Source organism: Triticum dicoccoides, chromosome 5B (assembly GCF_002162155.2).
Source record: "Triticum dicoccoides isolate Atlit2015 ecotype Zavitan chromosome 5B, WEW_v2.0, whole genome shotgun sequence".
NCBI classification, from domain to species: Eukaryota; Viridiplantae; Streptophyta; class Magnoliopsida; order Poales; family Poaceae; genus Triticum; species Triticum dicoccoides.
The window spans coordinates 480,102,245-480,164,492 of NC_041389.1; the positions used below are offsets into that span (position 1 = coordinate 480,102,245).

Here is a 62,248-nt window from a genome sequence, read left to right on the forward strand (position 1 = left end):
GCCATCGCCGCCACCCCCTCGCCGTAGCCACGCCCTCCGTCCACCCCACGCCGTGCCACCGTGTCCAGGATCTCCGCCGCCGTCCACTTCATCGAGCTAGCCGAGCCCCGTGTGCTCGTGCGGCCCGAGACCACCGCACCGACCTCGCCCGAGCTCGCCGTCGCCGGAGATCCCCTTCAACGCCGTCGCCGCCTCAGCTCGTCCCCGACCCCGCCGGTGGCCTCTACGGGAGCGCTATGAGCCTAGCTACTCCTCCGACCCTCCCTCTCTCATTCCCGAGCCGTGTAGCCACCGCACAAGGATCACACGCCCGCACCGCCGCGGATCTCGTCGCCGACGTGCTTCCGGCCACCCTCCGGCCACAAGCTGGTGTCCATCTTACTCACCGAGTCCCGCAGCACCTAGCTAGCCACTCCCTGAGCCTCACCGACCCCTCTAGCACCAAGTTCATCTTCGGCCGAACCCCGGTGGCCGCCAAAGTCGTCGCCGGCGCCAACTCCGGCCACCCCGACCACAACGGACTCCACCAAGAGCTGCGGCTTGTCCTCAGCTCCACTCCGGTGGTCTCCGCGACCCATTTGGTGGCCGAAATGGCCAAAACCAATCCCGCCGCCGCGTCGGGCTCGCCGGCGGCTAAACGCCGGCGCCGCTGGCATTGACTTTGACCACGGGTGTGTGACACTCCAAAATTTTTACTTTGGTTTTCAGCAAAAACTTTGTGGTTTTTGAAAAGAGGCCATTTAAAATTTTCCAGAAAACCTTCCTCTTAAGAAACTTTCTTTTCTTTGGCAAGGTTTTTATTCTGGCTTCAAACTTTGGTGTTTGACCTTTTGAAACTTCTTCTCTGTTGGTTCTCTCTCAAAATTATTTTTGGGAGTTTAATCTTTTTCTTTTAAAAAGAAACTCCATGAAATTTGGGATTTTCATATCTTGGAACCACCATGACTTGGCATTCTTACCCATGTGGTAAAACCCCTCCAAAACCTCCCCTACAACTTGTGATCAACCTAGATTCTCTGTCCCAACTAATCCAAACTGGTTTTGGATTTTTATTCCAATTATTTTTCCCTCAATTCAATTCTGAAAATTATTTGGAGCCTGAGAGATTTTCAAAGAAAGTGCCCTATTGCATTTGAGTTTTGACCTCAAACCAATTCTCCTGGATTGTCCTTTGAACCCACAACCCAGAACCATCTTGATCCACTCCTCCTCTTTTCAAGTTTTTCAAAATTCAGTCTCTGCAAGTTTGGACCAGATTTGCCAAATTTGGTGAAATTCATATCTACACTCCTCCAAAAATTCCACCAAAATTCAGGCAGCCTATTTGAGCAAGGAGAAGCCACTCCACCAAAAATCAGCTCAAGGAAAAATCACCAGAGGCCAATTTCATTCGGTCGAACACCTGGTGGGCACTGTTACTGTTCATAGTTCAGAAAATTCAGTTTTCAGTGTCATCTTCAGTCCGTCAGTTTCAGTCACGCGGCCACAGTGCCCTTGGCACGTTCCTCGCCGCCTCTTCCTCTTGTCCGAAGCTGCACACGCGTGCGTGGAGCCTTCCTGGCGTCAGTAGCGCGCTGGCTCGCCCTCGCCGGCGTCTTCTGCGGCGTCGGGACCTCCCGTGGCGGCCGACAGGAGACACACCACGGCAGAACGCCGTTCCGCACCGCCCATCGCTCCCTGGCTCTCCGCGTGGCCTCATGCACGCCAGCGCACGCCCGTAGCACAGCCACCGTGGCCGGCCAGCACGGAACGCGCTCTCCGCCGCCGACGGGCCCGCACCATCACCGTTCCGTCGAGCTCGCCCTTAACACCCAAACCCCGGCCAGTTCAACACCAAAACGGACCCGTTGGACCTCCGTGATGATGCTCGACCCCCTAACCACCCCGACCGAGCACTGCGCCACCGTAATCGCTCGCCGGTGATCCTCGTTCACGGCAACCGCCTCGGACCGCCTATATAAAGGGGTCCCGAGCTCACTCTCATGCACGCAGCACCTCCACTACTCACCAACACCCCGCCAGGCCACTAGGGGGACCTCGAGGAGGTCTCCTCCCCCAGCTCTGGCCGCCTCGCCCCGCCTCGGCCTCCAGCTCGATTCACTTCGGTGAGGCCACCTCCGGCGCCCAAACCTCGTCTGTAGCCCTCTCTTGCACCCAGTAGTCTAACCCCCACCTCAATTTAATCTTTGCAGCCCTCTCCGACGAGCTCCATCCACGCCCGAACCACCGTCCGCCGGAGTTGAGACCGCCGTCGACGTGCTGCTCACCGGCGACCAACACCACCACCCACCGTTGCGGAAGGACACGGTGAGCACATTGGTAACCTCTGATCCCCATGCCTCGCCGTGGATCGCCGCCGGCGACCACAGCAGCTCTCGGGCGCCGACGAGCCTCGTCCCTCCCATTTGAAAATTTAAACATGACAAGTGGGACCCGCTGTCATCCTCTCTGTCCTTTCTAAACGAAGCGTTATCTGAAAATGCCTTCTGCCAAATACGTTTTCTCTTCGGGCTGGCGTAATCGCTACCGAAGCGTTTTCTGCTTTTATAAACTAGCCCCTGGAAATCTTCTGTTTCATTACAGATAAGTCCCTGGACAAAAACCCTTATAACTTTTAATCAGAAAAGTATTTTTGATTGATTCTTTTTCTGTTCTCTTTAAAATTTTGTCTAGTTTTTTATCAGATTTATTTGAAAAATATTTGGTTTACCTTCTGTGCTCTCCTTGGTATTTACGTTAGCGCATATATCTTCTTTAAACGTAGATACCGAAGGAGGTGACGGAGCCGCGAACTTCACCGAGCTAGGCTCCGACTACTCTGAACCAGGCAAGCATGTTTGAACTTTTGATATGATGAGTGTCTTGGCATGTTTTGCATTTAGTTAGTTTCATGGCATGCCGGTGAGTATACCGATGAACGTTATTTTATGTGATAATGAGGTAAGTGAGTTCGATGATCCATACGTGGATGAATGTGAATATGAAGGGCCATGTGTTGGCATGAGGATGGGTACGACGGCAGTGTTGTAGCATGCCAGTCTTACGCCAGACTATGTGACTTCAGTGTCAAACCATATCGGTCTAGTACCTATCATTTCCTTCCTTGTACTACCACATGTTTTCCGCAAGGAATATGGTTTAGTAAGTTCCAAACCGCTTTCATGGTACACACCAAAGAGGAAAGGCCGTGATGATGGTTCCATGGCCCTGGATTAAAGCCAGTCATCCGGTCAGGGGGCATGGGTGTTTCCGGTTGGGACCGAGAGGGGGGCACCCCTTAGAGCGCGCGTATATAAATTTGATCCCATGCTATTCGAGATTGTGATCTCCCCGTCTCAAAAGTTTTTCTTGGACGATGACTAGGGTGATTCCTAGCATCGAGAGGTAGGATGGGTGTGTACCGGTTAGCTGTGTTTTCTTCTGAAATACCGTAAACGGAACTAGTCCTTCGTGACTACGGAAATCCGTTGACTGTGGGAAAAATTTTGTACAAACTCTGCAGAGTCATATATTCCTCCAAATCATCTCTTCCATGTCAAGTTTCGTTCCTTCTTATCCTAATCAATTGTCATCTTTGATGACAGAGACTCCGGTGAATCACATGAGTGCTAAGTCCGGTTAAATGATCACTCCTGTGGATGGACTAACCCGTTTGTTTTCATGAATTGAATGTTTATTATGAGTATTATTTACTTGTGAATAAAAGCCCTTTCTGCGATGTCGCTCAGACGTCCGACTGTGGCATTTCTTTTAAAGCCCTTTATGTGATGTCGCTCAGACGTCCGACTGTGGCATTTCTTTTAAAGCCCTTTCTGCGATGTCGCTCAGACGTCCGACTGTGGCATTTCTTTTAAAGCCCTTTATGTGATGTCGCTCAGACGTCCGACTGTGGCATTTCTTTTAAAGCCCTTTATGTGATGTCGCTTAGACGTCCGACTGTGGCATTTCTTTTAAAGCCCTTTATGTGATGTCGCTCAGACGTCCGACTGTGGCATTTCTTTTAAAGCCCTTTCTGCGATGTCGCTCAGACGTCCGACTGTGGCATTTCTTTTAAAGCCCTTTATGTGGTGTCGCTAAGATGCCCGACTGTGGCATCATTTTCCTTATTTTTATTTGTTCACCTTTCGAGGCGTCGCTTCAGACACCTGATCGGTCCTTATTTATGTTCTGTGGAATTTCAGGCGGACTACCGCCGTTTTCCCTTTTTACTTACCCGTTATGCCAGTTTTATTTATTGTGCATTAAGGGATTAATCATGTTGCATCCATGCATGCATTTGTTATATCTTACGTCCGAACTGTCTTGCGAGTACTTTCAAAGTACTCACTGGCTTGTTGATTTGGCCAGATGCTGACGAAGGCGATCTCATGGATGAAGAGTTCGATAGCGAGCCCGACACTTAGAGGAGTCCCAGTCAGTCTTGTGCGACCCTGGATTTGGCCACTGTTTTATATCCGCTTCCGCTACCAAATAAATTCATCGAGCCTCTCCTCGACGCTCGATGAGATGACAGACGTAGAGTCTTGTATTTCTCTCCCCGCTGTGTTTTTCCACCACCAGCCTATTATTGAGTCAGTAGTATGTCTCCACACCACTGTGTTCTGTCCGCCATTATGTATGATTATTGGCGTGCTTGTAATAATTTGGTTGAGCAACCGTAGTTCGACCCTGTAATATATTTTATGCTACTGGCTTATTGTATCAAGAATTTGTCTGCCAGTGTGGAGGATTTCTCTCATACTGGACTTAAAAGATTGGCTTTTCAATAAATATTTTTATTGGAAAACCGGTCGTGACAGGGTGGGCCCTGGTTGACTCCCCTGAGTCAATGACAGGTGGGGCCCAGCCCTGTTAATTAAACAGGTTTAGTTTTAATTAATCTTTAATTAAAATAATCACCCTGACATGCGGGACCCACTGTCAGGTTTGACCCTGACGTGTTCCGTTGACCTGCTGACGTCACACTGACGTCAGGCTGACGCAATAATGATTTTCTGGAATTATTCTAATATAGGAAATTCCAGAATATAATTTAAACTTCAAAAATTCATAACTTTTATTCTGTAACTCCAAATCAGACAAATTATATATGAAAAATGATCAGAAAAATCCAATCTATCCATCTGTACTATTTTCATGCATGACTAAACAAGTTAACTTGATGTTTAATGCAGAACAAGGAAAAACACTTTAAAGGGCCATATTTGAGTTTGAAATTTGAATCTTTGATTCAAATTGGTTCAAACCCTTCTAGTCTTAGTTGCATTAGCCCAACACACTCATGTTGCTATGTTTCATGCATGCATCATATTGTTGCACATTGTTTGGTGATGGTTGTATATCGGTGTTCTTGCGGCAGGATCTGCCTCCGAGGAGTACCGTGATTACCCTAACGAAGAACCGTATCAGTGCATCGAATCATCAGGCAAGCAACCAACCATTTGATCATATCGATACAATCCCATGTTCTCGCTCCTGCTCTCTTTTACTGCATTAAGACAACGCGTTTCAAACTGCTGTGTGTTACGGTAGTTGAACCCATTTCCTCTGCATGACCTGTCATTGCCACAGTAACTAGATGAAACCCACTAGCATGTGTAGGAGTTGATTGAGCCATATGTATGTGTTGTTCCTACCTTGCTATGCCTGCTATGCTTAGAGTCGTGTCAGGTCTGGTTCATCTGGGTGATGGGCTAGAGTGAAATGATTGTGTCGGTAGTGAGAGTGGTGTGGTGAACACGATTTGGTAAAGGTATCGATGAGAGGCCATGTAGGAGTACATGGTGGGTTGTTTCATTGAAGCCGACCTTAAGCACTGAGATCTGTATGTGTGATTTAAGAATCAGCTACTACCATGCATTGGGCCCGAAACCAATGGACCCTCTCGGCTTCTTATTCACCCTAGTTCTCCGTCCAGGAGTTGCAAGTAGTTTCTGGTGTTTGTAGCCTACTGGAGGCCGTGGACAGCGCTGACCGTAGGGGTGGGCTGTGATGCGGTAGGTACGTGGCACGGTGTACCGAATACCCGTTAGGTATCTCGGAAACCCTGTTCACATTATTCGGGGCCGTATGGGAAACCTCGGCCGGACTCCCTGCGGATGGAACCTGGATAGGCGATAAACCTGGACTGGAGGCTTAGGTGATTAGGTAGGTCGTGGCCGACACCCACGTTGGGCTTCCGCTTGAAGGTTGCCGAGTACATGTTGTGTAAACGACGGTAAGAGGTGAGAGCGTGTATGAAGAAGTACACCCCTGCAGGGTTATCATGATCTATTCGAATAGCCGCGTCCGCGGTAAAGGACTACTTGGTTGCCTATACAGTTCATAGACAAGTAAATGGAAACTGCTAAAAGCCTCAAGATAAGTGTGAGTGCTGAGGATGGCTCTTCCGTAGGGAGACGGAGGTGGATCCTCGGTAGTGTATTGAAGTGGTGAGTAATGGACTCGTGTGCGCAAAACCATTTCAAGTTGGAGTCTCGTAGGTTAGCCTAGCCAAGAGTCAAAGCTGGCTTGCTACAATAACTCCACCAACCCTTCTTGATAATATGCATGTATGTAGGTTCTGATGTAAGTCTTGCTGAGTACCTTTGTACTCATGTTGCTATAATTTACATTTTACAGAAGACGCTGCAACCCCTTCTGATGGGTTCTTCGTAGACGTTGACATCAACGAGTAGGCTAAAGGCCCAGGTGGTGATCCTGAGCTTGTGAAGGACCACGTAGTATAGCTAGGCTTTCCAAGCCTCTTTTATTTTACTAGTTGTCTGTACTTAGACAAGTTACTTCCGCTGCTGGTTTGTATGACTGTATGACTTGAATGCTGGGTCGTGTGACCCGTACCTTTGTGTATGTTATGTATGGCTCTCTGAGCCTTAAATAAAGTACTTGTGTCGTAGAGTCATGTTGTGATGCTTCGTTGTATTTGCACATATCGAGCATATTGTGTGTATGATGGAAATGCTTGGTATGTGTGGGATCTGACTATCTAGTTGTTTATCTTTAGTAGCCTCTCTTACCGGGAAATGTCTCCTAGTGTTACCGCTGAGCCGTGGTAGCTTGCTACTGCTCTGGAACACTTAGGTTGGCCGGCATGTGTCCTTCTTCGTTCCTGTGTCTGTTCCTTCGGGGAAATGTCACGCATTGAGTACCGGAGTCTTGTTAGCCCGCTACAGCCCGGTTTACCGGAGTCCTGCTAGCCCAGTGCTACAGCCCGGACCCACTTGCTGATGACCGACACGTTCGAAGCTGGGTCATGGATGCCTGTCCCTGTAAGTCTGTGCCACTTTGGGTTTACGACTAGTCATGTCAGCCCGGGCTCCTTATCATATGGATGCTAGCGACACTATCATATACGTGAGCCAAAAGGCGCAAACGGTCCCGGGCAAAGGTAAGGCGACACCCGTGGGGATACCGTGCGTGAGGCCGCAAAGTGATATGAGGTGTTACCGGCTAGATCGATGTGACATCGAGTCGGGGTCCTGACAGCGTTGGCATCAGAGCCGGACTGCCTGTAGGTTCTCCAAGCCAAACTGGTCGATGTTGAGTCTAGAAATTCTTTAGTTATATGTAGGGGAATTGTTTGTGGGTTGGAACGTAAGGCTCTTTTTACTCCTTTATCTTATGACATTCTGATCTGAGTCAGTCTATTCTTCCACCGGGGGTTAAGGAATTAGGATCTATTCTCTCTATCGGGTTCACGTGTTACTAATCAGTAGTACCTTACAGGTTTGATGGATACAAGCCTAGTTCAGTTCTTCTACCACGTTATGTTGTTAGGATGGTTTCAGAACTTTGATATGATGATGTTGAGTGTGTATGAAATCCTTTGTCAAATGTCTCAAAATCCTTCTTGAGCATTTACAGCTGTTATGCTGCCGAAATTTTGCTAGAAATTCTAATGCCTTTGCATTATGATTGTGCTTTCAGATGGCCACTCGCGACCTCAATCAAGTGGTTCGCCTGACTCGATGCCTAGATGTACCCGGCCATACTGCCATGTTGGTCAGGGTAATGACTGAGGCTGGATACCGTTGGTATCCTGAGTACACGGTCGAAGAGCAATTCCGAGACTTTAATCAAAGCCAGTATCTCTGCACTGTCAGGATATTTCCATCTTATCCTGGGTCCACCGAGCCCGTTCACTGCTCCTATGGACTCGGGGTTACTATTGAGATGGCTGTGCAGGACGCCGCCTACTCTATGATGACCATCATGCGAGTCAGATCTGGACTATTTCGGGACTCTGATTTCCGGTATATGCCAGGATCACTTCCGGGAGCACAAGGGTATCTTCAGGCTATCTATGCTGACCCCACTCAGGAGGATTCACGGACTCGCACCACTGCTGAGATGCTCGAGGATAAGGACCGTGAAAATCGGGCCTTGAGGTTAGAGCTCTTCAATACCCGTGCTGACCACTGGGCCACATTGACTCGGTTTGCACCAGCGGTGCAAGCTGGATATTCGGATATGCACGATCTCTATCCTGTGAGATCTGCTCTGCCAGACGTGATGGGTTGGCGTGATGTAGGAGGCATCACCCCACCTCGCGGTCCCCGCAGGCCACCGTCTGTTGGTCCAAGACCTCATCCTAGTCCCTATGGTCCACAAGCTCCGCGAGATCGTCTGTTTCCGGATGATCATGTTGAGCTTCCAGGCTATGGAGGTGACTTCTACGAGGACTACTACGGATCGGTCTGAGTTAGTGGTAGTATCACTAGTTCGCACTATCTGCGTCGTCTATCGTCCCGCGTGACTCGTGGGATATGACCTAGTTTGTACTCTTTCCGGAGGTGTAGAAAAATAATGTATAGGAGCTTGGGATGCCTCCGATGAGATGTAATCCTCTTTTCACCGTAATAGTACTCTGTTTGGTCTTGTACTAAACCCTGTATGGTGTGTATGGCGATGGAATAAAGAAGCAGTTTCTGTATCTACCATGTCATACGGATGATCATCTTGCATTTCGAGTTATTCCTTACATTTTGTATCCTATGTCGGAATTTTATCATCCTGACTAAATCATTGTCTTGTTTACCTAGGATGGTCAACACGCGCACTAACCCTGCTCCTCAAGAGCAGGCCGAAGGCAGTGAAGTCAGGGATGCAAATCTGCCTCATCCTCCTTCCCTAGCCGAGGTTATGATGGAAGCTGAGAGAAACAAGCGGGAGACCAACCGTTTGTTGGAGCGTATTGAACAGAACACAGCACACCATCAGAGGACTAACATGGTGTCACTCAGTGATTTTATCAAATTACATCCACCCACGTTCCACCACTCCGTCGAGCCTCTCGACGCTGATGACTGGCTTCGCAGTATCTCTCACAAGCTGCGTTCCACGCTAGTAGCTGAGGCTGACAAGGTCACCTTTGCTGCATATCATCTTGAAGGCCCCGCCAGTCTATGGTGGGAGAATTATGGAGCTATGCGCCCAGCGGGCCATGTCACTACTTGGGCTGAATTCAGTGAGGCTTTCCGTGAACATCACATTCCGGAGGGTCTCATGGACCGTAAACGTGAGGAATTTTGCAATTTCACCCAAGGCCGACTCTCTGTGGATGCTTACAGCAAGGAGTTTGGTAACCTCGCACGATATGCAACTGAGGAAGTTTCTACTGATGCCAAGAAGCAAGCAAGGTTCCGTAAGGGACTTAGTCCTGAGCTTCGCCGCGACCTCCGTCTGCATGAGTGCACATCTTTTCAGAAACTTGTTAACAAAGCCATCAGTGCTAAAACTGGTCAGACTGATTATGACGCAACACGCAAGCATGGCCGTGACGTGGGTTCCTCATCCGGTGCTGGTCCCCAGAAGCGCCGCGTGTGGGTGCCCAACACCGCTCTGCCACCCAGGTTCACACCGAGGCCATCTTTCCAGGCGCCTCGCCCTGTTCAACAGTCTGCTCCAGCCAAGCCCTATGGGGGTCCAACCAACAATGCTCCTCCACGTACCAGTTCCGTAACTTGTTTCAAGTGTGGGGAATCTGGCCACTATATGCGTGAGTGTCCCCAGACCAACCCCAACCAATCTGCTAAAGCTGTTGGCCGTGGCAAGCCGACAGGAAAAGTGTTCCACGCCAAGCCGGCCACCGCTACACGTGGCCATGTCAACTGTATCTCAGCCGAGGAAGCTCAAGAGGATCCCAACGTCGTTCTTGGTACGCTTCTTGTTAATTGCCACCCGGCATCTGTTCTTTTCGATACAGGAGCCTCTCATTCTTTTATATCCGAAAATTATGCTCGTTTGCATAACATCGCATTCTGTGACATGCCAATCTCTATGGTAATTCAAACTCCGGGATCCAAATGGCAAACTTCTAGAGTAAGCCATGGAAATGAAATCCAAGTCGACAGACTAGTTTTCCTCGCATCTTTGATAGCCCTTAAATCTTCAGATATTAATATCATTTTGGGTATGGACTGGATGTCAGCTCATCAAGCCAAAATTGATTGCTTCTCTAGGACTGTTCAACTCACCCATCCTTCGGGGAAGATAGTCAATGTCTTGACCCGAATAGCCAAGCGACAATTATATTCTCTTAACGCCAGCCCTTTGCCAGACCTTGAGGACGTTCCGGTAGTCCGTGACTTCCCGGATGTCTTTCCAGAGGAATTGCCAGGTGTTCCACCTGACAGGGATGTTGAGTTCGTAATAGACCTCATTCCGGGAACCGTTCCGATTGCTAGAAGACCCTATAAGATGGCACCACTAGAACTAGCCGAGCTTAAGAAACAACTCGATGAGTCCTTGAAAAAGGGTTTCATCCGACCTAGTTCATCTCCGTGGGCTTGCCCCGTCCTATTCGTCAAGAAGAAGGATGGTACGGACCGGATGGTTGTAGATTACCGACCTGTCAATTTGGTCACAATCAAGAACAAATATCCGCTCCCCAGGATCAACGACCTGTATGATCAGCTCGCTGGATCCTCAGTCTTCTCCAAGATGGATTTGAGGTTGGGCTACCATCAAATCAAAATCAGAAACGGGGACATCCCTAAAACGGCCTTTGTTACTCGTTATGGGCAATACGAGTACACCGTCATGTCCTTCGGATTAACCAACGCTCCAGCCACCTTTTCTCGGTTAATGAACTCAATCTTCATGGAGTATTTGGATAAATTCGTCGTAGTTTATCTCGATGATATACTCATCTACTCTAAGAACGAGGAAGAACATGCCGAACATCTAAGGCTAGTGTTGAAGAAACTTCGAGAGCATCGCCTTTATGCCAAGTTTTCCAAATGTGAATTTTGGTTGTCAGAAGTGACCTATCTGGGTCATGTAATATCTGGTAAAGGTATTGCTATTAACCCTGAGCGAGTTCAAGCTATCCTTAACTGGACTCCACCTGAATCGGTCAAGCAAGTTCGGAGTTTTCTGGGCTTAGCGAGCTATTGTCGTCGCTTTGTCGAGAACTTCTCCAAAGTTGCCAAACCTCTAACCGAACTCCTCAAGAAAGATAAGAAGTTCGAATGGACTCCACAATGCGAGCACAGCTTTTAGGAACTGAAAAGACGCCTGACTTCTGCTCCCGTACTGGTACCGCCAGACTTCTCCAAGGACTTTGTTATCTACTGCGACGCCTCGCGACAAGGACTAGGTTGCATTCTCATGCAAGATCGACACGTAATTGCCTACGCTTCACGGCAATTGCACCCACATGAGGAGAATTATCCTACTCATGATCTAGAGCTTGCAGCCGTAGTCTATGCACTCAAGACCTGGCGACATTACCTCCTCGGTAACCGTTGCGAAATATTCACTGATCACCAAAGTCTGAAGTACATTTTCACCCAACCGGATTTGAATCTCAGGCAAAGACGTTGGGTTGAGTTGATCACAGACTTCGACTTAGGAATAACCTACACCCCAGGGAAAGCCAACGTCATGGCTGATGCGCTAAGTCGTAAATCTTATTGTAACAACCTGATGTTACAACAAAGTCAACCGCTTCTCCATGAGGAATTTCGGAAGCTTAACCTTCACATTGTACCTCAAGGTTTTCTTTCCACCTTGGTGGCAAAACCTACCCTTACGGATCAGATCATCAAAGCACAGAAGGTAGATCCGGGAATCTCCCGCATCAAGAGAAACATCAAGAAAGGAATTGCGAATTGTTTCTCCATTAATGATCAAGGGGTCGTATACTTCGGGAATCGACTAGTGGTTCCCAAAGTGCGAAACCTGAGGCGATTGATCCTTAAGGAAGCTCATGAATCTCCTCTCACCATTCATCCCGGTAGTACTAAGATGTATCAGGACCTACGCCAGAGGTTCTGGTGGACTAGGATGAAGAGAGAAATTGCTCAGTATATTGCTAATTGCGACGTTTGTCGTCGTGTAAAAGCAGAGCATCAACGGCCTGCTGGCACCCTTCAACCCTTAGCCATTCCTGAATGGAAATGGGATAAAATTGGTATGGATTTCATTACCGGTTTTCCCAGGACCAAGAGAGGGAATAATGCTATTTTCGTCGTTGTCGATCGTCTTTCCAAAGTAGCCCATTTCCTACCTGTTCGTGAGAGTATAACCGCTAGTCAGCTGGCAGACTTATACATCTCCCGGATAGTGTCTCTCCATGGTGTTCCTTTGGAAATTAACTCGGATCGAGGAAGTATTTTCACCTCTCGATTTTGGGAAAGTTTCCAAAATGCTATGGGAACCCGTCTCTCCTTTAGCACCGCTTTCCACCCTCAGTCGAGTGGTCAAGTGGAACGCGTCAACCAGATTCTAGAAGACATGCTTCGAGCCTCTGTTATCTCATTCGGAATGGATTGGGAGAAGTGCCTTCCATTTGCCGAATTCGCTTACAACAACAGCTATCAATCTAGCTTGGGTAAAGCCCCTTTTGAAGTTCTCTATGGACGACGGTGTCGAACACCCCTTAACTGGTCAGAAACCGGGGAAAGACAATTCTTTGGCCCGGATATGATTCAGGAAGCAGAAGAACAAGTTCGCATCGTTCGTGAAAAGTTGAAAACAGCCCAATCCCGTCAAAAGAGTCAATATGACCGAAAACATAAGGCTATGACTTTCGAGGTTGACGAGAAGGCTTACCTTCGGGTTACCCCTCTGAAGGGAACCCATCGTTTCGGTATCAAAGGCAAATTGGCTCCTCGTTACATTGTACCTTTTCGCATTCTCGCCAAACGAGGAGAAGTTGCCTACCAATTGGAACTACCTCCGCACCTCTCCAGAGTCCACGATGTCTTCCACGTTTCTCAACTCAGGTGTTGCTTCTCGGATCCTATCCGTGGAGTGGACCACGAAACGCTTGATCTCCAAGATAATCTTACATATCGAGAGTACCCCATTCGTATCCTCGATTAGGCCGAGCGTACCACTCGACGTCATAATATCAAGTTTCTCAAAGTACAATGGTCGCACCATTCTGAGGATGAAGCAACTTGAGAAAGGGAGGATCGTCTTCGACTCGAGTATCCCGCCTTCTTCTCGGAGGAACCCAAATCTCGGGACGAGATTCTTTTGAGTGGGGGTGAGTTGTCACATCCTAGTTAGCCATGCATTAGAGTGTTGCATCATGTTTACTCTTTCATCAGAAACCTGAAATGGGGATGACAGAACCCCCAGTCCCCTCTGAAACCAATTAGGGTTTACTAAAAAACGTTTTCAATGAACCTGAAATGCCCTTCTAAAATGCCCATCATTTTTGTCTTGGTTCAGAACCTCTGCCAAAAGTGGTGCACATTTTCCTAGGCCATCCTAGGGTTTTTGATTTAAATCATAAGTATTTGAATTTGGGCATTTAAAATTATATAAAATATTTAAATGCTCAAATAACTCCAAACTAAAATGTTTCATGTTGGAAATAATCCAACTATGGACCAGGAGTAGTTTGGTGATTTTTGGAGTTGCCTAAGTATTTTATTAAATTCAACAAAGTTGCAGAAGTATTAAAAATAGAAAACAGAAAGAAAATAGAAAAGACTTACCTGGCGCCCAGCACCCGGCCCACCTGCCGGCCCAGCCCAGCACCGCGCCAGCGAGCTGCTTGCCGGCCAGGCAGGCAGGCAGGTGCTCGACGGCGAGCACCGCATGGGTGCCACGCACCTGCTCGCCGCCTCGCCGCCTCCCTCGCCCGGCTAACGCCGTGAATCGGCCTCCCTCTCTCCCCCGAACCCCCCAGACACCCCCTCTCCTCTCTAGCTCCTCCCCCTCGCACGCCCCAGCCATGCCCGATGCCATCGCCGCCACCCCCTCGCCGTAGCCACGCCCTCCGTCCACCCCACGCCGTGCCACCGTGTCTAGGAGCTCCGCCGCCGTCCACTTCATCGAGCTAGCCGAGCCCCGTGTGCTCGTGCGGCCCGAGACCACCGCACCGACCTCGCCCGAGCTCGCCGTCGCCGGAGATCCCCTTCAACGCCATCGCCGCCTCAGCTCGTCCCCGACCCCGCCGGTGGCCTCTACGGGAGCGCTGTGAGCCTAGCTACTCCTCCGACCCTCCCTCTCTCATTCCCGAGCCGTGTAGCCACCGCACGAGGATCACACGCCCACGCCGCCGCGGATCTCGTCGCCGACGTGCTTCCGGCCACCCTCCGGCCACAAGCTGGTGTCCATCTTACTCACCGAGTCCCGCAGCACCTAGCTAGCCACTCCCCGAACCTCACCGACCCCTCTAGCACCAAGTTCATCTTCGGCCGAACCCCGGTGGCCGCCAAAGTCGTCGCCGGCGCCAACTCCGGCCACCCCGACCCCAACGGACTCCACCAAGAGCTGCGGCTTGTCCTCAGCTCCACTCCGGTGGTCTCCGCGACCCATTTGGTGGCCGAAATGGCCAAAACCACTCCCGCCGCCGCGTCGGGCTCGCCGGCGGCTAAACGCCGGCGCCGCTGGCATTGACTTTGACCACGGGTGGGCCCTGGTTGACTCCCCTGAGTCAATGACAGGTGGGGCCCAGCCCTGTTAATTAAACAGGTTTAGTTTTAATTAATCTTTAATTAAAATAATCACCCTGACATGCGGGACCCACTGTCAGGTTTGACCCTGACGTGTTCCGTTGACCTGCTGACGTCACACTGACGTCAGGCTGACGCAATAATGATTTTCTGGAATTATTCTAATATAGGAAATTCCAGAATATAATTTAAACTTCAAAAAATCATAACTTTTATTCTGTAACTCCAAATCAGACAAATTATATATGAAAAATGATCAGAAAATCCAATCTATCCATCTGTACTATTTTCATGCATGACTAAACAAGTTAACTTGATGTTTAATGCAGAACAAGGAAAAACACTTTAAAGGGCCATGTTTGAGTTTGAAATTTGAATCTTTGATTCAAATTGGTTCAAACCCTTCTGGTCTTAGTTGCATTAGCCCAACACACTCATATTGCTATGTTTCATGCATGCATCATATTGTTGCACATTGTTTGGTGATGGTTGTATATCGGTGTTCTTGCGGCAGGATCTGCCTCCGAGGAGTACCGTGATTACCCTAACGAAGAACTGTATCAGTGCATCGAATCATCAGGCAAGCAACCAACAATTTGATCATATCGATACAATCCCATGTTCTCGCTCCTGCTCTCTTTTACTGCATTAAGACAACGCGTTTCAAACTGCTGTGTGTTACGGTAGTTGAACCCATTTCCTCTACATGACCTGTCATTGCCACAGTAACTAGATGAAACCCACTAGCATGTGTAGGAGTTGATTGAGCCATATGTATGTGTTGTTCCTACCTTGCTATGCCTGCTATGCTTAGAGTCGTGTCAGTTCTGGTTCATCTGGGTTATGGGCTAGAGTGAAATGATTATGTCGGTAATGAGAGTGGTGTGGTGAACACGATTTGGTAAAGGTATCGATGAGAGGCCATGTAGGAGTACATGGTGGGTTGTTTCATTGAAGCCGACCTTAAGCACTGAGATCTGTATGTGTGATTTAAGAATCAGCTACTACCATGCATTGGGCCCGAAACCAATGGACCCTCTCGGCTTCTTATTCACCCTAGTTCTCCGTCCAAGAGTTGCAAGTAGTTTCTGGTGTTTGTAGCCTACTGGAGGCCGTGGACAGCGCTGACCGTAGGGGTGGGCTGTGATGCGGTAGGTACGTGGCATGGTGTACCGAATACCCGTTAGGTATCTCGGAAACCCTGTTCACATCGTTCGGGGCCGTATGGGAAACCTCGGCCGGACTCCCTGCGGATGGAACCTGGATAGGCGATAAACCTGGACTGGAGGCTTAGGTGATTAGGTAGGTCGTGGCCGACACCCACGTTGGGCTTCCGCTTGAAGGTTGCCGAGTACATGTCGTGTAAACGACGGTAAGAGGTGAGAGCGTGTATGAAGAAGTACACCCCTGCAGGGTTATCATGATCTATTCGAATAGCCGCGTCCGCGGTAAAGGACTACTTGGTTGCCTATACAGTTCATAGACAAGTAAATGGAAACTGCTAAAAGCCTCAAGATAAGTGTGAGTGCTGAGGATGGCTCTTCCGTAGGGAGACGGAGGTGGATCCTCGGTAGTGTATTGAAGTGGTGAGTAATGGACTCGTGTGCGCAAAACCATTTCAAGTTGGAGTCTCGTAGGTTAGCCTAGCCAAGAGTCAAAGCTGGCTTGCTGCAATAACTCCACCAACCCTTCTTGATAATATGCATGTATGTAGGTTCTGATGTAAGTCTTGCTGAGTACCTTTGTACTCATGTTGCTATAATTTACATTTTACAGAAGACGCTGCAACCCCTTCTGATGGGTTCTTCGTAGACGTTGACATCAACGAGTAGGCTAAAGGCCCAGGTGGTGATCCTGAGCTTGTGAAGGACCACGTAGTATAGCTAGGCTTTCCAAGCCTCTTTTATTTTACTAGTTGTCTGTACTCAGACAAGTTACTTCCGCTGCTGGTTTGTATGACTGTATGACTTGAATGTTGGGTCGTGTGACCCGTACCTTTGTGTATGTTATGTATGGCTCTCTAAGCCTTAAATAAAGTACTTGTGTCGTAGAGTCATGTTGTGATGCTTCGTTGTATTTGCACATATCGAGCATATTGTGTGTATGATGGAAATGCTTGGTATGTGTGGGATCTGACTATCTAGTTGTTTATCTTTAGTAGCCTCTCTTACCGGGAAATGTCTCCTAGTGTTACCGCTGAGCCATGGTAGCTTGCTACTGCTCTGGAACACTTAGGCTGGCCGGCATGTGTCCTTCTTCGTTCCTGTGTCTGTTCCTTCGGGGAAATGTCACGCATTGAGTACCGGAGTCCTGTTAGCCCGCTACAGCCCGGTTTACCGGAGTCCTGCTAGCCCAGTGCTACAGCCCGGACCCACTTGCTGATGACCGACACGTTCGAAGCTGGGTCATGGATGCCTGTCCCTGTAAGTCTGTGCCACTTTGGGTTTACGACTAGTCATGTCAGCCCGGGCTCCTTATCATATGGATGCTAGCGACACTATCATATACGTGAGCCAAAAGGCGCAAACGGTCCCGGGCAAAGGTAAGGCGACACCCGTGGGGATACCGTGCGTGAGGCCGCAAAGTGATATGAGGTGTTACCGGCTAGATCGATGTGACATCGAGTCGGGGTCCTGACATGTACGGGTTCAAGTCACATTGCTCAAATCAATGATATTTAGCTCATGCCTTAACTCGCGAAATCTTGCTTCATCCAAGGGCTTCGTGAAAATATCTGCAAGGTTATCATGAGTGTTGACATACTTGAGCTCGATCTCCCCTCGCCTAATGTGATCCCAGATGAAGTGATACCGAATCTCAATGTGCTTCGTCTTGAAGTGTTGTACCGGGTTGAGAGAAATCTTGATGGAACTTTCATTATCACACCAAAGAGGCACTTTGTCACAAATGACACCGTACTCCTTTAAAGTTTGCATCATCCGTAGGAGTTGAGCACAACAACTACCGGCCGCTACATACTCCGCTTCGGTGGACGAGAGGGACACACAACTTTGCTTCTTGGAAGACCAACTTACCAAAGAGCAACCAAGAAATTAGCACCCTCCGGAAGTGGACTTCCTATCCACTTTGTCCCCCGCCCAATCGGAATCCGTGAAACCTTCAAGCTTGAAATTTGCTCCTCTTGGGTACCATAAGCCAAAGTTTGGGGTATGAGCCAAATATCGAAAGATTCGCTTGACCGCCACAAAGTGACTTTCCTTTGGTGCGGCTTGAAACCGTGCACACATCCCCACACTCAACATGATATCCGGTCTAGATGCACAAAGGTAAAGCAAGGAGCCAATCATGGAGCGATATACCTTTTGATCCACCGCTTTACCATTGGGATCGATGTCAAGTTGGCACTTGGTAGGCATTGGTGTAGAAGCCGGCTTGACATCACTCAGCTTGAATCTTTTAAGCATGTCTTGAGTGTATTTGGCTTGGTTGATGAAGGTTCCTTCTCTTCGTTGTTTGATGTCAAAACCAAGGAAGAACTTCAACTCTCCCATCGAAGACATCTTGAACTTGGAGGTCATGAGAGCGGCAAATTCCTCATTGAAAGCTTTGTTAGGAGAACCAAAGATAATATCATCAACATATAGTTGGCATACAAACAACTCCCCTTTGACCTTCTTAGTAAAAAGAGTGGGATCGATTTGTCCTACTTCAAATCCACGATCTTGTAGCAACTCGGTAAGGTGGTCATACCATGCACGTGGGGCTTGTTTAAGGCCATAGAGTGCCTTATCGAGTTGATACACGTGATCCGGGAAGTAGGGGTCCTTGAACCCGGGGGGTTGCTTGACATAAACCAACTCATTAATGGGACCATTAAGAAAAGCACTTTTCACATCCATTTGTTGCAACTTAAAGTTGTGATGGGAAGCATAAGCAATCAACAAATGAATGGATTCAAGACGAGCAATGGGAGCAAAGGTTTCACTGTAGTCGATACCCTCGACTTGGGAGTAGCCTTGTGCTACCAATCTTGCCTTGTTGCGAATGATGTTCCCATGAGCATCTTGCTTATTCTTGAAGATCCACTTTGTTCCAATGACGTTGTGGTTCCCTGAAGGTCTTGGCACCAATCTCCACACCTTGTTGTACTCGAAGTTGTTTAGTTCTTCATGCATGGCATTGAGCCAATCCGAGTCTTCGAGCGCCTCATAGACCTTTTGGGGTTCAACACAAGAGACAAACGCATGATGTTCACAATAGTTAGCTAATTGTCTACGAGTGCTTACCCCCTTTCTTAGACTTCCAACCACGTTTTCCATGAGATGGCCTTGGGTGGTGAGTTTGGAAGCAATCTTCGCGGCACGACGCTCTAATTCTTCCTCGGGAGTGGAAGGAGGAAGTTTAACTTGATCATCTTGAGCGCCGTCTTGAGCTTGCTCATGATCTTGAACTTGCTCGAGGGGGAGAACTTGACCTTGGGCATCATTTGGAGATTCAACTCCATCTTGAGGTTGATCTTGCCCTTGGTCTTGTTCATGAAGGTGAGGGCCTTCACTTTGTTCTTCGGAAGTGTGTGGGTCTTGGGGAGGTGATGGCTCCACTTGAGTGGAGCATTGTCCTTCTCCTTCGGCCACAAGGGGTTCCTCAATGGGTAGGATATGACCAATACCCATTCTTCTTATGGCTTGGGGAGGAATTTCATCACCTACATCACAAGTACCACTTTGCTCCACTTGGGAGCCGTTATTTTCATCAAACTCTACGTTACACGTCTCCTCAATGAGTTCATTGGACTTGTTGAGAACACGGTAAGCATGAGAGTTTGTAGCATAACCAACAAATATGCCCCCATGAGCTCTAGCCTCAAATTTAGACAAACGAACACCTTTCTTGAGAATGAAACACTTACACCCAAACACCAGGAAGTACTTGAGATTGGGCTTGTTCCCGGTGAGTATCTCATACGGAGTCTTGTTCAAGCCTTTGCAGAGATAGAGCCGATTGGATGCATGACAAGCTGTGTTGATGGCTTCGGCCCAGAAGTTGTATGGAGACTTGAACTCCGCCATCATGGTCCTTGCCGCATCCATCAACGTCCGGTTCTTTCTCTCTGCAACACCATTTTGTTGAGGGGTATATGGTGCAGAATATTGATGCTTGATCCCTTCATCACTAAGAAACTCATCCAAGGTGTAGTTCTTGAACTCGGTGCCGTTGTCACTTCTTATTGTCAAGATCTTTGCATCATGTTGACGTTGAGCTTCATTTGCAAAGTCGATGATGGTTTGTTGGGTATCACTCTTCCTCTTGAAGAAGTATACCCAAGTGTATCTTGAATAATCATCCACTATCACCAAGCAGTACTTTCTACCCCCAAGACTATCAAAGGATGGAGGCCCAAAGAGGTCCATGTGGAGGAGCTCCAAGGGTCTCTTCGAGTAGATGATAGTTGTGGGAGGGTGATCCGTCTCATGAAGCTTTCCTTCGATACAAGCACTGCAAACACGATCTTTGGCAAAACTAACATTCGTTAGTCCATGGACATGGTCCCCCTTGAGAAGACTTTGCAAAGATCTCATATTGACGTGGGCTAAACGGCGATGCCAAAGCCATCCCACATCAACTTTAGCCATTAGGCATGTCGCGGTCTTAGTGGGTTGCTCCGAGAAGTTAACCACATAGAGACCGTTCTCGACATGCCCAACAAAGGCTACTTTAAGAGTCTTGCTCCACAAGAGGGCCACGGTATCAATATCAAAGAAGGTGGCAAAAACCCATGAGTGCGAGTTGACGAACGGAAAGTAAATTGAACGCAAGGGACTCAACAAGCATGACTTTCTCGATCATTAGATCATGAGAAATGACAACCTTGCCAAGACCCAATACCTTAGAATGTGAGGCATCACCCCATTCGACATTGGTGGGCATAGATGGGATATTGTGCACGTCCACCACCAAGTCCTTGCTCCCGGTCATATGATTTGTTGCTCCACTATCGAGCAACCATGATCCCCCACCGGAAGCAAACACCTACAAGAGATCAATGCTTGGTTTTAGGTACCCATTGAGTAATGGGTCCTTTGATGTTAGTAACAAGGGTCTTAGGAACCCAAATAGACCATTCAATGTACTCATAAGGAGAACCAACAAATTTAGCATAAACATGTCCATCACTAGCACGGCACAACACATAAGAGGGGTTAAAGTCGCCGGCTTTGTTGGGAGAGATGGCGTTGCGCTCTTTGGCTTCACGGCTCTTCCCATTGTTCTTCTTCTCCTTAGGAGCACCTTCTCCCTCCTTCACAAAGGTTTACATGAGCGAAGGAGGTCGATTGGTCTTTCTCTTCTTCTCCTTGATCTTCTTCTTGTTCTTGGGCTTGGGTGCGAACCCAACCCCCTCCTTTCCCACAACTTCCTTTTGATTGCTCAAAAGGTCATTTAGATTCTTCTCACCTTGTATGCATGACACAAAACCTTTCTCGAGTTGTTCCTTCAACTTGGCATTTTCCTCCACAAGATGCACATGCTCACAACATGGGTTAGTAGCATTTGCATTATCAATTAAGACCATGTGAGGAAATGTGTCCTTTTCCTTAGTTAGCTTAACTTGGAGTTGAGCATGAGACTCCTTGAGGGTGGCATGAGCACTTTTCAAGACCTTGTGGGCCTTTTCAAGTACATCAAACTCCTCCGTGAGTATAACATGATCAACCCCAAGTTTAGCCTTCTCGGAAGCTAGAACACGAGACACAACAAGAGCATGATCAAGATCTTTCTTTAGTTTAGCATGATCATCGTTGTATGACTCCTCAAGAGTCAAATGATGCTCACGCTCTTCCTCAAGAGCATTAGAGAGATCCGATATCTCGTCGGCATAGTCACGACTATGACTTTCCATCTTAGTGATGGTTTCTTCATGAGCCTCGATCATGTCATTGGCTTCACCAAGTTGTTCCAAGAGAGCAACGAAATGCTTCTTGGATTTTCCCTTTAGCTTACTCATGAAGGACTCAAATTCATTGATCTCCTCATTAGACCCCTTACCATTATCAAAGTCATTCATTGAAGGAGGGTTAGGAATAATGGTGGTTTTGATGTTGGGGGTTACCTTGTTGGTGGCCTTAGCCATGAGGCACTTGGCGGTGATGTTCTCGTTAGGTGCATCGAAGAGAGACACCCGAGGAGTTGAGACAATGGCAACGGATGCCATGGCCATTGTTTCACCATCTTCATCATCATCATCATCCTCAAGGTATTCTTCTTGAACCACCAACCCGCGAGAAGGAGTCTTCTTAGTGAAGTTGTTCTTGTTGGGGAAGGACTTGGCTTTGTCTTTTCGAATGAACTTGCCACCATTGTCTTCCCGCTTCTCGTATGGACAATCCGCAACGAAATGACTGACATTGCCACAGTTGAAACAAGTTCTAACTCATTGCTTCCCTTTGAGGCCACTTGAGTTGTTCTTGTTGAAGTTGGGTCTTGTAGTCTTCTTACTCCAAAACTGTCTAGAGGCAAGAGCCATGTGCTCATGATAATCATACTTCGTGTCCTCGGGGTTTCTCTCCTCATCTTCCTCTTCTTCTTATTCTTCCACACTAACCTTGGCCTTCAAGGCAACATTGGGCTTCTTTGCCCTTTGGGAACGGAGCACCACTTTGTCGGCGGTCTTATCCAAGATGTTCATTGCAACAAACTCATCCAACACTTCATTAGAGGTCATGGAGTGGAAGTCCGGTCTTTGGCGGATGACGGAGGACATGGCCTTGTTGTAGGGCATCATGGCCTTGAGGAACTTGCGCTTGATCCAGTTGTCATCCGTGTCTTTACTCCCATGATCTCGGAGTGCGACCGCAAGTTTGGTCACTCTTCGAAAGAGCTCACGAGGTTCTTCATCCTCTTTCATTGCAAACTCATCGGCTTCATCTTGCACCACTTCATAGTTGGAGCGTTGAATGCTAGCACTTCCTCTATACATACGCTCGACACACTTCCATGCTTCTTTAGCCATGACATGAGGTCGAAGATGAGGGAGATCTTCGGGAAGGATAGCATCTTGGATGATGAAGAGAGCACTCTCATTGAATTGGTTGTCCACTTCTTCTCGAGGGGTGAAGTTGCTTGGATCATGAGGATAGAAACCTTCTTCAATAATTCTCCAAAGGTTAGTATTCACATGTTTTAAATGACACTTGAAGCGGTAGACCCAAGAATCAAAATCTTCATTTTTCACATATTTAGGAGGAGGACCGGCATGATTCAAATGCGTAGAGGGGATCGGTCCTTTATACACCGGGGGTTCCACATGGGCATAGATTCCGGTGCCATTTCTACCACTAGTAGACGGACTCTTTTCACTATTAGCTTCCCCCTTGTCGGGGTTAGCATCCGTCACCTTGTTAGTGGGATTACCCACTTTCATCGGCGAGGTAGATAGTTTGAGTCCCTCGAGGAATTCAGTAAACATGCTTTTAACCTCGGCCGTCATGGAGGTTTTCAATGTGTCTAAAGCCACATTGAATTCCTCACGAGAGACCGAGGTTCCCCCTTCGGCCGAAGACGAGACGGGATTCACACCGGAGTGCTCCTCCGCACCGTCGTTGACGTCAACCATACTCTTCAGACGGCAAACTCCTTAATAAAGAGACGAGGCTCTGATACCAATTGAAAGGATCAATATGGTTGACTAGAGGGGGGAGTAGGCAACTAACAATTTTTAGACTTTTCTTTAACAATTTAAAGCTTGCAATGAAATAGGTTGTCTAGATGTGCAACTACGTGGACAACCTATATGATGCAACGACAATGAGCACACAAGCAAGCAATGGATATAGCACAAGTAAGCTTGCAAAATTAAAGGGATAAGATAACCAAGAGTGGAGCCGGTGGAGACGAGGATGTGTTACCGAAGTTCCTTCCTTTTAAGGGGAAGTACGTCTCCGTTAGAGCGGTGTGGAGGCACAATGCTCCCCAAGAAGCCACTAGGGCCACCGTAATCTCCTCACGCCCTCACACAATGCGAGATGCCGTGATTCCACTATTGGAGCCCTTGAAGGTGGCAACCGGACCTTTACAAACAAGATTGGGGCTATCTCCACAACACTTGGAGGCTCCCAATAAACCTGCGAAGCTTCACCACAATGGAGTATGGCTTCGAGGTGACCTCAACCGTCTAGGGTGCTCAACACCCAAGAGTAACAAGATCCGCAAGGGATAAGTGGGGGGAATCAAATATCCTGTGGTGGAAGTGTAGATCGGGCACTTGTCACCCAATCCCGAGCAAATCAACAAGTTTGATTGGCTAGGGAGAGAGATCGAGTGAAAAAGGAGCTTGGAGCAACTATGGAGCTTGGAGATGGAAGAGGTGGTCAACTAGAGGTAGAAGACGCCCCTTTTATAGTCGTGGACAAATTCCAACCATTATCCACATGTTCAGCCTGCGATACACGGTACTACCGCTCCAGGGGCGTGGTACTACCGTGGGGCTGTGCGGTACTAACGTGGATGACCACAGTACTACCGCGACAGCGACACAGGCCGGAACTGGCCTGATAAGGGGGCAGTACTACCGCTGGCGCGGTACTACCGCACCCACCTGCGGTACTACCGCAAGGCAGGAAAGTCTCGGCCTGGGAAGGGTGCGGATGAAATAAATTACATCCGTGCCTACTTCCGCTGAACCGGAGGAGGTGCAAAAATCCGATGTAAAAAATTACATCCGCGCCTACTACCGCGACACTGCGGTACTAGGTAGGAGGACCACGGTACTACGACTCCTAGGGAGCGGTACTATCGTGGGCCTCCGCGGTACTACCGCGCTGGACGAGCGGTACTACCGTGGATGGTGCGGATGTAAAAAATTACATCCGCCCCTACTACCGCACCGGAGCGGCACAAGGCCAGGGAGCCGCGGTACTACCGCTCCAGAAGGGCGGTACTACCGTGACACCCAGTGGTACTACCGCGTGTGCTTGCGGTACTACCGCAAGCACAGCAGTAGTCGTCAGATTTCTGTACAACCAAGATAATGAAGGGATGCTCCAAAGTGCTGGGAAAGGAGGAACAAGTGTACGTCTTGATTCCACCCAAACCTTTCCGACGTGGACCCCCTCTTTATAGTACGGCTCTCCTACGACTCAAATCCACCAAAGAGAAATGTAGAACAACGCCGACTTCAATTGTCTCCGAGGGGCACCGAATCGTCTCATGCCTAGATATGAATAACCTGAGAAACTCAAGGCACACGATTAGTCCGCAAAAGCATTGTCATCAATCACCAAAACACCTGAGGGAAGAATATGCCCTTACACACGACCCCTCACTATACCTAAGCCTTACCGGCACGCTCCAAACTCTCACTCTACCGTGGCCTGACATCTCTTACGCCATGCAACAATGTTGTTTATTTATGCATGATTCTAGGGATTTACACTTTTAGTCTGGTACATGTGCGACATTGCTCATCTTCGGCTCTAGTTCCACCGCTCCTCCGGTAGTAACCTTACAGCGTACTCCGACACCGACTGGGCGGGGTGCCCTGACACCCGCAAGTCCACGTCTGGGTCGCCGTCTACCTGGGCTCCAACCTTGTCAGTTGATCCTCCAAGCAACAGAACAATGTCTCGCGGTCGAGCGCGGAGGCCAAATATCGAGCTAGGACCAACGTTGTTGCCAAAGCCTGCTAGGTGCGTCAACAACTCGCCGAACTCCGTCGACCACCACCACCACATGCCACCATGCATTGTCTATTGTGACAACATGAGCGTCATGTACCTGTCGAGCAATTAGGTCTAACATCAACGCTCGAAACACATTGAAATTGATCTTCACTTCGTGTGGGAGCAGGTCTCTCTTGGTGCAATTTGCGTCCTCCACATACCGTTGCCGTGTCAGTTTGCGGACATCTTCACCCAAGGGCTTCCCGCCTGTGTCATCAACAAATTTCGGTCCAGTCTCAATGTTCGCGAGCACCATGTTTCGGTTGCGGGGGGCTATTGGAAACGTGACATGGATGTTGGCGTGGGAGGCCAACCTCCTTAACACGGGCACACGCCGTGCACGGTGATCACACTACCCGTACTCCCCACATACACCATGATAGGCGTTCTGTTAAAACGTGTGCTCTAGCTCCCTCGGTTGTACTGTATCTCTCCCTGTGTGTGTATTTAAGCACACCCTTGTACATGAATACAATCATCATTGTGATCTTCATTCACTTTCTTTCCTCCTCCCCCTGCAGGTTCCCTACCGCGCGATCCCATCCCATCCCGCCCTGCCTTCTTCTCCTCGCTTCACTGCTGTTCACTTGACCACAGCTCGCCCCTGCCAGCGAAGGTGACAACCAGCAATAGTGGCCTGAATCGAGGGAGAGTTTGGTGAGCTTCTCTCTCTCAAGTCAAGTGTAATGCCCCATGTCTGTGGTCAGTTCCTCGATTTGGATGGTTTCAGGGTTTGGTGTGTGCTGCATGGGGAATGGATCCGGAATGGTGGATTTATCGTCACAGCAGATGGATGTGGCTTTTGTGCAGTGTTGTTTTTTCAGATTAAGTTTTTTTAGCAAAATTCTTTTGATGCTTACTTTGTTTAGGGATGTTTCCGGCATCCAACAAAGAAACATGATAAATTGTAATGTGTCGCATTTTATCAATCGGCAAAGCTAAGTTGGGGGTACTTGCACAATTGCGGAGAAAGAAGGGCATTTTGGCCAGGGCAGAGCTAACATGGGACATTTTGTCAACTCTTAGCCTTGAAAGTTTTGGTGAGAGAAGGGGAGTACAACCATGCAGGGAGTGGTTCATGGGTCATGGCGGCCGTGGCGCACGACCGGCGGAGAAGGGGATGTGCTCCCGGGGCTACCTCCACCGCTGCGGCTGAAGACGACGGGGAGGAGCAGCACCTCAACCCCTTCCTCTTGGACGCGGAACCCTCGTCCTTGAGAGTCCAGTTCAGGTGTGTGCCATCTTGTGGTTCATCTGTTTATGCTGCTGGTGGGCTTCTGGATCATTCATCGGGTCGTATATGTTGTGGTGCAGGAATTTCGCGTCGCGGGCGCGATGGGTGGAGGAGGCTGGTGCGGCAGAGGTGTTGGACAACAAGGGGAAGCTCTGGCTGACCACCGGCATAGCACGGGGCGGCAAGCTCTACTACAATGTGGAGGAGATCGGGTACGCCACATGTTTGATGAAATGCTGTAACATTGAAGCATGCCCTGGATTCCTTGTATTTGAAACCGCATGACTATTACCTACTTTTTTTACTAGTTACATCATGTTGCACTCAAAATAGTGCACCCGTGCAACATCATTGCTTAGAGATTATGCATGAATCACATGTCATGGTTTTGTTTTCAAATACTCCGACTTGCAGTTTAAGGCTTGTTGCATGATCAAACTACGCAGGTTCTTGGCAAAAAGAGGGGCATTTGTTCTTCTTGATGACAAGGATGAAACAGTTGGAATGGAGGATATCTATGGAAAGATTGCAACAGGAAGTTATGGGTGCTCCTGGGATGCCTTCCAAGCTTACAGGCACTTGAAGTTGCTTGGCTACATTGTTGGACGGTATGACATTCCCTGGACAATGAAGCAATTCCGTTCTGGTGATGTCACCAATTCCCCCGTGAGTATGGATGGCACAAGCCAGAGCTTTGGTAAAGCCAATGGTGCCTGCAATGACATTACCAAATTGCTCGAAGGAATGCATCTACCAAATAGCAAATTTAAGAAGTCGTCCCAGGAGTCCCTAGTTTTCTTGTATGTCTGTTAAGGTAATGTTTCTCTTCCTGCCACACTTGCAGATCGTGGATCCACGCTTTGAAACTTGTGCAGCAATTTCATTTACAGCAATCCATCCCTGGTTATTTCTTCACACACGCGCTTAATTTTTTGGTCATGTGTTTGATATGATTAGTTATCTCGTTTGAAAAGTATGATTTCCCATTTCAGTTTTATATTCTGAAACTTTGGTATATTTAGGCATGCAGGATGTGCCTGTGATGTGCTATTGGCTCTCTTTGCACATGGATATATTTTCTATGTTGTTAACTGTCTTTCTGTGAACATAGATTTAATTTATCTGTTCTATTGAACCTGAGTGGTTATCATGTTTGAGCTATATAAATGCAAGTAATTTAAGTTTTTTAAGCCTAATATTGAAGGTGATAGAGTTTTTTTGGTTACTAGGCATAGTTATAGTCAGCTAAACCCTGTCTTGCAATCAAACATTGATTCCTATATTTATATGCTTATTATGCATCCATCAGTTGTGACTTGTCACTAGTTCTTTTCTCGGCCGACTATAAATCCAATTCTAAGCCGCAATGAGATGCAAGGCATAAATAGAAGAACAGAAGAACTTAAATAGAAGCTCTAGAAGTACTATGTAAGAAGATACAAAAAGGATCACAATATATGATTTTGGGCTCAACAGTTTTCAGTTTGTTTCAACAACCTGCCGATCGGTATTTCTGGCCATAACCTTTTGTTGTTGTTGGATTTGGCGCAGAGACAAGCCACCTTCAAGGGATGAACTGGAAACGGTGGAGAACAAGTTTGACGGCATTTCTCTTAAATTCCCCGAAAAACTAGGAGCCACCTCAGGAGGCGATTAGGGTTTCGAGTGGAAAAGAGGGCGGCCACCGGTCAATTCTTGCCGGTGGGCTGCACAAAGGGAATCCTGATGGCTGCGGCATCAGGTTCGTCGAGCGGGAAGGATGCTCTCTCGCCAAGGGCGGCGAGGGCATGCATGGAGGAAGCCATGGAGAAATTAGATCTCATGGAAGAGGAGGCAACACCATTGATCCTGGATGATGTTGATGACGGCGCAAGGCCAACCTGGGGGATTGCGGGGAAGGTTCTCCATCGGAATTTTTTGCATATTCAGACGATTGCCAACTCTTTGTGGCCGGCCTGGGGTAACCCTAGAGGTCTGGTGTTCCGATCGGCTGGTGAGAACATCTTTGTGGCGGAATTTGAGACTCAGCGCGATCACGATCGCGTGTTGGAGGGTTCACCATGGCATGTGAGCAAGCATGCTGTCATTCTTACTGAGTTCAAGGAGAGTATGCAGCCGTCAGAACTGCAATTTGACAAACTCAGGATTTGGGCTAGGGTTTTGAACCTGCCGTTCAACCTGAGGAGTGACACAAGGGGCAAAGCTGTGGCTAGGCAGATTGATACGAACGCATCAGCAGTCCAGTTTGATCCCGTTGGGGGGTTCCTGCATGCAAGGGTGGCCATAGATGTGAGGAAGCCTCTGCACAGGTGGATATTGACACTAGTAGAAAAGGGGGCAATGGTCCAGGCCGGGTCAGCCCATTAGTCCCGGTTCAATCCAGAACCGGGACCAATGGGGGCATTGGACCCAGTTCGTGAGCCCCGGGGGCCGGCCGGGCCACGTGGGCCATTGGTCCCGGTTCTTCTGGACCTTTTGGTCCAGGTTGGTGGGACGAACCGGGACCAATGTGCCTTGCTCCTGGCCCACCACCATTGGTCCCGGTTGGTGGCCTGAACCGGGACCAAAGGCTTCCCTTTAGTCCCGGTTCAAGCCACGAACCGGGACCAATTAATTGCCTATATATACCCCACGAGCAGAGCACTCTCACTGCTCTGTTTTTGGTGGCCGGCGAGGAGAGAGCTTTGTGGTGCTCTAGCTCACCTCCTATGCACACGAGGTGTTCGATGGAATGCCCGAGCCACACTACTTAAGCTTTCTCCTCTCCAAGCTCGACCTCCAAGCTCCATTTTCCTCAATATTTGTCTAGGTTTAGCGGTCCGTCACGTCCCGTCCCCGTCTTCACCGCCGTCGATCGCCCGCGCCAATCTCGTCGCCGGCACCACCGTGGTGAGCCGCTTGTTCTTATCTTCTTTCTGAAAGGAAAAAAAATCTTACTTGTATGTTTATATAGATACTTGTATAATTTTTTTACTTTTATTATTGCATCTTATATAGTGCGATGGTTTTGGTATCCGCCCCCGTCGGCCCTCGTCCTGTCTATGATTCGGATGTGGTATATATTATCTTTTCAAAACTATTGGTTCATCTATTGTTTATGACAATTATGTCGACCAACATGACATAGAATTTATTTATCTAGGAGGTAGTTACTGAAAATATTGAAGAAGAAGCTTCCAAAGGATAACGAATTGCCCGACAGTACATACGTAGCAAAGAAGGTCGTATGCCCTCTAGGATGGGAGGTGCAGAAGATACATGCATGCCCTAATGACTGCATCCTCTACCGCGGTGCGTACAAGGATCTGAACGCATGCCCGGTATGCGGTGCATTACGGTATAAGATCAGACGAGATGACCCTGGTGATGTTGACGGCGAGCCTCCCAGGAAGAGGGTTCCTGCGAAGGTGATGTGGTATGCTCCTATAATACCACGGTTGAAACGTCTGTTCAGAAACAGAGAGCATGCCAAGTTGATGCGATGGCATAGTGAGGATCGTAAGAAAGACGGGAAGTTGAGAGCACCCGTTGACGGGTCGCAGTGAAGAAAAATCAAGAGAAAGTACTGGGATGAGTTTGCAAGTGACCCAAGGAACGTATGGTTTGCTTTAAGTGCGGATGGCATTAATCCTTTTGGGGAGCAGAGCAGCAATCACAGCACCTGGTCCGTGACTCTATGTATGTATAACCTTCCTCCTTGGATGTGCATGAAGTGGAAGTTCATTATGATGCCAGTTCTCATCCAAGGCCCTAAGCAACCCGGCAACGACATTGATGTGTACCTAAGGCCATTAGTTGAAGAAATTTTACAGTTGTGGAATGGAAACGGTGTACGTCCATGGGATGAGCACAAATAGGAGGAATTTCACCTAAAGGTGTTGCTGTTCGTGACCATCAATGATTGGCCCGCTCTCAGTAACCTTTCAGGACAGACAAACAAGGGATACCATGCATGCACGCACTGTTTACTTGACACCGATAGTATATACCTGGGAAGCTGCAAGAAGAATGTGTACCTGGGCCATCGTCGATTTCTTCCGACCAACCATCAATGTCGAAAGAAAGGCAAGCATTTCAAAGGCAAGGCAGATCACCGGAGGAAGCCCGCCATGCATACCGGTGATCACGTACTTGCTATGGTCAGTGATTTACACATAATCTTTGGAAAGGGTCCCGGCGGACTAGCTGTTCCGAGTGACGCTGGGGGACACGCACCCATGTGGAAGAAGAAATCTATATTTTGGGACCTACCCTACTGGAAAGACCTAGAGGTCCGCTCTTTGATCGACGTGATGCACGTGACGAAGAACCTTTGCGTGAACCTGCTAGGCTTCTTGGGCGTGTATGGGAAGACAAAAGATACAACTGAGGCACGTGAGGACCTGCAACGTTTGCACGAAAAAGACGGCATGCCTCCAAAGCAGTATGAAGTTCCTGCCAGCTATGCTCTTACCAAAGAAGAGAAGGAAATCTTCTTTGAATGTTTGCTTAGTATGAAGGTCCCGACTGGCTTCTCGTCGAATATAAAAGGAATAATAAATATGGCAGAGAAAAAGTTGCAGAACCTAAAGTCTCATGACTGCCACGTGATTATGACGCAACTGCTTCCGGTGGCATTGAGGGGGCTTCTACCGGAAAACGTCCGATTAGCCATTGTGAAGCTATGTGAATTCCTCAATGCAATCTCTTAGAAGGTGATCGATCCAGAAATCATACCAAGGCTAAGGAGTGATGTGGTGCAATGTCTTGTCAGTTTCGAGTTGGTGTTCCCACCATCCTTCTTCAATATCATGACGCACGTGTTGGAAATATGCCCTAGAGGCAATAATAAATTGATTATTATTATATTTCCTTGTTCATGATAATCGTTTATTATCCATGCTAGAATTGTATTGATAGGAAACTCAGATACATGTGTGGATACATAGACAACACCATGTCCCTAGTAAGCCTCTAGTTGACTAGCTCGTTAATCAATAGATGGTTACGGTTTCCTGACCATGGACATTGGATGTCATTGATAACGGGATCACATCATTAGGAGAATGATGTGATGGACAAGACCCAATCCTAAGCCTAGCACAAGATCATGTAGTTCGTATGCTAAAGCTTTTCTAATGTCAAGTATCATTTCCTTAGACCATGAGATTGTGCAACTCCCGGATACCGTAGGAGTGCTTTGGGTGTGCCAAACGTCACAATGTAACTGGGTGGCTATAAAGGTACACTACGGGTATCTCTGAAAGTGTCTGTTGGGTTGGCACGAATCGAGATTGGGATTTTTTCACTCCGTGTAAACGGAGAGGTATCTCTGGGCCCACTCGGTAGGACATCATCATAATGTGCACAATGTGACCAAGGGGTTGATCACGGGATGATGTGTTACGGAACGAGTAAAGAGACTTGCCGGTAACGAGATTGAACAAGGTATCGGTATACCGACGATCGAATCTCGGGCAAGTAAAATACCGCTAGACAAAGGGAATTGTATACGGGATCGATTGAGTCCTTGACATCGTGGTTCATCCGATGAGATCATCGTGGAACATGTGGGAGCCAACATGGGTATCCAGATCCCGCTGTTGGTTATTGACCGGAGAACATCTCGGTCATGTCTGCATGTCTCCCGAACCCGTAGGGTCTACACACTTAAGGTTCGATGACGCTAGGGTTATAAAGGAAGTTTGTATGTGGTTACCGAATGTTGTTCGGAGTCCCGGATGAGATCCCGGACGTCACGAGGAGTTCCGGAATGGTCCGGAGGTAAAGATTTATATATAGGAAGTCCTGTTTCGGCCATCGGGACAAGTTTCGGGGTCATCGGTATTGTACCGGGACCACCGGAAGGGTCCCGGGGGCACACCGGGTGGGGCCACCTGCCCCGGGGGGCCACATGGGCTGTAGGGGGTGAGCCTTGGCCTACATGGTCCAAGGGCACCAGCCCCAAGAGGCCCATGCGCAAGGAAACTTGGGGAGGGAAGAGTCCTCAAAGGGGAAGGCACCTCCGAGGTGCCTTGGGGAGGATGGACTCCTCCCCATCCTTAGCCGCACCCCTTCCTTGGAGGAGGGGGCAAGGCTGCGCCTCCCCCCTCTCCCCTGCCCCTATATATAGTGGAGGGGAGGGAGGGCATCCATACCTGAGCCCTTGGCGCCTCCCTCCCTCCCGTGACACCTCCTCCTCTCCCGTAGGTGCTTGGCGAAGCCCTGCGGGATTGCCACGCTCCTCCACCACCACCACGCCATTGTGCTGCTGTTGGATGGAGTCTTCCTCAACCTCTCTCTCTCTCCTTGCTGGATCAAGGCGTGGGAGACGTCACCGGGCTGTACGTGTGTTGAACGCGGAGGTGACGTCCGTTCGGCACTTGATCATCGGTGATTTGAATCACGACGAGTACGACTCCATCAACCCCGTTCACTTGAACGCTTCCGCTTAGCGATCTACAAGGGTATGTAGATGCACTCTCCTTTCTACTCGTTGCTGGTCTCTCCATAGATAGATCTTGGTGTTACGTAGGAATTTTTTTGAATTTCTGCTACGTTCCCCAACAGTGGCATCATGAGCTAGGTCTATTGCGTAGATTCTTTGCACGAGTAGAACACAAAGTAGTTGTGGGCGTCGATATTGTTCAATATGCTTGCCGTTACTAGTCTTATCTTGATTCGGCGGCATCGTGGGATGAAGCGGCCCGGACCAACCTTACACGTACGCTTACGTGAGACCGGTTCCACCGACAAACATGCACTAGTTGCATAAGGTGGCTGGCGGGTGTCTGTCTCTCCCACTTTAGTCGGATCGGATTCGATGAAAAGGGTCCTTATGAAGGGTAAATAGCAATTGGCATATCACGTTGTGGTTCATGCGTAGGTAAGAAACGTTCTTGCTAGAAACCCATAGCAGCCACGTAAAACATGCAAACAACAATTAGAGGACGTCTAACTTGTTTTTGCGGGGTATGCTATGTGATGTGATATGGCCAAAAAGGATGTGATATGTGATGTATGAGATTGATCATGTTCTTGTAATAGGAATCACGACTTGCATGTCGATGAGTATGACAACCGGCAGGAGCCATAGGAGTTGTCTTTATTTATTTGTGACCTGCGTGTCAACTTAAACGTCATGTAATTACTTTACTTTATTGCTAACCGTTAGCCATAGTAGTAGAAGTAATAGTTGGCGAGGCAACTTCATGAAGACACGATGATGGAGATCATGATGATGGAGATCATGGTGTCATGCCGGTGACGATGATGATCATGGAGCCCCGAAGATGGAGATCAAAAGGAGCAAAGTGATGATGGCCATATCATGTCACTATTTGATTGCATGTGATGTTTATCATGTTTATACATCTTATTTGCTTAGAACGACGGTAGTAAATAAGATGATCCCTTACAACAATTTCAAGAAGTGTTCTCCCCTAACTGTGCACCGTTGCGACAGTTCGCTGTTTCAAAACATCACGTGATGATCGGGTGTTTTATTCAGACGTTCAAATACAACGGGTGTTGACGAGCCTAGCATGTACAGACATGGCCTCGGAACACACGCGAAACACTTAGGGTTAACTTGACGAGCCTAGCATGTACAGACATGGCCTCGGAACACGGAGAACGAAAGGTCGAGCATGAGTCATATAGAAGATACGATCAACATGAAGATGTTCACCGATGATGACTAGTCCGTCTCACGTGATGATCGGACACGGCCTAGTTTGACTCGGATCATGTAATCACTTAGATGACTAGAGGGATGTCTATCTGAGTCGGAGTTCATAAGATGAACTTAATTATCCTGAACATAGTCAAAAGGTTTTTGCAAATTATGTCGTAGCTCACGCTATAGTTCTACTGTTTAGATATGTTCCTAGAGAAAAATTAGTTGAAAGTTGATAGTAGCAATTATGCGGACTAGGTCCGTAAACTGAGGATTGTCCTCATTGCTTCATAGAAGGCTTATGTCCTTAATGCACCGCTCAGTGTGCTGAACCTCGAACGTTGTCTGTGGTTGTTGCGAACATCTGACATACACGTTTTGATAACTACGTGATAGTTCAGTTAAACGGTTTAGAGTTGAGGCACCAAAGACGTTTTTGAAACATCGCGAAACATATGAGATGTTTTGAGGGCTGAAATTGGGATTTCAGGCTCGTGCCCATGTCAAGAGGTATAAGACCTCCGATGACTTTCTTAACCTGCAAATCAAGGAGAAAAGCTCAATTGTTGAGCTTGTGCTCAGATTGTCTGAGTACAACAATCATTTGAATCGAGAGGGAGTTGATCTTCCAGATAAGACAGTGATGGTTCTCCAAAGTCATTGCCACCAAGCTCTTAGAGCTTCGTGATGAACTATAACATATCAGGGATAGATATGATGATCCTTGAGGTATTCGCGATGTTTGACACCGCGAAAGTAGAAATCAAGAAGGAGCATCAATTGTTGATGGTTGGTGAAACCACTAGTTTCAAGAAGGGCAAGGTCAAGAAGGGATACTTCATGAAACGGCAAATCAGCTGCTGCTCTAGTGAAGAAACCCAAGGTAAAACCCAAACCCGAGACTAAGTGCTTCTGTAATAAGGGGAACAACCACTAGAGCAGAATTACCCTAGATACTTGGTAGATAAGAAGGCTGGCAAGGTCGATAGAAGTATATTGGATATACATTGTGTTAATGTGTACTTTGCTAGTACTCCTAGTAGCACCAGGGTATTAGATACCGGTTCGGTTGCTAAGTGTTAGTAACTCGAAACAAAAGGCTACGGAATAAACGGAGACTAGCTAAAGGTGAGCTGACGATATGTGTTGGAAGTTTTTCCAAGCTTGATATGATCAAGCATCGCACGCTCCCTCTACCAAAGAGATTGGTGTTAAACCTAAATAATTGTTATTTGGTGTTTGCGTTGAGCATAGACATGATTGGATTATGTCTATCGCAATACTGTTATTCATTTAAGGAGAATAATGGTTACTCTGTTTATTTGAATAATACCTTCAATGGTCTTACACCTAAAATGAATGGTTTATTAAATCTCGATCGTAGTGATACACATGTTCATGCCAAAAGATAGTAATGATAGAACCACCTACTTGTGGCACTGCCACGTAAGTCATATCGGTATAAAACGCATGAAGAAGCTCCATATTGATGGATCTTTGGGCTCACTCGTTTTTGAAAAGTTTGAGACATGCGAACCATGTCTATTGGTGTATATGCATGAAGAAACTCCATGCAAATGGACCGTTTTGACTCACTTGATTTTGAATCACTTGGGACATGCAAATCATACCACACGGGCAAGATGACTGAAAAGCCTCGTTTTCAGTAAGATGGAACAAGATAGCAACTTGTTGGAAGTAATACATTTTGATGTGTACAGTCCAATGAGTGCTGAGGCATGTAGTGGATATTGTTATGTTCTTACTTCACAGATGATTTGAGCGGATGTTGAGTACATTTACTTGATGAATCATGAGTCTGAATTATTGAAAGGTTCAAGTAATTTCAGGGTGAAGTTGAAAGATCGTCGTGACAAGAGGATAAAATATCTATGATATGATCATAGAGATGAATATCTGAATCACGAGTTTTGGCACACAATTAAGACATTGTGGAAATTGTTTCACAATTAATACCGCCTGGAACACCATAGTGTGATGGTGTGTCCGAACATCATAGTTGCACCCTATTGGATATGATGCATACCATGATGTCTCTTATCGAACTGCCACGATAGTTTATGGGTTAGGCATTAAAGACAACCACATTCACTTTAAATAGGGCACCACGTAATTCCGATGAGATGACACCGTATGAATTATGGTTTAGAGAAACCTAAGTTGTCGTTTCTTAAAAGTTTGGGGCTGCGACGCTTATGTGAAAAGTTTCAGGCTGATAAGCTCGAACCCAAAGCGGATAAATGCATCTTCATAGGACACCCAAAACAGTTGGGTATACCTCCTGTCTCAGATCCGAAAGCAATAAGGGATTGTTTCTAGAATCGGGTCCTTTCTCGAGGAAAAGTTTCTCTCGAAAGAATTGAGTGGGAGGATGGTGGAGACTTGATGAGGTTATTGAACCGTCTCTTCAACTAGTGTGTGGCAGGGCACAGGAAGTTGTTCCTGTGGCACCTACACCAATTGAAGTGGAAGCTTATGATATTGATCATGAAACTTCGGATCAAGTCACTACCAAACCTCGTAGGACGACAAGGACACGTACTACTTCGGAGTGGTAAGGTGATCCTGTCTTGAAGGTCATGTTGCTAGACAACAATGAACCTACGAGCTATGGAGAAGCGATGGTGGGCCCGAATTCCGACAAATGGTTAGAAGCCATGAAATCCGAGAGAGGATCCATGTATGAAAACAAAGTGTAGACTTTGGAAGAACTACTTGATGGTCGTAAGGCTATTAGGTACATATGGATTTTGAAAGGAAGACAGACAATGATGGTAAGTGTCACCATTGAGAAAGCTCGACTTGTCGTTAAGATGTTTTTCGACAAGTTCAAGGAGTTGACTACGATGAGACTTTCTCACTCGTAGCGATGCTAAGAGTCTGTTGGAATTATACTAGCAATTACTGCATTATTTATGAAATCTTGCAGATAGGATGTCAAAACATTGTTTCCTCGACGATTCTTGAGGAAAGGTTGTATGTAATACAACCGAAAGGTTTTGTCTATCCTGAAATATGCTAATAAGTATGCAAAGCTCCAGCAATCCTTCTGAGGACTGGAGTGAGCATCTCGGAGTTGGAATGTATGCTTTGATGATGATCAAAGATTTTGGGTGTATACAAAGTTTATGAGAAACTTGTATTTCCAAAGAAGTGAGTGGGAGCACTATAGAATTTCTGATGAGTATATGTTGTTGACATATTATGGATCAGAAATGATGTAGAATTTCTGGAAAGCATATAGGGTTATTTGGAAAGTGTTTTCAATGGAAAACCTGGATTAAGCTACTTGAACATTGAGCATCAAGATCTATAAGGATAGATCAAAACGCTTAATAGTACTTTCAAATGAGCACATGCCTTGACGTGATCTTGAAGGTGTTCAAGATGGATCAGTCAAAGAAGGAGTTCTTGCCTGAGTTGTAAGGTATGAAGTTAGGACTTAAAGCTCGACCACGGCAGAATAGAGAGAAAGGACGAAGGTCGTCCCCTATGCTTAAGACGTAGGCTCTTCAGTATGCTATGCTGTGTACCGCACCTGAAGTGTGCCTTGCCATGAGTTAGTCAAGGGGTACAAGAGTGATCCAAGAATGGATCACAGGACAGCAGCCAAAGTTATCCTTAGTAACTAGTGGACTAAGGAATTTTCTCGATTATGGAGGTGGTAAAAGAGTTCGTCGTAAAGGGTTATGACGATGCAAGCTTGACACCTATCCGGATAGCTCTGAGTAGAGAGACCGGATACATATAATGGAGCAATAATTTAGAATAGCTCCAAGTAGAACAGTTATTTGGAATAGCTCCAAATAGAACGTGGTAGCTGCATCTAGGAGATGACATAGAGATTTGTAAAGCACACACGGATCTGAAAGGTTTAGACCCGTTGACTATAACCTCTCTCACAAGCATAACATGATCAAACCCAGAACTCTTTGGGTGTTAGTCACATGGGGATGTGACCTTGAGTGTTAATCACATATCGATGTGAACTAGATTATTGACTCTAGTGCAAGTGGGAGACTGTTGGAAATATGCCCTAGAGGCAATAATAAATTGATTATTATTATATTTCCTTGTTCATGATAATCGTTTATTATCCATGCTAGAATTGTATTGATAGGAAACTCAGATACATGTGTGGATACATAGACAACACCATGTCCCTAGTAAGCCTCTAGTTGACTAGCTCGTTAATCAATAGATGGTTACGGTTTCCTGACCATGGACATTGGATGTCATTGATAACGGGATCACATCATTAGGAGAATGATGTGATGGACAAGACCCAATCCTAAGCCTAGCACAAGATCATGTAGTTCGTATGCTAAAGCTTTTCTAATGTCAAGTATCATTTCCTTAGACCATGAGATTGTGCAACTCCCGGATACCGTAGGAGTGCTTTGGGTGTGCCAAACGTCACAACGTAACTGGGTGGCTATTAAGGTACACTACGGGTATCTCTGAAAGTGTCTGTTGGGTTGGCACGAATCGAGATTGGGATTTTGTCACTCCGTGTAAACGGAGAGGTATCTCTGGGCCCACTCGGTAGGACATCATCATAATGTGCACAATGTGACCAAGGGGTTGATCACGGGATGATGTATTACGGAACGAGTAAAGAGACTTGCCGGTAACGAGATTGAACAAGGTATCGGTATACCGACGATCGAATCTCGGGCAAGTACCATACCGCTAGACAAAGGGAATTGTATACGGGATCGATTGAGTCCTTGACATCGTGGTTCATCCGATGAGATCATCGTGGAACATGTGGGAGCCAACATGGGTATCCAGATCCCGCTGTTGGTTATTGACCGGAGAACATCTCGGTCATGTCTGCATGTCTCCCGAACCCGTAGGGTCTACACACTTAAGGTTCGATGACGCTAGGGTTATAAAGGAAGTTTGTATGTGGTTACCGAATGTTGTTCGGAGTCCCGGATGAGATCCCGGACGTCACGAGGAGTTCCGGAATGGTCCGGAGGTAAAGATTTATATATAGGAAGTCCTGTTTCGGCCATCGGGACAAGTTTCGGGGTCATCGGTATTGTACCGGGACCACCAGAAGGGTCCCGGGGGCCCACCGGGTGGGGCCACCTGCCCCGGGGGGCCACATGGGCTGTAGGGGGTGCGCCTTGGCCTACATGGGCCAAGGGCACCAGCCCCAAGAGGCCCATGCGCAAGGAAACTTGGGGAGGGAAGAGTCCTCAAAGGGGAAGGCACCTCCGAGGTGCCTTGGGGAGGATGGACTCCTCCCCATCCTTAGCCGCACCACTTCCTTGGAGGAGGGGGCAAGGCTGCGCCTCCCCCCTCTCCCCTGCCCCTATATATAGTGGAGGGGAGGGAGGGCATCCATACCTGAGCCCTTGGCGCCTCCCTCCCTCCCGTGACACCTCCTCCTCTCCCGTAGGTGCTTGGCGAAGCCCTGCGGGATTGCCACGCTCCTCCACCACCACCACGCCGTTGTGCTGCTGTTGGATGGAGTCTTCCTCAACCTCTCCCTCTCTCCTTGCTGGATCAAGGCGTGGGAGACGTCACCGGGCTGTACGTGTGTTGAACGCGGAGGTGCCGTCCGTTCGGCACTTGATCATCGGTGATTTGAATCACGACGAGTACGACTCCATCAACCCCGTTCACTTGAACGCTTCCGCTTAGCGATCTACAAGGGTATGTAGATGCACTCTCCTTTCTACTCGTTGCTGGTCTCTCCATAGATAGATCTTGGTGTTACGTAGGAATTTTTTTGAATTTCTGCTATGTTCCCCAACAGCACGTCCTAGTTCATCTAGTTGATGAGATTGTCATTCTGGGCCCCGTATTTCTACACAATGTGTAACCCTTTGAGAGGTTCATGGGAGTCCTAAAGAAATATGTCCGTAACCGCGCTAGGCCAGAAGGAAGCATCTCCATGGGCCATCAAACAGAGGATGTCATCGGGTTTTGTGTTGACTTCATTCCTGGCCTTAAGAAGATAGGTCTCCCTAAATCGCGGTATGAGGGGAGACTGACTGGAAGAGGCACGCTTGGAAGGGACTCAATAATATGCAGGGACGGATATTCTTGGTCTCAAGCACACTACACAGTTCTACAGAACTCTACCTTGCTGACCCCGTATGTCGATGAACACAAGAACAGTCTGCGCTCCAAACACCCGGAGCAGTGCGACGACTGGATTACATGTGAACACATCAGGACTTTCAGCAGTTAGTTGTAAGCACGTATCAGAGGTGACAACACTATTTGTGATGAGCTGTACTTATTGTCCAGGGGACCATCTTTGACTGTATTGATTTGGAAAGGATACGAGATAAACGGGAATACATTTTACACGATTAACCAAGATCAAAAGAGCACCAACCAAAACAGCGGTGTCCGCTTTGATGCAACAACCGAGAGGGGAAAGGACACATATTATGGTTACATAGTGGACATATGGGAACTTGACTACGGACATGATTTTAAGGTCCCTTTGTTTAAGTGCAAATGGGTCAATCTGTCAGGAGGCGGGGTACAGGTAAACCCACAGTACGGAATGACAACAGTGGATGTGAAAAATGTTGGGTACACTGACGAACCGTTCGTCCTAGCCAATGATGTGGCACAGGTTATCTATGTGAAGGACATGTCTACCAGACCGAGAAACAGAAAAGATAAGGAAGCGAATACATCATACGATGAGCCAAAGCGCCACATAGTTCTTTCAGGAAAAAGGGACATCGTGGAAGTGGAGGACAAGACAGACATGTCTGAAGATTATGAAAAGTTTCATGAAATTCCTCCCTTCAAAGTCAAGGCTGACCCCAGCATCCTGATAAACGATGAAGATTATCCATGGTTACGGCGCAATAAGCAAATGACACAAGCGAAGAAAAAGTGAAGACTTTCTCCCGCAACTATTATGATGATACCATGCCAACTTTGTAACTGACGAGTATGATACCATTGTCCGTTTTGTACATGCACATGCTATGTGGGTCAATTTATGATACCATGCCAACTTTCAACTTTTTCAGAGTTCATTTGAAATGCTTTAACGTCTTATGGTTCGGCCCTCGTAATAATTAAAAATAGCAACAATAAGTATTTTGTTGTAAGTAGAAACAAAATAAAATAAATAAAGCAAGAAAGAAAACAAAAAAAACAAAAAAAGTGTTTTCAAATTTGAAAACTAATGGCACTAACAGAAAGTTTATAATTTTCCTAAAACTAAAAGCAAAAAGAATTGAAAAATAAAGCAAAAAACAAAAGAAAATAAATAATACAGAAAACAAAACAAAAAAACAACAATAAGTATTTTGTTGTAAGTAGAAACAAAATAATATAAATAAAGGAAGAAAGAAAACAAAAAAACAAAAAAGTGTTTTCAAATTTGAAAACTAATGGCACTAACAGAAAGTTTATAATTTTCCTAAAACTAAAAGCAAAAAGAATTAAAAATAAAGCAAAAAACAAAAGAAAATAAATAATGCAGAAAACAAAACAAAAAACTGGAAAAAAATAAAAATAGCAACAATAAGTAAAGAAAACAAAAAAACAAAAAAATGCCTCCTACTGGGCCCCCACGGCCTGAATACGACATGAAACCCTACTATGGGCCAGGATTCAGGCCCGCAGTAGGCCCAGAAGGCCCATCAGGCAAAGCAATAGCAAGTAGGCCCGAAAGCCTGCGGTGGAGAGGAGCTCGAGAGGGGTGCGGCAGTGGGGCTTATAAACCACTGCGCGCCCCTCTCAACTAGCAAGGTGGGACTAAACTTTGGCCCCGACGCGGGCAGCACAGGGGCCTTTGGTCCCGATTGGTGGCAGCAACCGGGACTAAAGGGGGGGCATTGGTCCCGGTTGGTGGCACCAACCGGTACCAAAGGCCGCCGCTTCCCGCCCTTTGGGCTGCCGAAAAAGAGGCCTTTGGTCCCGGTTGGTGGCACGAACCGGGACTAAAGGGTGCATTAGTCCCGGTTGGAGTCACGAACCGGGACCAATTGCTTTGCTATATAAGCAAACACTTTGCAAAAATTCAGAATCTCATCGCCAGTTGCCCCTGACGACGCCGACCCTCCTCGACGCCGCCAGGCTGCTCCACCTCGCCGTTGCCATCGCCGCCGCCAAGGCCGTCACCTCCCCGAGCCCGCGCCGTCCTCGTCGCCGGCCTCCCCAAGCCCACGCCCCGTGCGCGCGCCGCGCGCCCCGAGCCCCTGCCCCGTCCCGCCCTCGCGTGCCGGCGCCCCCGCCGCCCCCACCGTCGCGATCGTCATCTAGCCGCCCCCGCTGTGAGCCGCCGCGCTGCACGGGCTCTGTTTTTTTTCATTTTTATTAGTTTAATTTTTTTTGTTCAGTGTATATGTGTATGTATGTGGCTATGTGTATGTAGATGTTCAAAATGTATAAAAAAATTCAGAGCATGTTTTCGTTCATATATGTATTTTTTGTTCATATGTGTATTAATGTTTTCATATATGCAAAAGATAGATTTTTAGAAAAGTTAGGTTTTTTTCTGTTCATAGATTTTTTTGGTGATATTAATTATTGTAGAATATGCAAATGTTTGTATATTCATATGAATAATGCATTGGGCAAAACCTTTGTTTTTTTCAAAATTTTCTATTTGAACATTTTTTTAAACAAGCAATACTAAAAGAATGAGAGGAAAAAGAAAAATAAGAAGAGGAAGAAAGGAGAAGAAGAGGAGAGGAAGAAGAGGAGAAATAAATAAGAAGAGGAAAAAAGAAGAAAGGAATAGAGGGGAAAGAAGAAACTTCAACACGAGGGGGGGTACCGATAGCCCCTCTCCGATAACATTATTTTCCCATGTATATGTATGTCGCGTTGTCGATATAACCCCCTCGAGATAACTTCGACATGAGGGGCGGTCAATATATATACCCCCTCTCGACCGTGATAACTTATACAACGGCAACACCCCCCTCGGCCCTCTCGCTCGACCAAAACTCTCGAGGACACCCAAACCCTAGAGAGAAAACGATGTTGGTCTCCTACCCCCTCCCGCCGCGCCCCTACCCGACAAATTAACTCTCTTGAGGCCACCCAAATTTACCAAGTTAAAAGAGCGTTGTCGTCGAGGCCACCCCTAGCTAGAAAAGCAGCGTCGAGGCCACTAACATGATTCCTTATTGTGATTAGCTAGCTAGTTCTACGTTTGCCACTAATATATATATATATCCATCTGTACCATGTTTGAATAATAATTGACATGTTGTAAATATTTGCAGAAACTATGGAGCACTCCCGAGACGAAGAAACAGAAGCGATGTTGGGGGACATAATCGCAAATGGAAGTGATGAAGTTGCGTCATTTCTCCTCGACACCGATGGTCAGCTGGAAGGACTGGAAGAAGAGAGCTATGTTCATGATGGCTTCGACCCATTAATGCCGGTACAAGAAGAGGACTATGTTCATGATGGCTCCGGTGATACAATGGAGGTACAAGGAGACCGTGCTGACTGCTCCGATGACCGAACCGAGTCTGGCCAGGTATATATATATTAGTTAAGCCCATACTGACTAGTTAATTGATGCTTCCATTGTTTTGGTATATGTACACATATTAATTACTCTCATCTTTCTTCCTTATAATTTCTAGCCCTCCGGATCGAGCACAACTTCGGTAAGGAGACGAGGCCCGAAGAAAAAGTTGAGCTCGGATGAAAAGTTTGAGATCATAGAAATCACGCCCGACGGCGAACCGAATGAACCCATCCGGACAAGGAAGGCATTTTCTACTCAGTGCGGGGTTCTTGATAGGGACAAGATCCCGATCAGCATCCAGCAATGGTATAAGCCTAAGGAGAAAGACCCTGAGGTGTCTTATGTCAATGATATGCAGAAAGAAGATCTTTGGACTGAGCTGAAGGAAAATTTCACCCTACCGCTAGAGGAGGATCCGGAGAAGCCAGTTAAAGAGCAATTAATCAAGTCTTGTGCTCTTAAGAAGATGGCAACCCTAATGAGGGGGTGGAGGAAAGAGCTGAACCAGTTTGTCAGAAAAAAAAGACACCACAATTCATCGGCAAATATGAGAAGATCAAAGATCACTGGCCCGCACTTGTGGCCCACAAGACATCGGAAAAGAGTAAGAAGATGTCGGCGACAAACAAGAAAAATGCTGCGAAGAAGAAGCTTCACCATCGCACGGGGTCAGGTGGCTACCTCAAAGCCCGGCCTAAGTGGTCCAAGGCTGAGCATGATCTGCTTGAAAAAGGGATCGAACCAGAGACAATGTACTGGCCAGACCGTTGCCGTACTTGGTTCTTCGGGGCTGGCGGAACCTTGGACCCTGTAACAGGGAAGTGCCAGTGGACGGACGAGCAACTGCAAATACCAGTCAAGAACCTTCGACACTATATCGATGCAGCGCAGCGAGGGACGTTCCTTCCAAACAGGGAGAAGGACGAGCTCACAATGGCCCTTGGGAATCCTGAGCACCCTGGACAGACACGAGGCACGCCAGGCTCCATTCCATGGAAGGTTGGTTTTCCGGACACAGGGGGTTACAAAACCCATGAGAGGAGGAAGAAACTGGAGCAGGACCAACTGCAGGCGCTGCACGAAAGGGTAATGGGGCTAGAGGATCGAGAAGAGGAACGAGAAGCAGAAGATCGCAGCAAACGACCTGCCGAAGCTTCCCCCGAAGCTACCCTGCCATCTCAGCGGAGAAGCAGCGTGGCTTCCACCGAGCTGCTTCAGCCGGAGCATGTCTTGACGGCTCCTGCCAGCTATCCCGTGGATGGTATCACGGAGTCTCAAAATTGCCACATTATGGCGCGATGGATGAATTTGAAGGTCAAGGCGGCTGTTGGCCAAGTTTATCCTAGTGGACCCGGCACAAATTATCGCTGCCAGCCGATTCCAGAAGGATATGCTAAGGTGATGGTGGATGAAATAACAGAGGGATTTGAGGACCTCCCGCTTGACCACCCTATCGGTGAAGGGGAGACTAGGCTGGGTTCTGCTCTGAAGACTCCATGCCTATGGCGGAAGGAGCTCAGCAACCTTCTAAACTAGACGCCTCCGCCTCCTCCTCCTCCTCCTCCGGCGAGTCAGGGCACTCCGCCTCCTCCACCGCCTCCTCCTCCGGCGAGTGACGATCAGGGCACGCGTGGCGGCACTCCGCCTTCTTCTCCGCCTGCGCCGGCGCTCTCGAGCAGCCAGCAGCCTCCTCCTTCTCCGCCTCGCCAGCAAGGGTGGAAGAGAACCGCCGCCGCCCCGACTGCTCTGGCGCGTTGTACTCCTTCTCCTCCGCCTCGTAAGCAAGAACGAAAGAAGACAGACGTTGCAGCCACTCCGTTTGCTCCGGCGTCTAGCAGCACAACCAGAGGCGGGAGGCAATACAAATACGGTCCACCTCTCAAGCCTCTAGAGAAGTTACCGTACGAGAGGACCGAGGAGGAAAATGATACGATTGTGCAGACCCACGTGAAGGAGTTCTTTAAAGGGGTGAAAGCAAAGAGACATCCACCTCCGAAGGAGAAGGTAGATCCGGTGAAATCAAAGCGCACTATCGATGCCCTAAGGAAACCACCAAAGTCTCCACCGAGAACCAACTATGAGCGCATTACTGAACAGACATATCTCCAAGCCCTGCGGTCGGGAACTACTGTCAGTGATAAAAGGTTAAAAGAACGAGCAAAGGGGAAAAATTGCCCAGCTCGGCGAACAAGCACAGCAATCGTGCCCCCCGCTCAATGTGTCTAATGCTCCAGGGACGGTGGCCGGTTATGGCAATCTTGAAGATTACCTGCCTGACGATGCACTTCCTGATTTCATGGAGGTGGACAAACACAGATACGAGTACGGAAAGCCTCTTGTCAAAGATGAAAAATCTCTGACAACAATGATGCAAAGATTCCATAGTTGGTACATGAAAACCTGCAGAGAGTCTGAGGGGACGAACTGTATCTGAACATTAAAGAGGAGCACGACCTCGTTTCAAATGATCTGTTGTGTGTTCCATTTGATGAGTTCTTCGCGTTCTTCAACCAAAAGGCCCTCGATAAATTAATGGTCTTTTGCTACTGCCTGTAAGTACTATTTCTGTCATTAAGTCTCTATATATAACTCGGCTCTTTTATTGCATGTATTTATAATTAATTATCCTCAATATATTATGCAGATTGAAGATCATCGAGTGCAAAAAACAAGAAATTTATGATATTGGGTTCATTAACACAAATATCATAGATGTATTTCTGGTTGAAAAGAACGTCAAAGAGGCCGAGGACAACTTCCTAAAATCGTTGATCAAAAATCAAAACAAAGATACCATACTCTTTCCTTACAACGGCAAGCGAGTGTTACTGTCGTGTGCATATTCGGTTTCCCTTATTACTCGAGCGAGGTTATAGTAATGTAATTGATGAGTTATGCATGTGTGCGCAGGTACCACTATATTCTTCTGGAGATTAATCTTGAGCATGGACTAGTAACCGTCTTACACTCGAGACGGAAAGATCCTGAAACCTATGCAGACATGACTGAAATGCTCAGCAAGTAAGTTCAATCGATCATTATCGCACCATATCGGCAACTTTTTGTTCATTTCCTGATATCTCAAGTAATAATAATTATTTTCTTTGTCATGCAGGGTTTGGAAACAGTTCACCGCAGAAGCTCCAGGACTGCCGAAGGAGCTGCGATATACATAACCGAAAGGAAGTACTACTGGCTAGCTAGTTGCGCGCATCTCCCGTTGACTCTACAGCTATACTTTCATCAATGCCATTTATAATGCTTCATTATCAGTTTGATTGACCTCTATTTCTCGTAAAGTGCTTGTGGCAGGAGGAAGGGAATGATTTCTGTGGATACTACGTGTGCGAGTTCATCCACACCGCGACTTTGAAAAACAAGCGGGGCTACTCTCAAAGACAATATGAAGTGCGTAAGCAATAATATTCACAATTTCGTTTTATTACACCATCATTTCTGTTGAGTTTCATTCATATATATGTATTAATTAACCCCCTTCTTCAAATTAGACGTGGCAGATGCGGCATGAACTCCTAGAACCAGATCGCATGAAAGGAATTCAAGAGGAATTGGCGGGATTCTTTCTTGACCACGTCATCAGTAAAGCCGGAGAATACCATGTGGAAATTGATTTCAAATGCTAGGGGTTTGTAATTAAGAGATCTTATACATATTGTACATGTATGTAGCCAGTAGTATCGGATACATGATACGAAAACTTGTTGTTCGACCAATCTCTTGGAGAAGGAGAGGTCGATCGATCACTTATCTCGGTATGCATGGCGAACTTCTGTACTGAATGGTTCTCTCGATCACTTATGTATATATAGTACGTAGCGTCGACCAAGCACACACATAAGAGAGGACACTTCTCTCTATTAATTAGCTAGCTAACACAATATATGAACACCTAAATTAACCCCCCAAAACCCCCTCCTTTCAAAAAAAAAACCCAGCCACTGGAATGCTGATGCGTGGATGCCTTTTGGTCCCGGTTGGAGCCACCAACCGGGACCAAAGGCCCCCTGACTGGGCTCGGCGCACAGGGCCACGTGGAGGCACATTGGTCCCGGTTCGTGTTTGAACCGGGACTAATGGGTGGAGGTATTAGTAATGACCCATTAGTCCCGATTCATGAACCGGGACTAAAGGCCCTTACGAACCGGGACTAATTGGTGTTTTTCTACTAGTGTGATCAATTCTGCAGCGAGAGGCAGCAGGGATTGGTATGACATACAGTACGAGAAGGTACCCAATTTCTGCTTCTCGTGCGGACGATTGGGCCACTCGGATCTTCACTGTCCGACGCCTGGATCACGGGATGAGAACGGTGATTTACCGTTCAAAACGAGCTTGAGAGCGCAGGAAGAGAAGAAGAAAACAGTGTCCAGCGATGGCTCGTCCAAAGAGCAGCAATCTAGTCAGAATAGCAACAAGGAGGCTCGTACGACGAATGCAAAAACAGGCGCAAAAACAGATGCAAATACATATGCTTATACTGAGGTTGTCTCCCCTCCAAAGAAAAACAATCAGAAGAACAAGAGGAAGGGAGGTCCTCAAAGTCAGAAACAAGTATATAGACAGATTGCGTTGCCACCGGTAACTATCGTGGAGCAGGTGCAAGAGAAAGAAGCCACCAATGCAATGGTGGTTTTCAGAGCGGGAGAGAATGCATCGGTGGGTGAGGACAGAGATGTTGTGATAGAACGGGAGGCGAAGAAGAAAAAGCCCACACCCACCAATTCTCAGAATTCGGATGAATCGGCGGTGGCTGCGTTGCAGCCCCGCCAGGAACAATGAGTTGCCTAAGTTGGAACTGCCGAGGGCTTGGGAACCCCGCGGCAGTTCGTGAGCTTCGCAATATTGTGAATCAAGAAGGGCCCGATCTCCTGTTTGTCATGGAGACGAAGATTTCGGCAAAGAGAGTGGAAAGTCTGAAACTCCTGCTTGGGTCCGCGGGCTATTTTGCAGTTAGCAGCGCCGGTCTCAGTGGGGGAATTGGTATGTTCTGGTCCGGGGAACTAGATGCAGAGTTGATGAACTATAGTTCCGGCCATATTGATATGATGGTGCGGAAGAAATGTAATGGCGCGAAGCAATGGAGGGTGACGGGTTTATATGGTGCACCGATAGTTGAGGATCGTCATCATAGCTGGAGGTTTATGAGGACACTTTATGCAATTCAGCATGATGCGTGGATTTGCATTGGAGATTTCAACGAGACCTTGAATGGTTTGGAGCACTTTTCCAGAACTCCCAGACCGGAGTGGCAAATGAGGGCGTTTAGGGAAGTGATGGACGATTGTTCTCTTATTGATTTGGGTTGGTCGGGGACTGAATACACATGGGATAACATGCAGTTCGGCAGATCGAATGTGAGAGCCCGGCTGGATCGGACGTTTGGTAACTCCGCTCTCTTACAGATGTTTTCACACGTTAAGGTCAGACATATAGTAACAACGGAGTCAGATCATTGTTTTGTGTTAGCGGATCTCTGCGAGCACTTGGAAACGGCAGTGCCCAGAGGGCCAAAACCTTTTACATATGAGGACATGTGGCAGACGCACGTGGACTATGACAAGTTGGTCTTTGACTCATGGCAGAAAGGGGCAGGCCGGGAAGGACTACGAGGAGTGACTCAAGCTCTCACAGTGCTTCAGGGCAACCTAGCGGTGTGGGGAGCGAAGGAGTTTGGCTGTTTGTCACGCAAGATTAGGAAGTTGCGAGAGCAGCTCTCCCAACTGCGTGCCAATCCTTTGCGACAGGGACCTACGAAAAAGAGAAAGCGGTGGCTCAGAAACTTCAGCTGGCTCTGCATCAAGAAGAAATCTGGCTCCGTCAGCGATCACGTGTTCCATGGCTGCGGGAAGGGGACCGAAACACGAGTTATTTTCAGGCCCGGGCCGCCCAGCGCAAGCGCATGAATAAGGTAGAAATTCTTGTCTATAGTGACGGATCGGTGTGTACTAGTTTGGAGGAAGATCGTGCGGAGGTGCAGCAGTTCTATGAGAAGTTATATACCTCGCAAGGTTTTCATCAGATGGATGAATTGCTGGATGCTATACAGCCACGGGTGACTCCTGTTATGAACGATGCACTAAGCAAGCCGTTTACAAAGGAGGAGGTGCGCCGAGCCCTTTTCCAGATGGCTCCATCGAAGGCCCCGGGGGTGGACGGTTTCATGGCTGGGTTTTTTCAGCGTCACTGGAGTTGGCTCAAAGACGACATTGTTCCAGCGGTGCTTGACTTTCTTAATGGGGGAGAACTACCACCGGGGATAAACGACACTTCTATCACATTGATCCCCAAGGTACGATTCCCACAAAGTATCACTCAATATCGTCATATTTCTCTCTGTCCGGTTTTATATAAGATCGCCTCCAAGGCCATTGCTAACCGTCTCCAAGAGTTCTTGGATGATATTATCAGTGTTGAACAAAGTGCGTTTGTCCCTGGTCGCCTGATAACTGACAATGTGCTAATTGCACATGAAAGTGTGCATGCGATGAGAAGTAGGAAGAAAGGGGGGAATGTTGTCTGTGCTATTAAGCTGGACATGATGAAAGCATACGACCGTGTAGAATGGCATTATTTGCAGGCAATCATGTTGAAACTTGGTTTCCGTATGGAGTTTTTTCGCCTAGTCATGAAGTGTGTCATCTCAGTCAGATTCTCAATACGGGTGAATGGTGAACTTCTTCCTTTTTTCACCCCCTCGAGGGGGCTAAGACAGGGGTGCCCAGCGTCTCCGTACTTATTCCTGCTATGTGCGGAAGGTTTAACTTCACTTCTGAACCACTTTGGTGGTGTGAGAGTGGACAAAGGCATTCGAGTCAGCTACCGATCTCCGTGGATTAATCATCTTCTCTTCGCGGATGACAGTCTAATTTTTATGCAGGCAAAGGTGGATAGTGCCCAAAGGCTCAATGAGATATTGAGAATTTATGAGAGGGGCTCAGGGCAGGCTGTCAACAAAGAGAAAAGCTCAATTTATTTTAGTCCAAACACCTCTGCCTCCGATAAGCTACTGCTGAAACAAACTCTGAACATTTCGGTAGAAGCTTTCAGCGATCGTTATCTTGGTCTACCTACAGCTGTGGGTAGGATCACAAGCGGTACTTTTGACCATATTGGAGAGAGGATCCGAAGCAAACTCCAAGGAGGGTCAGAAAGAATGATTTCTTGTGCTGGAAGGGAAGTACGTACAAAAACTGTAGCCCAAGCTATACCTATTTTCAGCATGAGTTGCTTCAAGTTAACAAAGAAGGTGTGTAAGAGCCTCACTTCCTCCTTCGCTAAGTATTGGTGGAGCAGCTCCCTGGATCATAATTCAATGCATTGGAAGGCCTGGCCGACCTTGGCAGGTCCAAAGGAGAAGGGAGGAATGGGCTTCCGGGATCTTGAGCTTTTCAACACAGCTCTTCTCGGCAAACATGGGTGGCGACTGATGACGAACCCATCATCGCTTTATGCTAGAGTTCTCAAAGGGAGATACTTTCCCACTTGTGATTTCATGCAAGCTACAACCCCGTGGTTTTCCTCGGCGATGTGGCGTGCCATCATTGCGGGGAGGGATTCTTTGCAAGTTGGTCTGATCAAACGCATTGGAGATGGCAGTTCGGTCTCTATCTGGGATGATAAGTGGATTCCCGGTACTCTTTCTATGACTCCGACTGTCAGAAGCACTAATACACAATTGCAAACAGTCTCAGACCTTATTGATACGGTCAATTGGTCGTGGAAGGTGGATGTGGTCCGTCAAAATTTTATCACCCCCGATGCGGATGCAATTCTTAACATCCCCCTCATGCGGGGTGGGGGTGATGATGTCTTTGCATGGGCTCACGAACGGTCGGGATGCTATACTGTAAGATCAGCGTATCGTGCTCTAATGACTCGTAACGAGCATCTGGCTCTAGAGGAAGGGACGATCACCGAGACTTCATCGACAGACAAACAGTTATGGTCCCATTTATGGAAGCTTAAGGTTTTGCCAAGGGTAAGAGTGTTCTGGTGGCGGGTGTTGCATGGGATCCTGCCGGCTGAATCTACTCTCATGTACCGCCATATCACAACCATTGGCACCTGCAAACTTTGTCTTCACGCAGAGGAAGACATGAAGCATGCGTTATTGGATTGCACCCACGCCAGACGTTTTTGGAACACGGCGCCGGACTAGCTTGACATCAAGCGACCGGAGTTGCACCCACTTACATCAGTTACATGGTCTCGGGATGTTATCTGCGATCCGATGTTCTCTGAGTCTGAGAAAGCAAAACTGGTTACTGTCATGTGGGCGATTTGGACCTCAAGAAACAATGCCACACATGACAAGAAGGAACTTGATCCTGTTCAGTCCATGAAGAAAACCCAAGAAGCTCTATCTGTACTTGAACTTCCTCGCGAACACGCGCGAATTTTGCCGGGGCATGGTTGGAGACCGCCAGACTTGGGCTGGATCAAGATCAACACTGATGGAAATGTTGCAATGGAAGCTAGGAGGGGAGGGGCAGGTGGAATCGCAAGAACACATTCATCATTTCTAGCTGCATGGTGCAAACCTTACCCGGAATCACTGATCCTCTTATAGCCGAGCACTCGCTCTACGCGATGGTGTTCTCTTTGCTCATCTTCGAGGCTATTCTGAGGTGGTTTTCGAGTCTGATAATTTGGAGATTGTGAATCTCTAGAATACGCGTCACAATGCTCGTGCGGTCGTGGCGCCTATCTTGGCCGAGATTAGGGAGCATGTCATTTATTTTAAGTCTTTTGTAATTCAGCACGTAGGGAGATCAGCTAATGTTTCGGCTCACATTTGTGCTAAACAAGCTAGCACCTTGGATGTAACCGAATGTTGGATGGACTCCATTCCGAGTCTTCTTGTAACCAGCCTCTCAGCTGATTTAGCTGGAGCTGTTAGTGTTGAATAAAGAGCTCCCAAATTTCCCTGCAAAAAAGAAAATGTGTGCTCTAGCTCCCTCGGTTGTACTGTATCTCTCCCTGTGCGTGTATTTAAGCACACCCTTGTACATGAATACAATCATCAGTGTGATCTTCATTTGCTTTCTTTCCTCCTCCCCCTGCAGGTTCCCCACCGCGCGATCCCATCCCATCCCGCCCTGCCTTCTTCTCCTCGCTTCACCGCTGTTCACTTGACCACAGCTCGCCCCTGCCAGCGAAGGTGACAACCAGCAGCAGTGGCCTGAATCGAGGGAGTTTGGTGAGCTTCTCTCTCTCAAGTCAAGTGCAATGCCCCATGTCTGTGGTCAGTTCCTCGATTTGGATGATTTCAGGGTTTGGTGTGTGCTGCACGGGGAATGGATCCGGAACGGTGGATTTATCGTCACAGCAGATGGATGTGGCTTTTGTGCAGTGTTGTTTTTTCAGATTAAGTTTTTTTAGCAAAATTCTTTTGTTACTTACTTTGTTTAGGGATGTTTCCGGCATCCAACAAAGAAACATGATAAATTGTAATGTGTCGCATTTTATCAATCGGCAAAGCTAAGTTGGGGGTACTTGCACAATTGCGGAGAAAGAAGGGCATTTTGGCTAGGGCAGAGCTAACATGGGACATTTTGTCAACTCTTAGCCTTGAAAGTTTTGGTGAGAGAAGGGGAGTACAACCGTGCAGGGAGTAGTTCATGGGTCATGGCGGCCGTGGCGCACGACCGGCGGAGAAGGGGATGTGCTCCCGGGGCTACCTCCACCGCTGCGGCTGAAGACGACGGGGAGGAGCAGCAACTCAACCCCTTCCTCTTGGACGCGGCACCCTCGTCCTCGAGAGTCCAGTTCAGGTGTGTGCCATCTTGTGGTTCATCTGTTTGTGCTGCTGGTGGGCTTCTGGATCGTTCATCGGGTTGTATATATTGTGGTGCAGGAACGTCGCGTCGCGGGCGCGGTGGGTGGAGGAGGCTGGTGCGGCAGGGGTGTTGGACAACAAGGGGAAGCTCTGGCTGACCACCGGCATAGCACGGGGTGGCAAGCTCTACTACAATGTGGAGGAGATCGGGTACGCCACCTGTTTGATGAAATGCTGTAACATTGCAGCATGCCCTGGATTCCTTGTATTTGAAACCGCATGACTATTACCTACTTTTTTTACTAGTTACATCATGTCGCACTCAAAATAGTGCACCAGTGCAACATCATTGCTTGGAGATTATGCATGAATCACATGTCATGGTTTTTGTTTTCAAATACTCCGACTTGCAGTTTAAGTCTTGTTGCATGATCAAACTACGCAGGTTCTTGGCAGAAAGAGGGGCATTGGTTCTTCTTGATGACAAGGATGAAACAGTTGGAATGGAGGATATCTATGGAAAGATTGCAACAGGAAGTTATGGGTGCTCCTGGGATGCCTTCCAAGCTTACAGGCACTTGAAGTTGCTTGGCTACATTGTTGGACGGTATGACATTCCCTGGACAATGAAGCAAATCCGTTCTGGTGATGTCACCAATTCCCCCGTGAGTATGGATGGCACAAGCCAGAGCTTTGGTAAAGCCAATGGTGCCTGCAATGACATTACCAAATTGCTCGAAGGAATGCACATAGATGGGATGTATCCATGCTTTAAAGTGCATCTACCAAATAGCAAATTTAAGAAGTCGTCCCCAGGAGTCCCTAGTTCTCTTGTATGTCTGTTAAGGTTTCTCTTCCTGCCACACTTGCAGATCATGGATCCACGCTTTGAAACTTGTGCGGCATTTTCATTTACAGCAATCCATTCCCTGGTTATCTCTTCACACACGCGCTTAATTTTTTGGTCATGTGTTTGATATGATTAGTTATCTCGTTTGAAATGTATGATTTCCCCTTTCAGTTTTATATTCTGAAACTTTGGTATATTTAGGCACGCAGGATGTGCCTGTGATGTGCTATTGGCTCTCTTTGCACATGGATATATTTTCTATGTTGTTAACTGTCTTTCTGTGAACATAGATTTAATTTATCTGTTCTATTGTACCTGAGTGGTTATCATGTCTGAGCTATATAAATGCAAGTAATTTAAGTCTGTTAAGCCTAATAACAAAGGTGATGGATTTTTTTTGTTACTAAGCATAGTTATAGTCAGCTGAACGCCTGAACTCTGTCTTGCAATCAAACATTGATTCCTATATTATATGCTTATTATGTGTCCATCAGTTGTGACTTGTCACAAGTTCTTTTCTTGGCCGACTATAAACCCGATTCTAAGCAACAGTAGGTAGCAATGAGATGCATAAAGCCATAAATAGCAGAACAGAAGAACTTAAATAGAAGCTCTAGAAGTACTATGTAAGAAGATACAAAAATGATCACAATATATGAATTTGGGCTCAACAATTTTCAGTTGATTTCATACAACCTGCCGATCGATATTTCTGGCCATAACCTTTTTTTTTTGTTGGATTTGGCGCAGAGACAAGCCACCTTCAAGGGATGAACTGGAAACAGTGGAGAACAAGTTTGACGGCATTCCTCTTAAATTCTGTCAAGTTGTTAATGGGCGTGTCAGCTTCCTCTCCTTCAATAAAGTTACACTTCCTAGTTTGTCCTGATAGATAGCTGCAGGAATGGTTTTTAGCTTTCGCATGTCCTGGTCCTGTAAAGCCATGAGCCCACGGACTGCATCAGGATGTCTGCTTCTGTGCCGCTTCTCAGGGCCGAGAAAGTTGCCAGGTTGATCTTCAGGTTCTTCAGTTGTGTGTGGAATCGTGTCCACTCTTTGCTGATTGGTTACTACTGAATACTGGTGATGTTGTTTCGGGTGGTGCAACAGGAAAATTTGGGTTTCCCGACTGCGATGAATGCCAGTCATTTCCCTCTCTGCCTTGAGGCCTGGGCGTGTCAGGAAGCGAAACCATGAGTATTATTTTTCCTTTGGTGACGAGTGCATCATTTTCATGAGGTTCCCTAACACAGCAGATGGCCTTTAACTTCTAGCTGGAACTTGCTACCTCTAAATTATGAAAGGAAGGTATATCAGATTTGCAGTCCAGAAAACATGTTGTGTTCGAGCAAGAGATCATAGTACCATTGTCATTCGGCCAGGCTAGCTCATGTTTGATTAGTATTTATAACCACCGTCTGTCACTGAGGTGATTTGCCATATGCATACACATAATGATATCATGGTAAACAGACATAGCCTACCTGTAATTTTATTTTTTGCGGCTGAGCCTACCTGTAATGTTACTTCAGCTAGTGGATGCCGCATCTCCACTGATACAAAAAGCATCACTTCCCGAGGTCCCGCCACGCTAGGAAGCTCGAGTGCCTGAGCTATCGATCTTGGTCTAAACTTCTATGGTGCTCTTTATTAGCCTGGAAAAACAAGTAAACTAATACTTTGATTTCGATTGTCAGTTGAAAGAATTTTTTTATACGTACAATTTAACATGCATAAACTGATAATTATCCTTCTGTTTTGGAGAGCCTGGCCGGACAGTATAATTTGACATTAGCCTTGTCAAATTTCAACTTGAACAGGTTGAAATAGACGAGCAAATCAAGGAGCTACAGCTAGTCCAGAATGAGCTTTATGATTTTATTTTTTGCGGGATATGATTTTTGTTCTTGATAGTGTACTAATACTCATGAGTAAACTGAGGACTGAAATCAAAATCATGATGGTGTGCTACTAAGGTTTTATCGATTTTACACTCAGTTTTCTATATACTAACTAGTACTCCCTCTGTTCCATAATATAGTGCGTATAAATTTTTGAGAAGTCAAATACTAAGTTTGACCAAGTTTGTAGAGAAAAAAAATTATATATTTAGAATAACAAATACATTTCATTAGATACATCAGAATATGTACTTTCATATTGTATACATTTTGGTGTTGTAGATATAAATAGTTTTCTTTATAAATGTACTCAAAGTTTGATTTTTTTTAAATCTATATGCACTACATTATGAAATGGAGGGAGTAGTATTAGTAAACCAAAGATTATTATTCAAATATTCAAGTAATTATTTTAACATGTGTACAGGGCACCATTAGATTCCGGGGACATTTTCAGTTGAAATCCATGCAAAATACGTTCACTGTGTATCGAGAGTCGAGTTTTTTTTGTGTGTATGTGGGTGGGTGGGTGGGTGGGTGGGGGGGTTATTCGAGAGTAGAGTTTATTCTTCAAATATTCAAATAATTATTTTGACATGTGTGCAGTGCACCACTAGATTCTAGGGACATTTTCAGTTGAAATCCATGCAAAAAAGGGAGTAAAGAGTTTTTCTCCCAACTCCACAGCGTAGATGCACACAACCACAGACACATGAATTTGATTTCTTATATCTCCCGCGACACAATTGTAACTAAGGGGATGTAATTAAATGATTGCTGGAATTTAGTCACTGCAAATGAATCATAAGTGATGACATGATTGGTTCTGGTGCGTCAAATATATTTGAAGGTCAAGACTAGGGTTTGCCACTGTCAACACTGGTAAGTATATATGGTACATACGAGCAATTTTAACATATGGCCTTCGCCTCCTTGCAAAAATATATATTCATATCTATTTACCTACTTTTTTTACTAATAAAACAAGGTGCATTTCTCCTTTTTTTTAGTCGGTTCATCTATATTATATTTTTGAGATTTTTCTATCCGATGTGGTACTCTTTTTTGTGCGTCCCTTTATTTTCGTACGCAACCAGCTTGTGCTGGGTACTGGGCTTTCCTTTCGTATGTAACCAGCCTGTACTGGGCTTTTCTTATTTTCTTAGAGAACTACTGAGCTTTACTAGAGACCGCAAAAAAAGAGTGTGCTTTTTTACAGACCACGAAAAATAAGTCACCAGTGGGGATCAAACTCAGGACCTTTCGAGTCTCTCGTCGACAACAACCAACGGAGCTACAAATTTTGATGTCGATTAGTCCCACCTCCATTTTTTTAACCAGCTCGCACCGAGTTTTTCTTTGACGGGAACGACTCGCACCGGTTAATATACCCCCACCCCCCAAGGAATCAATAAATAGATGGATTTTTTTGCAGGATAAAATAGATGGATTTTCAAATTAAAGAATGGATTGTGGGCTTGCAAGAAGGATTGTGGTAAAAGATTGGATTTTTAAAGGAAAGATTGTGGGCTCAGATATGGATGCGACTGATTGAAAGGAAATATTATGTCTTAAACGCATGTGACAAGGTTGCTCGTAATGAGAGTATCACATATGTCAAAGAGACAATTTTAGTGAGGCAAACGAAGAAAAAAAGGGTTAAGTATCATATCTTGATACTGTATCATAATAAATAATGTACTAGTATGTGTCTTGCATGACAATAAATAATACCATCTAAGATAATAATTTATGATACTATGCATTACAGAGATGATATCGTACACTAACATATGCATGATACTAACTTATGATACTTCTCATTAGGCTGCCCATAGTGGGTGGTCTAAAATGACAAAAAATCACTATGTTGCCCCCTCCCTCCTCCCACTATTGATTTCCCCTCTCATCTCTGGTTTTTCTTCCACCAGTTTTTCTCTAAAAACACCTCAACCGTCCCACATCTTATTGACTTTCTCTCTATCTATATCTACATCTATCTATCTATCTATTTATCTATCTATCTGTCTATCTATATCTGTATATCCATATCCATACCTATATCTATATATTTATATATACCACTTCAAAAGGACACGAGGTTTCCGTTCCGCTCTTTCTTCGTCCATACCTATATCCAAATATCTATCTATAATATTGCCTTTGTTCTAAATTAATTGTTTTAGATTTTTCTAGATACGAAGAACCTAAGACAATTAATTCGGTGCCAAGATTCAAAGCAACATACATCGGTCGATCGACGTGGATGCACGGGTCAGATCTATTGGATGTAGATATGGGCTTATATTAGCATGGATATGATAACCCAGTGGCCTCCAAATACTAGATAGATAACGTTGAAATAGGCGCACACCTGAAGCCTATATATATAGGCTGCCAAAGGAAAGAGTGCATGCACTTGGTTTAGAAGACCTATTCTAGCGTCAAGATGGTTCATCAGGATCAGGGAAAGCTGGTGCAGGTGGTGGCCGTGGACGTTGGACTTGTGGCGCCGCCGAGCAGGTACGTGCTAAGCGAGGAGAACCGGCCGACCACCGTCGAACAGCAAGCCAAGCTGGTCATCCCCATCGTGGACGTGAGCCGTCTGGCCAAGCCCGATGATGTTGAGGAGGCGGCCAAGCTTCGCTCTGCGCTCCAGTCATGGGGCCTCTTTGTGGTGACCGGCCATGGCATGCCAAAGGAGTTCCTGGACGAGATCCTTGAGGCGTCGAGGAAGTTCTTCCACCTGCCGCTGGAGGAGAAGCTGAAGTGCGGCAACGTGATCGACGGCATCATGTTCCAGAATGAAGGGTACGGCATCGACCGCATCGACTCCGACGAGCAGATCCTCGATTGGTGTGACCGGCTCTGGCTCCAGCTCCAGCCGGAGGACGAGAGGCGGCTCCAGTTCTGGCCACAGAATCTAAGGTACTCGACCTACACATTGTTGCCCTCGGTGATTTAAAATCCTTTTTTATTTGCATTTATATTGGAGATCATATATAATCTGCAGGGATCTCCTACACGATCTACACATAAATTGTTGCTCTCAACGATTGGAAATCTTTCTTTTGTGTGCATTTATATCGGAGATCATATACAATTCAATTTGCAGGGATCCCCTACACGAGTACACCTTAGAGAGTGGGAGAGTGACCATGGATGTGCTGAAGGCCATGGCAAAGCTTCTGAACCAGGAGGAGAACTTCTTCATCAACATGGTGGGTGAGAGGTTCAAGTCATACTCGAGGTTCACCTACTACCCTCCCTGCCCACGACCGGACCTCGTGAACGGGCTGAAGCCGCACACCGACAACTCCGTCATCACACTCCTCCTCATGGACAAGGACGTCGGCGGCCTCCAGGTGCTCAAGGACGGCCACTGGGTTGATGTCCCCGTGCTCGGTAATGACCTGTTGGTCGTCGTAGGCGAGGGCATGGAGGTATGCATATACACACACAATTACTTAAGGACTTCTGCGATTATTTGCATTGATCATGAACGAGACTCTCATTTCTGTGCATACAGATCGTCAGCAATGCAATCTTCAAGGCGCCATGGCACCGCGTGGTGACGAGCGCCGATAAGGAGAGGCTGTCACTGGCGATGTTCTACCAGCCGGAGCCGGAGAGGATCATAGGGCCGCCGGGGGTGCTGGTTCACGAGAAGCGCCCGGCCATGTTTAAGAAGTGCCTGGTCCAGACCTTGGCCGATGGATATTGGGATGCGTTTGCAGCGGGAGATCGCACCGTCGACTTCCTCAATGTCAGGATCAATGCTGAGGCCGACGCCGAACTAGAGGCGCGTGCAGTGGTTGCAAACAACTAAATAATTTGCAGTAGGGAGTGAGTGCATGATGTTCCTCTCTCACTCGCATAAGTGTAATGTGAATAGGAGTTGATCGATGTACCTCATATATGATCACCTCCCTGGAATAAAATAAAGAGTCAATTACATCATTGGTACTTAAACTTGACCGAAATGATCATTTTAGTACTAAAACTTGTGGCTCACATCCAACTAGTGAGCGTGGTAATACAGTGCTAATCACCGCCGGCTACGAAATCAAGGATGACTAGGCGCCAAGCGAGGCTTGGGGCTGTTTTTCTTTTTGTGTGACCCTCTATATTTTTGCGAGCGTGCGTAGCCATGCCAACCATTACGGTTTGTTGTCTAATAATTATTGATGTGTCGCGTAGAAGTGAGAAAGGGAAGATTCGATTGTAGGGAGAGAAACGAACCAAAGCAATCTCTCTCTCTCTCTCTCTCATTATGGATACTGCTTCTTTATATCCTTATGGAGTGAAATAGTGAATAAGAATTTCATTCAAAGTGAAAGCCTGCCACTTAACCGAGACCGTTTCATGCCTATAAATGATAATTAATCTTTCTGTATGTAAATTATAATCATACCTTATAAATATATACATAAAAATAAAATAAATTTCAGAAATGTTCGTGTAATTTCAGAAAAAATCACTTGTTAACTTTAATTACATCCATATAATTAATTTATGAAATATAATAATTGATTGCAGTCGGTCCGACCCATTTCCCATAAGTTAGTCTTTTTTTAGAAATTTTTAAAAAGGATATAAATTATAATCATAGTAATAAAATTCAAGGAGAGGAGAGGGCTCACTTCCACCGACCACATATGGCATAGCCCATGCTCGTCTAAGTCTACAACCCCTTGAAGGAAATATGCCCTAGAGGCAATAATAAAGTTATTATTTATTTCCTCATATCATGATAAATGTTTATTATTCATGCTAGAATTGTATTAACCGGAAACATGATACATGTGTGAATACATAGACAAACATAGTGTCACTAGTATGCCTCTACTTGACTAGCTCGTGAATCAAAGATGGTTAAGTTTCCTAGCCATGGACAAAAGAGTTGTCATTTGATTAACGGGATCACATCATTAGGAGAATGATGTGATTGACATGACCCATTCCGTTAGCCTAGCACTTGATCGTTTAGTATGTTGCTATTGCTTTCTTCATGACTTATACAAAGTTCCTGCAACTATGAGATTGTGCAACTCACGTTTACCGGAAGAACACTTTGTGCGCTACCAAACGTCACAACGTAACTGGGTGATAAAGGTGCTCTACAGGTGTTTCCGAAGGTGCATGTTGGGTTGGCATAATTCGAGATTAGGTTTTGTCACTCCGATTGTCGGAGAGGTATCTCTGGGCCCTCTCGGTAATACTCATCACCTAAGCCTTGCAAGCATTGTAACTAATGAGTTAGTTATAAGATGATGTATTACAGAACGAGTAAAGAGACTTGCCGGTAACGAGATTGAACTAGGTATTGGATACCAATGATCAAATCTCGGGCAAGTAACATACCGATGACAAAGGGAACAACGTATGTTGTTATGCGGTTTGACCGATAAAGATCTTCGTAGAATATGTAGGAACCAATATGGGCATCCAGGTTCCGCTATTGGTTATTGACCGAGAATAGTTCTAGGTCATGTCTACATAGTTCTCGAACCCGTAGGGTCCGCACGCTTAACGTTACGATGACAGTTTTCTTATGAGTTTACAAGTTTTGATGTACCGAAGTTTGTTCGGAGTCCCGGATGTGATCACGGACATGACGAGGAGTCTCGAAATGGTCGAGACATAAAGATTGATATATTGGACGACTATATTCGGACACCGGAAGTGTTCTGGGTGATTTCGGAGAAAACCGG

The 62,248-nt window shown here is 46.8% G+C and overlaps 2 protein-coding genes and 2 pseudogenes across 2 annotated transcripts; all 4 read left to right on the forward strand.

The window, feature by feature from the left end:
• Positions 1 to 26,676: 26,676 nt before the first annotated feature.
• LOC119309794 lies at positions 26,677 to 28,482 on the forward strand (annotated as a pseudogene).
• Positions 28,483 to 28,550: 68 nt separating this feature from the next.
• On the forward strand, positions 28,551 to 52,914 carry LOC119309795 (annotated as a pseudogene).
• Positions 52,915 to 53,632: 718 nt separating this feature from the next.
• On the forward strand, positions 53,633 to 55,522 carry LOC119309796. The gene is made up of 4 exons (XM_037585714.1): positions 53,633 to 53,778; positions 53,862 to 53,993; positions 54,229 to 54,630; positions 55,384 to 55,522. The coding sequence occupies exons 1-4, from the start codon at positions 53,633 to 53,635 to the stop codon at positions 55,520 to 55,522; spliced, it is 819 nt and encodes a 272-aa protein (XP_037441611.1).
• A 3,442-nt stretch (positions 55,523 to 58,964) lies between these two features.
• LOC119305824 (protein SRG1-like) lies at positions 58,965 to 60,494 on the forward strand. The gene is made up of 3 exons (XM_037582238.1): positions 58,965 to 59,462; positions 59,650 to 59,977; positions 60,064 to 60,494. Exons 1-3 carry the CDS (start codon positions 58,984 to 58,986, stop codon positions 60,361 to 60,363), a joined length of 1,107 nt encoding a protein of 368 aa, XP_037438135.1. The 5' UTR covers positions 58,965 to 58,983; the 3' UTR covers positions 60,364 to 60,494.
• Positions 60,495 to 62,248: the final 1,754 nt, after the last annotated feature.

What these genes read in the sequence shown, in the direction of transcription:
- LOC119309796 (XM_037585714.1), top strand. Translation starts at nt 53,633, where the DNA reads ATGGCGGCCGTGGCGCACGACCGGCGGAGAAGGGGATGTGCTCCCGGG. An exon ending in TCCTCGAGAGTCCAGTTCAG is followed by an intron (nt 53,779 to 53,861) that starts GTGTGTGCCATC and finishes ATTGTGGTGCAG; the next exon opens with GAACGTCGCGTCGCGGGCGC. An exon ending in TCTCTTGTATGTCTGTTAAG is followed by an intron (nt 54,631 to 55,383) that starts GTTTCTCTTCCT and finishes GATTTGGCGCAG; the next exon opens with AGACAAGCCACCTTCAAGGG.
- LOC119305824 (XM_037582238.1), top strand. Translation starts at nt 58,984, where the DNA reads ATGGTTCATCAGGATCAGGGAAAGCTGGTGCAGGTGGTGGCCGTGGAC. An exon ending in TTCTGGCCACAGAATCTAAG is followed by an intron (nt 59,463 to 59,649) that starts GTACTCGACCTA and finishes TTCAATTTGCAG; the next exon opens with GGATCCCCTACACGAGTACA. An exon ending in TCGTAGGCGAGGGCATGGAG is followed by an intron (nt 59,978 to 60,063) that starts GTATGCATATAC and finishes CTGTGCATACAG; the next exon opens with ATCGTCAGCAATGCAATCTT.